The 72,089-nt window shown below is 36.9% G+C and overlaps 1 long non-coding RNA gene across 4 annotated transcripts; it reads right to left on the reverse strand.

Annotated features, from left to right (window-relative positions):
- Window positions 1–445: 445 nt before the first annotated feature.
- On the reverse strand, window positions 446–56,907 carry LOC138149836 (uncharacterized). 4 transcript variants are annotated; one of them, XR_011165428.1, is made up of 5 exons: window positions 56,359–56,907; window positions 41,278–41,381; window positions 11,746–11,880; window positions 5,741–5,861; window positions 446–1,920 (listed from the first exon to the last, which is right to left on the reverse strand). It is a non-coding gene; the product is annotated as an uncharacterized lncRNA (long non-coding RNA). The 4 variants fall into 4 exon arrangements; XR_011165427.1 differs by having other exon boundaries at window positions 5,731–5,861; XR_011165425.1 differs by lacking the exon at window positions 41,278–41,381 and having other exon boundaries at window positions 5,731–5,861.
- Between the last annotated feature and the right edge of the window lie 15,182 nt (window positions 56,908–72,089).

The following is a 72,089-nucleotide window of genomic DNA, read 5'->3' on the forward strand; positions in this document are numbered from 1 at the left end:
TAAGAAAAAGGGCTTCATTTTTCTCAGTTTCTCTCAGAATTGTTTGTGTTTCAGCTCAAGCTGGTGTCTCTGTGTTGATAACACAAATATATTTTCTGTGCCTCTTTCAGTCAATAAAATGATCACATAATGAAAGGGCAGTGCCAGCATCATCAAACATTAGAAGTATAAGGGACTTTAGAAATAGTCTAATATTTTTGTTTTAATACATAAAGAAACAGAAAGCAAGAAAGGTTAAGTGATTTGTCCATTGTCACAATGGCAAAGTAATGCTTAGAACCCAGTTGTAGTGCCAGTGCAATATTTATAGCCCCCACGATCATGATAAAGACCATGACTACAAATATTGCATGATGTTCATTAGAAAAATATATCAAACTCTCCATATAGAGGACAGAACTGAAACATTTATTTAGACATCAGAAAACTGAATCCCCAAACCAGTAAGCCGATTCCATCATAATAGTAAAGAAATTAACAAGCCATAATAACACTGAGATCCACAGCATTCTTTAGCCTTTTGACAAACCAATACAAGATCAATATTTTCTCACAAACCTCTCTATCTCCTTGCCTCAACCTCCTCTCTCTCCCACCATCTCTCTGGCTCTGACTACCAGTTTCCTGTGGGCTCAGCTTCCCCTCAGCAAATTCCCTCCATCACAAGCTCCATGTGATTACATTCAGTCTATTAGGGGGCAGAGTTTACTTTCAAAGAAGGGGAGGTCTTCAAACTCCCCCCTTAGGTTTATTAAGGGGCAGGGAAGATCTTCAAATTCCCATTCCCATTGCATCAGTCTTCTTTATTCCACTCTATTGCTCATATTATTATGGCATTATTACTTTGTAACATTTCTGGTTATATTGTTGAATATTCAGAATGCAAAAGTTAGGTACTCTGTGGAGGCTGAATGAGTACATGTGTGGCTTGGGAGCATGGGATTGGGTAGAATAGGTCCTGCTATCTCCCCTTCCACCTGGAAAAGTAAGACACATCTTTCTCTGAATTATTTAATATATTCTGAACAGAACAAGGAAAGGGAAAGTGTTGTCTGCTCCCATTAACCTTACTCAAAAAGAAATGGGAAGTAATGGATATTATGTGGCAATGATCCTCAGAGTCAGGCAACAAGCATTGTGCCAGATACTGTGCTGGTGACAAGAGGTAGAATATTAAGTTCCTCTCTATTTCAAGCATAGGAAAATGTTAAAAGACTTGAGATTGAATCTGGCCCTCTCATTTGGAGCCAAAGGATCTGGGCATGAGAGGACAAGCTGTCCTGAGGAATAATGGGCATGAATTTGGAGTACTGTTTCTATTTGCCAGTTATTTCACTTTGGTTCAACCTAAGATGGTCACATTGGTAAAGAATCACAACAGGACATGACATGATGGGTGGCTATGCTGGGAAAAAATTTCTCAGAACATTAAGCTATCCTCAGTTAAATCAAATATATAGGAAAATTAATGAATTTTAATATCCTTTAACTTAACTTTAAAAAGAAAAAAAACACTCCAAGCCCCAAAGGTCAACTAGCAATTGTTGCCAGCTGTATGTTGCCACATGGTATAAACTGAAAGCTGTCTCTGCACTTGCCAACCTTCTTTTAAAATCGCCTAACTCAATGACTGACTGAGTGAAAGCCATTTCTTGAAAACACTTTAGTTGACAACATAAAGCATTTACATGTACACAACTGAGAATGAACAGAATTTATTTAAGCAGCTTCCACACACAGTAACTACCAGAAACAGGCTGGTGAGGTAGAGTGAGCTAGTAATCTCTCGAATCTCTTCCAATTCTAACAGTCTGTGAGTAGGTGAGTGTGAGTTTTTCCTCTATTTTTTTTTTCATTCAATGGCTCCTTCCCAGAGCACTGGAAAGCCCCTGGCTCCCGTAGCTGGAATCTCAGCATTTCCTGGTAATAGAATAGTACAACATGAAGCATTGCAACATAATTCTTCAGGGAAAAAAATGTTGGGAAGCACCATAAACAATTCTGTGAACAATCAGAGGTTGCAAGGGTAAACCCTATTGTTTTAACTTGCCTTCTGTTACCATTCAAGAGTTTTACTTACATAACCTCCACAAACCTAGAATTCTATGGTAACTGGACTAGTATGATGTTTTGATTCTTCTATAGGCAGTGTGGAAATTCTTGTTCAAATGGGTGACTTGCAAATGATTTAGAAAATTATTTAAATGGTGTAAAATATAAGGCAGAAGATCATAGATTTAGAAATAAAAGGGATATTAGAAGCCATATAAAATCCCCTCATTTCAAAGATGTAAAAATTGAGGTCTTGAAAAGTGAAGCATTGGCTGGAACTCCTGGTGTCAAACCCAAAGCTCTTTCCATTACATTTCCCTGTCTGGTAACATCCTTGCTGGTGGCTATTGCACAAGCAAGAAGATGTACAGAATGGTGAGAGAGTTTTTCTCAGTGCTATAAGTTAGGTATAAGTGATGCAGGTTTATGTTTTATTTTTACTTCATCTTTGCAAGAGATAAACCACTTGCTTTACTATAAGTTGCATTGATTGTCTGCCACAGGTATTTGCATAATGCAATTGTTGACAATTCTGAGCTCACTAAAAGCTTGTGTTTGTACAGGCTTATTAATAGCTATAAATGGTAATAAATAAAAAGGAAACCATGTTAGATCATCTTTTTTGGCATCTTATTTTCTGTTGTTAGCAAGCTAGAAAATGATGCTAAAAACAAAAGGGAAGAAAATATGGTGTTGGGAAGTTGGAATGATTTTTGTTCTGCTTGAACATTCACCACTAGAGGACACCACACACTGTGTAACAAAGCATTTGTGCCCAAGGGGAAGTGTCAAAATAGAAATTATTTCAGCAATGTCATTTTCCATATATTTCTGAATTGTAATTATTGCAACTTAAAAAAAATACTGCTGATTTGCAAAAAAAAAAAGAGTGCCTCTATTTTTCCTTTGCAACTTTATAGAGGGTCGTCATATTTTATATGAATTTCTCAGAGAACAAATTTAACTTGTTTATTAATTTTAAAGAATCAAATCAGATCTCTGTCTCTTGAAAAGTGGTTTGTCATTCACGATTTTCCATTCAGTTGAATAAAAGTGGATTATCTGGCAATTGAGTTGTCCAGGGACTTTCCCCATGAAAGGGAATTATTTTAAATGTGGGTTTGAGCATCAAAGGAGCCCAAACACTCCATGCAATATTTTCCTTTAAATAAAGAAAAAGAAAAGAAAAAAAGAGCCAGAGCATTCAACATTCAACATTTTGGTTTCCCTTTTGCTCTTACTTTTAGCCTCTTTCTGAACTTCCACAGGCAAAAGTAGAATTTTCAGAGAAAGTAAATTTTTTCTGTTAAAGTTTTTCCTTGATAAAATTCTACATGAAATAAAGACCTCCATTAGAGAAAGTATGTTTTCCCAAGAATTAGGATGACCTAATAAGTCAAGCAATGTCAAGACTTAGCAAGAATTTTCAAGTTCAAACAATTATCAGGGGAAATTGAGATATTTCTACATGGCCTATCCCTTAGAATATGAGAGTGTTGAGAAAAAATGAATGTATCTGAAGTGTTCCTTGAAATTGCTGTGTGTGGGGTATACGGTGTTTTCAGGGTGGACTAGCACTTATGGTATGAGGGCTTGACAAGCCTTTTTTAGGGCTGTCCTTGCACCTTTGGTGTCCACCTTCATCCAGCTTTCACCTGTGGCTCCAGAAAGATTTAGCATGTGCAGTGGCCAAATCCTGGTAAAACCACCACAACAGATAGGTTAAAGCAGATTGAAGGTAATTGACAGGCCTCAAAACCAAGCATGTGAAGACTTCTGCTGGTGGAATGGGGGGTGGGAGGATGAGAACAGTTGTTCCAATGGCCATGAAGGTGGCTAAAACAGATGCTGTGCAGCATTTAGAGCAGACCTGAACAACTTGGCAGTAAGTAGGGGCCAAAATTAAAATAGGCTAAATTCCTTCAGGCTGCAGATAGATTTTTAGTGGCTCACTTTCCAAGTAAAGGTATCATTAGTGATTAAACTCTTTTGCAAATAAACCATATTTTTAAAAAGGTAAATTTCAATTAATATCAATTAATTACACTTATTACTTAAGATTTTTATTCAACATGAAATTTATTCTCTCAGACTAGAGACAGCTGATGATGATTTTGTTGCCATGGGTCATGTGACAAAGAGGAGAGAATGCATGGTTGTAATGGGAATGGGAATTTGAAGATCTTCCCTGCCCCCTAATTGGCCAAATGTAATCACATGGAGCCTGCAGGGGGAAGAGTTTACTGAAGGGTGGAACAGAGCCCACAGGAAGCTGGGAGTCAGAGGAGATAGAGCTGTTTGGAGGAGGGGGTGTGCCCAAGGAGACAGCTATGCTTGTGAGTGTTTACTTTCTGCTGTGACATCTAGGCTTGTGAGTATTTGTTTGTGGGAAGGCTACAGGATGATGTGGCTCCCTGCTGTGCTATGGTGTATTAACTTCTTTGTTGCTATGATGGATTTGGTTTCCTGGTCCTTTGTTGGGATTTGGCTTTCTGGTATCTGAATAAATGTTTTGCTTTTGGCTTCTATGTGGAACGTCTGTTATATTTTGCGATTCAGAACTGTGCCGGCATATTCATAGTCACCACTGGTGCTGTGAATATTGCATTGGTGCTACAGTTGTGGCAACTCACCTGCTTGACCAGCACAATAGTGATTAGTGGAAGGCAGATTAAGTGGAGTGCCAACAAAGCACATGTTACATCTTTCCTTTCCTTCACATCCTCACATTTTTAATGGGCTACCCAAAATACTTTGATATCCATGGGATGTATGCTGTGCAGGTCTAATTTAGAGCTTGGTTAGATGCCAAGTTTATGCCACTGGACTTCCATGACTCTCAAAGAGAGAGTGAGGCTAATGACTTTGTGCACCTCTGTCTCACTCAAATTGAATTCATGTGCAAGTCAAGACATCACCCCATGATGTCATTGATCCTCTTTGAAAATGGACAAAACGACAAAGAACAGCAATTCCAGTACCCATTAAGGTCCTCTTTGATGCCTCGTTTTGTTGTGAGAATGACCCCAAGTCTGCAAAGGATAGTGAATCACAAACTCTGACAGATCAAACCAATCCAGGTAGGAAACAAGAATGGTTCTAGTGATGGGTTTATTTCTTTTATAAAAGGATCAATTTAGCTAAATTTAAAAAGACTCATGACCAAGTTTGTCACAGGGTCAGGATTTTTTTAGGTGCAACCCTTGAGGATTATCTCTCAAATTATTAAGATCTAAACCATTTTCATGGGAAGAAGGAGTGACCGCAATGATAAAACCACAGACCCTTACAAATGAATTAAGAAAAAAGTGCTTGGTGTAGAGTTAGATTTAATTTAATTTTCATTTAACCCTGTGTGTGTGTGTGTGTGTGTGTGTGTGTGATGTGTGTGTGATTTGGGGGCAGTTACATGGTGTATTGGGCCTGGAATTAGGAAGACTCATGTCCCTGAGTTGAAATTTGGTTTCAGACATTTATTAGGTGAGTTTGGTCAAGTCACTTAAGCCTGTTTCCCTCAGTTTCCTTGTCTGTAAAATGAGGAGGAAAAGGAAATGGCAAACCACTCCAGTATCTTTGTCAAGAAAATCCCACTTGGGTTTTTGAACAGTTGAAAGTGATTGAAAAATCAATTGAACAAGAAATATGTCATAGATTATATACTGAGAACAACTCTCTTACCATTCCATACCTCAGCTTCCTTGTGAACCATGAGCCACTCACTCAGACAATGGAATGCAGGGGAAAGAGCTTTGGGTTTGACACTGAAGGTCTAGCAGGTGCTTAACGTCATTAGGCCTCAGCTTTCACATCTGTGAAATGAGAATATTGGACTAAATGGCTTTTAACATCCCTGTTATTTCTCAGTCTGTGAGAAGAAATACATTGGTATAGCTTCTAGCATAAAACATCTTATTTTATTTCTTGCATCCATATAGTCAATTATTTAAGCTCTGATTAGTCAATCATTGAAAATATAGTAAGTACCAATTATACAAAGCATGATGTTAAGCACCACAGTTACAAAGACAGAAGTGAACTCTACTTGTTGCCTTTGGGAGCTTACATTCTATAAGCAGAAATTATATGCCCATATATATTTATATATAAGATCTATACAAAATAGATGCAAACTATTTGAGGAGTGGGGTCCTAAAGCACTAGCAACTGGGATGGTCACTGTTAATCATCAACTGTGATAAGTTATACCTCAATGTATAATTTTTCTTGGTTTTGAATTTTTATTTTGGTTGTCTAGGCTTGGGGTTAAAAAAGTGAGGATTGTTAGACATTATTACTATTAAGAAAAAGGATGTATATGTGTGTGTGCGTGTGCCTTTGTGTGGTGTGTTACTGACTACTATCGATTCAAATTCTGGACTTTTGAGCCCCTAACAAAAACTTCAGAGAAGGCTCTGATCCCCTTTCTTAGCTGTAAAGTAAACAACCCCCCAGATTGTACTTGGGCATTTGCACTTACTTGGGTATGTATATATAGCTGGGGTTTCTGTCACCTTAGAGGTCGCACATAATTTCCTATAAAGTTTAAGTTTTAATTTGCTTAGTGCAGTCAGTAGTCACACAAACCCAATTTCCCAAGAACTCTTTAAACTGTTGAACTCTTTTTTGTTGGAGATCAATTACTTAGCTTCTCCTTAAGGATATCAAGCAAGTGCTGGGAAACAGAGACAGTTGACTGTCAACTACATATATTTTCTTCCATCTTAGGGAACTATTCCCTAAGTTGCTTCTGTATTACAGAGTTTCATTTTGTAACTGACTGAAAGCAAAATTGACCTTACCAGATTTTTTTTTTGGCTTGGACTTATTAGAATTTAACTATCTATCCTTGAACTAATATTTTATTTTGAGTTACTCAAGAGTAATGGAGAAAGCAGAAAACTTGGGGTGGCTGGGTGGCACATCGAATACAGCACCGGCCCTGGAGTCAGGAGGACCTGAGTTCAAATCTAACCTCAGGCAGCTGTGTGACCTTTGGCAAGTCACTTAACCCCAATTGCCCTGCCTTCCCAGCTCCAAAAAGCAATAAAGAAGGTAGAAAACTCATAGGTGAAAGAGTCAGATCTAAGTGACCAAAGAGCTATATAGTACCACACGCATAGTGGGTACACAACAATAAACTATTTAGACGTTTGTTGGATAAATAACTGGCCACGGAGATCCTTTGCAATTGAACATGGGCAACTAGGTGGCACATTTGGAATCAGGAAGTCCTGAGTTCAAATCCTGACTCAGATTCCTGTTATATGAAGTTAGGCAAGCCATTTATCCTTTCTTAGCCTTAGTTTCCTCCTTTGTAAAATAAAGATAATAATTGTCTCTACTTCACAGGATTGTCACAAAGATCAAATGAGTAACATATGTAAAGCACTTTGCTAATTTCAAAGCATATAAAATTTCTAGTTATTATCATTAGTTATTAGAATAAATTATAAGGGAAATTTAAAATTATTTTAATAAGTTTCAAGTTTGCTCAGATTGGTTATCTAAACTCTTGGACCTTACTAATGACTTGGGACCAAGACATTAAGAGCAGTCACAAAGTTGATATGTAACATGTCCTTATATTATGTGGACAACTACACTTCAATTTCCTCATCTACTAAGAGAAAAAGTCTTCAATCATCTTTCCATCTTTCCATTCTATTAGTCTAGGAATCTTCGAAGCTCATCCTTAGTGATTTCACAGCAGCCTTTGTAGAAAGAGCATAGCCAGCTAAGTGGGGAAGTAAGATTGAGTAGGAACTTGGAGTCAGTTTAAATTCAGCCTCAGACATTTACTGGCTGTTTGACCCAGGGCAAATCACTTAACTTTGGTTCACCTCAGTATCCTCATCTGTAAAATGGAGATAATAATAGTACCTAGTTCTCAGGATTGCTGTGAGGACAAAATGAAATAATAATTTTAAAGTTCTTAGCATAGTGCTTGGTACTTAGTAAATGCTATACAAATATTGGTTATAATTATTGTTATTACTACATGATATTGAATTAAATTAAAGACCTAGTAAGTTCTTAAGAAATAAGAAATTAATTGGTTCATACCCTAACTCTGCCACTTACTGTCACTGTGATCTTATACAAGTAATTTATCTTCTGGGTCTGTTTCCTCATGAAATGTTAGGGATTGAGCAGATAATCTCCACTATCCCTGACTTTCCCTTGATCTATGACCCTATGAGAACCATCAAGTGGTTCTCACTCAAACTTCACCTTGAGGATTTCCACTTAGGGGGATCTGAGGCTGCCTATTCCATTTTTGGATGGCTCTTATTGATAGGATATATTTCCTTTATAGTTTAAACTTGTCCCATCACAACTTCTAGCCATTGCTCCATTCTTCCCTTTGAAACCAAACCAAACAAACCCGATCACTCTTCATAAAATAAATACTTTCAAGTACTTGAAAACTGCTATCACCATTTCCCTAGACAAACATTCCCAGTTCCTTTAACTCATCCTTACATGGCAAGGATTTGAGACCCTTTGCCACCTTGATTGTTCTCCTTTGAATGTTTTTTAGATCTGCCACTAGGCTATTTCTTTGTCCTTTAATCTAAAACTCACCAAATTTCAGTTACCTGATTTATTGCAACAATATAAAGATCTCAAAAGGATAATTATGTAATACAAATGCTGTTCCACAGACCTCAGACACTTAACACAAAACTAGCCATGGGACTTTGGGCAAGTCACTTAACCCCAACCACCCTACCTTTCCACCTCCAAAAAGGAAACAAATAAACAGGAACAAAAACAAAATGCTGTTCCACAGAGAGCTCATTAATTACAAAAACTTGTGAGTTTTGTCTTTGTAAAATAAAATAACTAATTATAAAAAATGCCCCCTCACTGAAATTGGATTAGTATTCTTGTGTGTGTGTGTATGTGTGTGTGTGTGTTTGTGTGTGTTATCATCAGCATTACCAATTTAATTGTTCATCTCTCCACTGCAAACTGACTTTGTGGACTAGATGTTAGGTTAGGTGCGGGAGATTCTGATGCCAGAAATATTCAGTACACTTGCTTGACTGAAAGTCATTTCTATGGGGTATAAAGAATGGGACCAGTTCTTTTGGGTTCCTATCATTTACTGCAACTGAGTGGATAAGTGTACAGGCAAATTTGTCTGAACCATTTGATCAAGGTCTGCTAAGCAAAGTCTTAGATAGATTGTTCTCCCTTAAGAAATCCTTGATATTCCCAAGACTTCAAAATCAGGGATACTCTAACAGAGATGTCAAACAGGTGGGCCTGCAAAACTTCAGAGCACTACAGATACCAAACCAGATTAAGATATAATTGGAAATGTTAAACAAAATAAATAAAAATACAATTCAACATACATAATATTAATCGGTGATTTTGTATCAGTAAAGATTGTATCCTATTTGATGGTTTGACAGAACTGATACATAGGGCACCAGCACAAATATATAAGCTATTCCCCCAAGGGATGAATGGTCAAAGTATAATAATAAACAAAAAAAGAATGACAAGTTATGGGCAACCATATTAAAGGTTGTTCCATATTACTACTACTAATAAAACAAATGTGAATCAAAATAACTCTAAGATTTTTTTGTTGTACTCACAAAATTAGGAAAAAAAGTGAAAGATGGGGATAGTCAGTATTGGATTGGTTGAGGAAACTGTTGGTGGATTTGACAATTGATCTAATCATTGCAAAAAATAATTTGAAACTATTTTAATGAAGCAAATAAAATGCCCATAGTCTTTGGCCGAGAGATCACACTACTAGGCATATTCCTTCAGATAGAAAGAAAGGTCTCATAGACACCAAAATATTTATAGCAGCAATTTTTGAAATTGATTTTATATGTACTTTTTAAAACATTGACTACATTTCCAAATTTATCCCTTCCTCCAGGGAAGTGACACATAATCAAGGAATTAAAAAAAAAAAGGAAAAGAAAAGCTCAACAAAACCAACATATCAAAACAGCCTGGCATTAATTTCAATGTTTCAGACACATTTCTTTTTTTTTGTCTTTATTAATTTGTTTACTATTAGTTTACAAGATTCAGTTCCACATAAAAAACTCCCTTGAGTTTCAAATTTTCTCCTCCCCCCTCTCCTCCTCCTCTCTACCCCCCTCCCCCGAGCCCATGGTGGCATGTAATCAAGTATAGGATCTGCAAACACTTTCACATTAAACATTAGTCAGGTTGTAAGGAAGAATTATAACAGGTGGAATGAACAATGGGAAAGAGGAAACAAAACCAAACAAGAAAAAAGAGAGCAGGTAATTTGTTTCACTCTGCATTCAAACTTTGTAGTTCTTTCTCTGAATGTAGATGTCAGACACATTTCTTTAAAAATTCAGGGTAAGATGCTTCTTCATAATTTGTATTTAGAGCTAAAATTAGCCATTATAATTTCTTTTTTTTTTTTTTGCTTTTAGGAGGGCAATTGGGGTTAAGTGACTTGCCCAAGGTGACATAGCTAGTTTTTGTCTTAAGTGTCTGAGGCCGGATTTGAACTCAGGTCCTCCTGACTCCAGGGACAGTGCTCTATTCACTGAGCTACCTAGCCACCCTGGCCATTATAATTTCAATGCATTCTTTTAATTGTGTTATTCTTTCTTTTTCTTTTCTTTTACAATGTTGTAACTATCATGTAAATTGTTTTCTAGGCTCTTCACTTTTCAGGTCTTCCTATATTTCTCAGTCTTTAATTATATTTATAATTTATTATAGGATATATAGCAATAATTCCATTATATTCATCTACCACAATTTGTTTAGTCATTCCTCAGTAGAAGAGCATGTATTTATTTCCATTTCTTTGCTTCCACAGAAAATGCCAATGTCACTACTTTTTAATTTAGCTGAGAACTGGAAACAAAGTAGATACTCAAATATGGAGGAATATCCATTTAAAAAAATGACACATGAACGAAATGGAATATAACTGTTCTGTAAAATGACTACAACAACATAAATAAAAAACCCACAGAAAGAAAAATAAAAATAATTTTGAATACCAGGTAATTACAATATTCAAGTTTGGCTTCAAATAAGAGAGGAAAAAATGCATCTCCCTCCCTTCTAGGAAGTAGTGGTGGACTGTGAGTATGAAACATTGCATTTATAGTCAGATTAGGTTGATATGTTGGTTAGTTTTGCTAAATTATTTTTCCCTTTTCTCTTTCACTTTCATTGTTTCCAAGAATGGCTTTGTTGGTGAGTGGAAGGAGGAGAGATGTACTTGGAAGAATTAATATATAAAAGCAAAATATACTGAAACAAATTTAAATAACAGGGAATACTTTCTACTCTTGAAAAGCATGGTTAAGAAAGGTATCAACTTTAAGAGAAAAGTTTTGATTATTAATAAAAATTGAGAAGATTTCAAAGGAGCAATGGATTTAGAGTCTGAAGCAAAACTGTCTGCTACTTAATAACTATGTGATCTTGAGCAAATTATTTCACTTCTCTGGGCCTTAGGTGTTGTTTTTGTAATCTATAAACAATTTTCTCATTTATAAAGTTAAGGGATTAAACTGGATTATCCTTCTTCCAGCACTATAATCTATGATCTCATGAAACTACAAAAGGTTAGCATCTGACTTCATTCTTTAATTTTTTAAAACACAAAATACCATTAAACAAAGTTTGGTAAGTGTTCAAGGGCCTTCTCTAGGACAATACCTTTCTCCAAATGCCAAATTCTGTTTATCTCTGTGCTCTTTCTTCTGGGTTACTGGCCACAAACAGGAAACTCCCCATCCTTTTAGAAGATATGCATTTGGTAGATTTCTTACATTGTGTCCAGTTCTTCTTTGCCTTTAGACAGAACAGAACATATATAGACACATTTAAGAAGCTATGTACTGCCCTTGAGTTCAAGTATTAGGCCAAAAATAATTTTATTTCCAAAGCTATAGAATGAAAATGAAGTTCCTCATAAAAAATGGAAATAGAGATGATAGGAATCTGGAAAACATTTAGGATCTAGTCATGGGAATTTTCTAATGAAGAGGATAACCTGTCTTGTAACTATTCCACAATAAACAGCCTTTCGGGGGCAGTAACTGACCTTGAAAAAAAAAAAAAAAGAAAACCCTGCTGTTGTTTCAGGAGAGTGAATGAATTTCCTTAACACACACACACACACACGCACACACACACACCCTTACTGAGAAGAAAACTGTGAATTGACATTATAGACATAAATCTGAAATCACAATAAGAAAATGCCTCAACTATTGATACTCAAATGGTGACCAAAGGTTCCATCCCCTCACAGCAACTATGGATATACATACTAGAGTAATCAAAGACAGAAAGAAGGTTTTATATATAACAAAATATTTATAGCAACGCCCTGTATAATTGGAAAGAACTGTACACAAAACTGATACCTATAAATTTGAGATTGGCTTAAATGGGGCGATGAGTGGAATTGAATATTACTACAATACATGAAATGGCAAAAAGCATGGGAAGATATATGAACTGATGCAGAGTAAGTCAGTAACCAGAGAACCAATATACACAATGACCACAACACTGGTAACAGAAAGAACAAAAGAGAAAACGAAACTGAATTCCCATGATTAGAAGGACCGATCTTGACCCTAAAGAAGGAAAGGGATTAATTTGAAAACTAAGGTGATGTACAATTGAAAGATATCAGTACAAGTAAAATAAAACTACCAAGAAATACTGGACCCTTAGAACCTTCCTCTAACATTCTTCTCAGAGTCCTGAGCTTCATTTCTCTCTTATGTCTCTTGGTAAAAATGAGAACTACTTCCAAGTTTGCTTATGATCTAAACAGACACTAGCAAAAGAGTACATATACCTGGAAACTCCAGGATGACAGATACACATGAAGGAATATTGCTTAAATGACTCAAAGTCTCAAACAGAGGGGGAAAAGGATTGAATTAATTACCTTGTATTTGTTTTTGCTCAAAGTGTAAGTAATCGAGACAAAAATTTTAACCCATCAATATAAAGATAATTATTTCAAACTTTCACTTCATTGACCTAGGAAAGAAAATCCAAAGAAGGCACACAGGATAGTTAAGTTAAAACTGTCTAAATTTGAATTAGAAAATAAAAGCCAAGGCAAAGACAGTACAGTGGCATAAATACCAAGAAAGTGAAAACATCATCAGCATGAATCATATTGACTTTGAGTTGCTCGACGGTTTTCAGATTCAATCTCTGTGGAGATCTGAACTGGTTTTATCTTGTCATGACTGCACTGTCAGGTCTATCGCTCAAACTTCTCTGTCTTACATTAAATCTTAGGTTATTTGCTAACAGAGCATTTTCTACAAATGTATTATTTCTTCATTGAGGTAATGATCTCATGGTACAAAACAAAGTGTGGATTTTGCAATGATCTCATTTATGTCATTCATGTAGATAGGCAGTCTATGTAATTCAACTATAAATATACATTTTGGGCCCTGGTCATGGGAATATTGCTGAAATTAGTCAAATAATTGTTAACTCCATTTTGTATTGTATAGACTTAGTAATTTAGCACTTTAATACTTTGTTACTTCAATGATTGTGTAATCTCATCAATCATTCATTGCATTTCTTTCAGTGATGCAGATTGCAATCCATTCCCACTTCCTCATTCTGTGAAAGTCATCCTCCCATAAATACTTCATGAGGATTTTACCTACAGTACTAAGGAATTTCCTCTAAGATCTTTCCATATTGTATAGGTATAATTGGACTAAATGACCTATTGACTACCTATCCTTTGCTCTCTATATGGAATCTGCTTATCTCTTTTTCCAGTTTTACATGTCATTCATAGTAATTTTTTTCTATGCATTTCTTAATTGGTAATATACTATAGTGACAGTTGTGGATTTTGAAATAGGAGAGGGAATTTACTTACCATGATCTTGCTATACCAATAAATCATGTCAACTAGACCTGTGATCTCATCAATATAAGGAGCTCCCCAGGGAGTAAACTCTTGCTGCCAGCTTATATCATCAGCAAGTTCATTGTTCAGGGTCATTCAATGTATATGCACACACGTATACACACATACACATATGTGTCTCAGACGCTGGCATATATTTATATGTACATATGTATATATAATCTTCATGAACATTGAATAGACAGCTTACAGAACTAGCTCATCTGTATTACCTTTATATATGTTCATTCAACAGTATATTCTGTACAATAGAAATTCTTCATCTACCTTTTTGCCTTTGTGGGTAGCTAAGCTGAACTCTTTCGAGTGACTATGGATATTGCAGAACTTGTTGCAAAAAGCAAGATGGTATCCATAGAGAAGAGTACCTGGAGGTCTTCATCTTCTATGGAGAATCCTGTTCCATTTAGATTCTTTACCAGATGACCTACATGAGAGCAACATACACCTGGTTTAATGCCCTGCACGATGTGAATGATCAGAGGGACATCAATGATATTTCTGCTTTGTTACTGTCTTTGTTGTAAAACAATGGATCTTATATGACTTTTGCCTAAGCATCAGAGATAGCTTCTTTGAGGAGATCCTTGAATAAGGTTCTTGGCTCTATTGAATAATTTTTAAAAAAATAGTCAACAAGCACGATGTATAGTGGACTCCTGTATTCTTCGCACCTTTGAGTCAGTTGTGTGACTGTGAAAATGTGGTTTAGTGATCTTAGTGAAAATCTGACCTTTTCTCTCTGATATGGTCACCAATGGTGGCGTGTGTGTGTGTGTGTGTGTGTGTGTGTGTGTTTAGCTTCTAATAAAATTTTTCTAGAGCTAGGAAAATGGGCTTCTTTCTCAAGTGCACTTCCTTATTTCTGGAACTTTGGGAATCTATCCCTTAATGACCCCAAACTCTCATTCACAACACAGACTTTCTCTATATATACTTAACTTGATCCAGGTGTCTTTTTCATCTTGATTTTCTTTACTGCCATGTCTTATTTGTCATGGAACTGGGACAGTAAGCCTAAAATCCAAATGTAATGGCTCCATTGTCATTGTTGAAGAAAATAGTTTCTAAAAGTAATTTTTATGAATCCCCCCCCTTAGTTTCTTATCACCCTCCCAGTTTTATCTTTAAATATCTTTGAGACAATCTTAGGTAATTAGGTCACACACACATGCATATATACATGTGTACACACATGTGTATATAATGTATGTAAATATATATAATGTATATAAATATATATAAAATTATATATGTACCCATACAGATATATTTTTGTTTGTCCTTCCAATATTTTTGCTCTGTTTTAATAGGCAATATTATTCTTTGTCTTCTTCCATTCTCTGATTTAATATTTAAAATGGTTTTATATTTAAACTTTGTGCTGCCCTTGATTGGCCTAGATCAGGGGTAAGTAACCTGAAGCCTCAAGGTCTAGGTCCTCAAGTGTGGCCCTTTGACTGAATCTAAACTTCACAGAACAAATCCCCTTAATAAAAAGATTTGTTCTGCAAAACTTGGACTCAGTCAAAAGACCAAACCCAAGGACCTAGAAGTTCACATGTGGCCTTGAGGCCTCAGGTTCCCCACTTCTGGTCTAGATTTTCACTTGGCAGCAACACAAAGGTTTTGCTGCCAAGTCTTCCCCATCCTCAAAAAAATCAAAGCAAAAAACCCAAACCTTTACTATACCCTATCATCCCACAAGCAATCATATGTATCTCCTCTCTTTATCAGTCAACTCTCTTAGTGGTGGTGGTGGGGGAACTGCTTATATATATTGCCTTTATTTTCTCTTTTCTCCTTCTAAGCCCTCTGCCTTCTGGCTTCTGACTTCATTGCACCATGAAAACTTCTCTTTCCTAAGTTGCTCCTGATATCTTTTTTTTTTTCTTTTTAAGCAATCGGGGTTAGGTAACTTGCTCAAGGTTACACGGCCAGTTATTTCTGGGTGTGGTGCTGAGTGTCTGAGCCCGGATTCGATCTCCAGGTCATCCCCACACTGGAGCCGGTGATCTTACTCACTGTGCTACCTGGCCGCCCCTCCTGATATCTTAATGGAGAAATTGGACAGACTTTTCCCAGGACACATCCATGCAGACCTTTCAGCAGCTTTTGACACTACTGAGCACCTTCTCCTCTTTGCATTTAATGACACTCCTCTCTTCTAATTCTCCTCCTTCCCTATCTTCTTCACCCCCACTTACAAGTTTTACTTGCATCAAGTAAGCATCATCAAAACAAACAAACAAACAAACAAACTTATACAATGTGCATATCCAAAATTGTATGTCTCATTCAGCACCTCTAGAACATCAATTCTCTGCCAAGAAGGGGGTAGCATGCGTCATCATTAGACCTCTGCAATCATGGTTAGTGAATGGTTTTAGTCAGAGATCTTAAGTCTTTCAAAAATATTTTTTTTTCCTTTGCATTGTTAGAGTTATTGCATATTCCCTGGTTTTCACATTACTTGTTTCACCATGTAATCATTGCAGATTCTTTACCAATTTTTTCAAAAAAGTGGGGTGCAACTCTTATGGGAAGCTTCATGCCAGTATTACTTTAAAAATCATTTATTATTAAAATGTATCAATAGAGACAAACTACACAGTTTAGCTAGCATGGGAAGATGCAAGTCACCACATCCTATGACTTCCTCATGGCAACTTCCCCTGCCCACTTGGTCACCTTGTGCCTACAGCTCTTCTTTGTGTTGAATAACAATACCATTAGTACTGCAGAACTCTAAACAAACTACATAAGTGACCTTTTGGAAATATATTAACAATGCATGTGTGCTGAGAATTCTAGGCTTCCTGCTTGAAATACTCAAGAGATAAATGCATATTCATATGCCGTCAGTGAATACATTGCTGCTCTGTTTACCTTTTAAGCAGTGTGACAAAATGATGTGATGAAAGGTTATAAACCAATTTTTGGACTAAAAAAAGGGTGCAAATGGCAACTGTTATGTGGTGGAATACGGTATTCTGTATAAATTCATATAAATCTTCCACAGTTTTTCTGAATTCATTCTTTTTTACATTTCTTATAGCACAGTAATTTTTAAAATATTCACATACCATAATTTGTGCAGCCATTCCTAGCGGATGGATGCCTCCTTAGTTTCTTGTCCTTTTCAATAACAAAAAGTCTTACTGTGAACACTTTCATACACATGGCTCCCTTTCCTTTTTCTTTTGTATCCCTGGTGCTTCGGCTTAGTGGTGGTATCTCTTGTATTAAAGGAAATGTAGTTTAGTGACTTTTGCAATTCTAAATTGCTTCACAAAATAATTGGAATAAGACTTCAGGGTCACAAAACCAACAAGATGGAGAACTAAATCTTTCTCTGATCCTCAAAACATCAATATGTGCCAAAGATAAAGTAACTTCAGCTGTCTCCATGGTCTAAGACACCAGGAACCCAAAAGAAGATTAAAAACTCCATGAGCTAATGTCTAACTTGAGCTCACTCATTCCCCTTTCCCCATAACCCACTTCTCTCCCACAACAAGGCTGCAGTAGCCACCTGACCCATGGTATTACAATAAAATGTAACCCCATGTCCTGGTCCTGATCCAAGTTCTAAACTGCAGAAATTTGCTAAGGTCTCGATAGCTAACACCACAGGAGCATTCTGTGTTTCAAAAGATCTCTGCAGGATAACAGAGGAACAAAGAGAAAGAGGCAGGACACATGTAAAGGCTTGAAATAAAGTTCAACTCCACAAACCAACCACCACCTCCTCTTCCTCCCAGAGCCTCAGAGATCCAAACTCCAAAGGACAGAAATCAGTCTGGGCTACAATTACACCAGTGTTGAAGCACTTTGTCTACAGGGCCAGAGAACTGAAGAACAGGAAAAATGGGACAGATTTCCATATATGGGTCTGCCTAGTAATCCATTAAACCTGAGGGAAAGAGGGAAAAAGGCCGTCATTCAGCTGGGTCAGTTTTGACCTCCCAAAAGTCACTTGGGGGCAGACACCTAAGTAGGTTGGTGAGCCATGAATTGCCAAGCATGTGTAAATACTGTCAGTGTAGACAGAGTCAGAAAGGGAGAAACAGAAGAGAAAGGAAAAGACATAAAAATTACCAAAAATATTACAAGGAGGAAAACTCAAAGACCTTAAGCATAAGCACAAAGTGATTGGAATAATTCACAGCTCCACCAGCAGTGCATTAGTTCTGCTTCCTTATTTTTCATAAGAAACTCTAGAGTTTTGTTGGGAATCACAGTCAAGCTTCTTGGCCCAGAATTTGAAAAAAAAAAATCCACTTTCTTGTCTTTGTTTTTCAAAATTGGGACATTTTATCATCTCCATTTACTCCTCTTGTCCTAATTTTTTCAAAGTTTGTTGGCAGTGGATTAGCAATTACATCTGCTGGTGCTTTCGGTAACCTGTGATGTAGTTTATTCAAGTCTCCTAAAGTGGCCTTGCAAAAGGCAGGTAGATTATACCTACCACCACCTACATACCACCTACTTACTTATCCTTGGCTGCAGCTGCTTATTCAAAGTTAACAGACAAAAAAGTAGAAAAAATAAGGGTGACTAGCCTGTCTTCTCTCCCTCATTCATTTTCCATACTGAGCAGTGGTTCAAGCCTTTCTTTTATTTACCACTTTCCTCTAACTTTAGCCAAAAGCTCTTTTTGTTTTATTTGTGTTCCTTTCTCAGAAGTATGCCAGTACCAGGACCTACTTGGAGGTCTTACTTTTATTCATCATCTCTCTTTGTTTCAGCTAGTTGAAATCCGAGTGTGCCCTGACAAGGATGCTTGAAGAGAATAGCTTGCTACAGCTCTTTCCATCCTTCTAGAACTTAAAAAACATTATAATGCACCTATTTATTGTGCTGAAATAAGATTTGCTACTTTAAAATTTTAAGACTATTATTCTGGTAAAGTGATGTGAAGAATTAAAGGAATCTTCCATGATAGTCCTTTCTATTTTTTCTTCTTTTACCAATTTGAAAAATAGCAGTGTGATGATTTTATTAGAAACATTGGGCCCCAAGACAGAAATTTTAGAAATGAAATTCTTCTCCTTAGTTGATTATAAAATAAATATATTTCTAGATCCAAATGTGTTGTTAGGGAGTACTTGTAAAATATTTGCTCCAACAGAGAGACAAAGGAGATATGTAGCAGGGGCTATATCCCTAGCTCTGTCTCTTATTTTCCTTCCTTTTTTTCATTTTCTCAATGAAAACAAGAGTTTGAGGTGCATCTCTAGTCAAATAACTTCTATTTTTGTAATGCAATAGGAATGGCACATATTTCAGCTTTGCCCAAATTTTGATTGACTAGAACAGATTCTTCCCCTGAATATGTGTCTACCTAGATGCTACTGATGACCTCTGAAATCCATGCTGGAATATAAAAATAATACCAACAGCTCAAATTCATATAATTTTTATGATTTATGTTATCTCCCTCACAGTAATATTGTAAAGTAGGCTGTGTGAGAATTATTAGATTGTTCAGATGTGTAAGCTGAGACTGAGAGGTAAACTGATTTGTCTATGATCACATAGCACCAAAATAAAGTCTGATAACCTTCATAATGAACTTTCAGTAAATAAATTATCTTTGGCAAGTCAGTGTGTAAGAACTAAACTAAAATATTATGTTTTATGGAACTATTGATGCCTAAATGTTCTATGTCCATATTAAACTTTGCAAGTGGGACACATTAATTTACCTGCTCCACAGAAATTCTCAAAACACACACCTTGGGAAGGTCTCTCCTTTTCATGGCTTCCCTATAATTTAAGGGAGAGTTTTGGTAATGATTTACCCCTATTATTCTTTTCCTAAGAAAAGACTTGTCAGGCACAGTTCTAATGGACAATCATCATAGAAGTCTTTCATAGATTAATCCCACTTTCTCCTACCTTTCTTGCTTTTTGTGGCACCCCAACCTCACCTTCTTCCATAACACTTTCATGCCCACATTCTTTCTCTTCCCTCCTATCACCAGAGACAGGTATAGGGACAACATCTGTAATTCCACTGGGATGGAGAACTCCTAGATGAAGAAACCTCTACTACCAAACTTCTCCATAGCTTCTAGTCTTTGAGAGGACCCTGGACAATTAAGAGATTTCACCCAAGGTCACCCAGCTGTTATGTATCAAGGCAGGATTTGTATACAGGTCTTCCTGACTCTGAGGTCAGCTCTCCATCCACAGTATCACAATGTCTTTCATCAAAACATGACACCATCATTATATTTATTATCAAGAAATATTTTTTATATTATCAGCAAGTATTTTGTATATTATAAGAATGATACCGTGTTTCCCCGATAATAAGCCCTCCCCCGAAAATAAGCCCTATTGAGATTGCTACTGTAGTGAAGGTGATCCCCTGCGCTACACGCTACATGCTACATTACGGTACCCTCTGTATGCACCGTTTCTCCCCCCCCCCCCCGTGAAACGCACGCCGCGCTCCGAGCTGCATCCAATCAGAGCTGCAGCAGTGAGCGCGTCATCCTCTTCTTCCCCAGTCATTTGCTTGCTGGCGCCATTGAGAGCAGTGCCATGGAGGAGAGCTGAGGCAGGACAACATAAGCCCTCCCCTGAAAATAAGCCCTCTGGTGTTTTTCTTTAAAAAAAAATAAGACAGTGTCTTATTATCGGGGAAACACGGTATTATATAATTTTGTATATTATATCAAGAAATATTTTGTATATTATCAAGAAATATTTTGATGGCAATCATCAATTTCATAGATTTAATGGTGGAAGGGACCATGATGTGGACTTAGAGAAGTAAATTGACCTAACCAAGGTAACATAGGAAATAGAAGGACTAGAATTTGACTCAACATCCTCTTCCTGTAAAAACAATGCTCTCAACTCCCATTACTTAACATTGGATTTCAGGTGTTGTTTTGGGGAGGGGCAGAAGTATAAGGATGTGTGATTTCCAACTCTCCTTTCCAATTGCAAGACTGAGCATATTTGTATCAATTCATTCCCCTCCCAGCTGTGCTTTTGACTCTACAGACTTTGCTACCATGTTTCAGCTGGCTTCTCACCCTGGAATATCCCTCATCCATTTTGACTTTCTTCTCTCATTGGTGAATTACTTCTGGGATTTCCATTTTGGTGACAGGCCCAGGCTAGTCATGGTTCATTGTTCACCTGGATGTTCTTCTGACCCTCTGGACTTTGCCCCCATTCCCCCATGCAGGTACCTTCTCCAGACTGCTCCCCTGCTGCCTGCAATAACCAACACCCTCTGTTTTTCAGGCCAGGGAGTTCTTTAACTTTTCCCTTGTATTTCCATAATCAGTATTTAACATTGTAACACCCCTCCACCCCCACACAGTTAAGTGCTTAATAAATGCTTGTTTCTTGTCTGCCTGCCTACATGGGTAAGGTAGATGTTTCCAAAGCTGAGTTTTCATTTTCTAATCCTGTATCCATTAACCAGACTCCCCAGTGGACTCACATACTTAGTGTGAATTTAAGTCAATGTATTACCTCCTTTGAATATATATACACACACACATTGCAAACATTATTTCACTAATTGTAAAATTAACACTTTTGATGTTAAAGGGGTTTCAGGCATCAAGCCCAGTTTGGGAAGGTGTAAGAAGGGAAGAGGTAATGTAAGACTGTGCCAATGTCACAAAGCCATCTGTGTACTCATTGATAACATTAACTCTGAGAGTGGGCTGCTGGGGGAGATATGATGTTGTGGAATAAGGACCAGATCAACAAGTAAATCTGAGATTTAGGTCACTTTATCCCTTCTCAGATGAAGGACTAAAGCAGAACTTATGTGGAAATACCAATTTTACCCACCACCTCTCTTCATTTGACCTAGCTAAGCATAAGGAGCAGACTTGGAAATGCATGGTGATGCTTTTTCCATTCTGCCTTCACTCAATAGATACTACAATGGTCCTTTTTGTCTTGGAATAATGTTCACTGCTTTTTATATCTTAGTCTGTTGCTCGTCTGGCAAAGGGTTGTGAAGAATGATGGTAACTGTTCAGGTCATTCAGGCTCTCTGGAAACTCTTGGTTATTAAGGAGAGAAGACTGTAAGTTTTGTTTCTTCATTTTTTGTTTTTGTTTTGCTTTGCATAATAAAAATGAACTTTTTTCTTCAGTTTCTGCTGACAATCACAACTTTCCATTTCATTGTATTTATGCTGACATGGCCTGCAATTTTTAAAACTGAAAGTAGTCTTATTTTAAATGACATTTTATGAGCCTATAATACTCTGGCGTGTCTACATTTCTAATGAGCCAATGTACACATAAGTTGGAAGGTAAAGACATTTGGCAGAACCTAGTTCTTCCCCCCCGACCTGAGATTTGCTTACATTGGCTGAAAAATGTATATGTTACCATGTTACTACACAAAGCTTTCATCAGTAAAAGAACCATTTATCTCTTTAATATTCAAATAGATACTTATTGAGCTTGAATAAACGGAGTTAACTTGTCCATTCTTGTTAGATATGAGAAAGGGAGAAACATCCAGACTCCATTCTGAAATGTTTCATTGTTAAAACAAGAAAACAGTAATTTTTGAAAATAGAATATACTTAGATGAGAAAAATGGCTTGTAGTCATCATCAGTCTTGATTCTAATATTTTTCACCAAGGAATTTAATCGGCATCAGCACTGGTATCAATAAAAGCATGTCAGTAATAAGTATTTCCATCTGAAGTTTGATAAGAAATAATGATACCTTTGCCTTTAGATAATGTACATTGCAAGACAGATTCAGTTATGCAAAAATGTTTTGGAAAAAAGTTCACATGTTTGGAGTAAAGGAGTAAAAACATTAAGCAACTTCATGTATTGTGTTCTTGTTTAGTCCTTTATTTCCAATGTTATTTTCTTATTTGTACAAATAAAAGTTTCTGCCTTGATGGGAGCCCTTAGTAAATTATTAAAAACTTAATTTAATTTATTTTTTGGTTACATTTTAAACTCTAAGTTGCCTCTTCCCTCTCTCCCCACACTGCACTAGAAAAGACCATCATTTAATGCAGATATATATGCATATATGTAAAAATGTGCATATGTATCTATAGTATGCATACCTGTATTTATAAGTTCTTTCATAGTCCTTAGTAAATTAAAACTCGTTTAGACATCCAATCTGGAAGTCAGGTCAACAAATACACTCACCCGTCAATAGGTCTCTTTAAAACAGAAGTCTTAGGAATAGAAGGCAAAAGAAATACACAAATATTTACTTTTTGGATTATTTTCACCACATGTAGATAATAGCCACAAAACACTTCAGAAATACACAGAAGAAAGGAAAACAATAACTCAATTTTTAAGGCATTGTAAGATTTACCAAAATTTCCCCCCAAAACAGTGAAGTCGATAATCACTCTTATTATCTCCATCTGATATAATATCCTGTCCAGATTGCTTCCTTTCCCTCCTCTCCACCCCCGAATATAGTGAGGAAAAAAACAGTAGGACTTAAATAGCTAGAATGGCTGCTATATCCATTAACAGAGACTCATCATGACCCCAAAGGAACTCTACCAATCTCTGCGCACATCCTCATGTAACTTACTCATGATCCAAACTATTACTAGAATTTTTTTGCACCTGGAGCAAATATTACAGAATACATCTGGTTCAAATGCTATGATAGTTACCTGTAGTTGTGTGTGGGCAGGTCAAAACTCTCTAGTGAGGGGAGTCAGAGACCCCAGCACTCTGGTTGTCCTGGGCAGAGACCCTAAGACACAATGAGACTGCTACTGGGGAGTTTATCCTTGAGGAAAGGAAGTCCATTATTTGATAGCTTCATATTTTAACTTATTTTTCTTGATAACCATGAGGGGAGGAAGGGATAGAGAGTTGACCTCAGGATTAGGTAGCAGGTTCTTCCTCTGATGCACACTCGCTGTGTGACTGAGCAAATCACTTGATTTCGTAGTGTCCTAGGCAACTCTCTTGCGACTATAAATTGCCAAGCAAGTGCCAATCTATACTCATAGGGGAATTTCCCTAAATGGGACCTTGCTATGCTGATAAAGTTACAAGACTGATTAAAAAATCTTGATATTAGATTATAATGCTAGTTATTTATTCATATTTAGGTTTTAAGATGTCTGATTATTTGGAGCTGGGATGGAATGATAACCACTAAAGCAAATAGAGAAATACTTTTGGGGAGGGGGAATAAAAGAGAACTTGAAACCACATAGCCCCAAATATCAAAGTATTGTGTTAAAAAAAGGATTGTGTAACCCCTGAATGTGGGTCCTCATTTCTCAACAGTTTTTGGGTGGACATCCATACAAAACCAAAGTCCCTGAGTTCCCACTGATAATTTCACTTATTCTGCTAGAGGACACAGTTGGATATAAAGACCATTTACTCAAACAGCACAGCAAATAAAGTGGCAAGAGAACATTCACACCACGCATTCACACTTTCCTTTACATTACCACACCACTAATAAGTGTCAGGTACACTACAGAATATGCATGATTGGGGCGGCTAGGTGGTGCAGTGAATAGAACACTGTCCCTGGAGTCAAGAGGACTTGAGTTCAAATCCTCAGATACTTGACACACTTACTAGCTGTGTGACCTTGGGCATGTCACAATCCCAATTGCCTTGCCTTCCCCTCTCCAAAAAAAAAGAATGTGCATGATCAGATGATATACATGGAGGAAACACATGCAGCCTATATGAACACAGGGAGCATATATGGTCAGGTACTCAGATATGTAGGGAGATCTTATAAAGGGGGATGTACTCACGGCACAAATGTGGTCTCTCATATTTCAGGGACACTGATGATGTTATATGCTTTCCTCTGCTGTTATGCATTGGGCAGGTCACTCTGCTGGGTTTCATGATTGCCACTGGGCATTGCTTTTTATCTCTGTAGGGTCACCTGTTGAGACCCAGGGTTATCTTGGGTCTCTCAGGGAGCAGTAACTAGATAGTCCTAATAAAGATAGGATAGCACCTCTGTGGCCATCCACCAAGTGGAAAGGTAATTTTCTTCCATTCTCCCGGCCTACCTTCTCTATCTCTCAGTAGCAAATTCCAAGTAACAAACTGGCGGTATATTTACTAACCAAAATCCTCAGCATCTCCCTAAAATCTCCTCCTAATTAAAAATTAAATGGGAATACATTTGCACATCTGTGAACAGAAATCACGAGCAGCAAAAACTGACATATACTATAGTCCCAGGAAATCATCCCAACTACATAGTATAGTACACGTTCATCTATGTAAGCTATAGCATTCGCATTAGTATTACATTCATCTAGCATCAGTACATATGAAAAACATAATGCATAGGACATAAGCAACAGGGAAAGGAAAGGGAATCAGCATTTTATGTGTCCCCTATGATGTGTCAGGCACCATGCTGAATACCTTACAATTATCATCTCCTGTGATTTTTGTAGGCAGGTGCTGTTATTATCCCCATTTTACAATCGAGGTATCTGAGACAAATTCACTTGCCCAGGATCACACTGCTGGGAACTATCTGGTGCTGGATTTGAATTCAGGTCTTCCTGACTCTAGGATCAGCACTCTATCTACTGTGCCACTTAGGGACAGCTAGGTGGCACAGTGAATAGAGCACTGGCCCTGGAATCAGGAGGATCTGAGTTCAAATCTGGCCTCAGATACTTGACACACTTACTAGCAGTGTGACCTTGGGCAAGTCACTTAACCCCAATTGCCTTGCCTTCCCACTATGCCACCTAAGAACACTAATCTCAATGCAATATAAAATACATAGCATCATTTAACTAAATTACATGGATTAATCAAATGCATAGATCTCATGCAGAGGTACACTATGTCCACAGGTAGTGATAGTAACATGCTTAATATGCCATTCTAGCACACATAGCAAGGAGAACTACCACAAGAAAAGTCCATTGCGTAGCATGCTTTAGGTCATATGCAACACATGACAACATATTTCTATTACACTATCTCATGTGATCTAGAAATGGGCATTTTCTGGCTTGATGAGGAATCTCTTTTCTTGTCTTTCTAGGAGCCTAGTAAATAAGCTTAATGAGTGGTCAGAGAGTGCCATTATCTTTACTGCCATTTTATGAGTTTTTGATGGCCCAGGCTGACTATTAGCATGTATAGAACAATTGGCCTATTTTGCTAACCTTGACCTTGTGCAAGCAAGCTTCTTTTGAGAAGGAATTGTTCCAATTTTTGTACTTCTAGTCCAGGACCTAGCATAGTGTCTGGCACATAGTAGAATAAATAATATTTTAAGTGGAATATTAAAAAATATATTCATGTTAATTTATGTATACATACATACATATGTACACATGTATCTAAAATAAAAAATATATATTTTTAGTTATTTAGTTTTATGAACATACTGTTTAAAACTTGGCCCTCTAGGTTTTCTATGTGGAAAATGTTCCTGTTGGAGTCATAACTAGGAATTTTTTCACCTGAACTAAAAAACAGATTGGGGGTGAGTGGGTGGGCAAAAGAAGTGATGACAAAGCGGGCAGTTTGACTGGGGGTGCAGGTTTTTCACAAACTAGATTTTATTGATACATTTTGTTTTTATATTGCCTAGATTTCTTCCTGTATCCCCCTTCTCTCTTCCCATATAGCCATCCTTTTTAACAGGGGTTCTCAACTTTTGTGTTTATATATCGACTGCTTCAGTCATCTGAGGAATACTATGAATATTTTCTCAAAATAATGTTTAAAATAATTGAGGGATATACTAAGTTTCATTTAGAGGTTGATCAAAACTGAAGATGCCATTGTTTTCCCATCTCAGTTCTATATTCCTTTGGACAGAGCACCTGCATGTTAAGTATGATTCCCCATACGAATAGAGGAGAGGAGGGCAGTAGGGAGAGTCTAGTATAAGACCTAATACAGTTGCCTCTTCATATCAGGACTTCTCCGTCGAGATTTCAATATCTTTCTGGTTGGCTAAAGAAATTAAATGGGAATTTTGGGGGAGTTTTGTGGAAGCCACGAACATGTGAAGGCTAGCAGACAATGTAAAGTCTGTGACCACATACCTAACCCAAATTTTAAATTAAGGTATTGTAAAGACCCCTTTAAAAAAAAAAGAAAAGGGGCAGCCAGGTGGCTCAGTGAATAAGAGCACTGGCCCCGGAGTCGGGATGACCTGGGATCGAATCCAGGCTCAGACACTTAGCACCCACCCAGAAATACCTGGCTGTGTAACCTTGAGCAAGTTACTTAACCCCAATTGCTTTAAAAAAAAAAATATATATATATATATATATATATATATACATATATATATATATATAAAGAAAAAAAACCAGACTTCTTTGGTTTGAAGGGGAAGGCCAAAAATTTTTATGTGGATTTTCTAGATCTTGGGGGTGCCTCACCCTTAACCCCCACAATATGGAAAGGACAACTAAAAAGTACTTTATGTAGTTTTGATACTTTGCATTAAGGGAAACTTTATAACATGAAGGGAAATAATTATTTAATAGGTTCACTGTTCATGACAAAAATAACCAACCTTCCTTCAAACATTTTTCTGTTTGATAAAGCTCACTTTATTTTTTCTCTTTTCCAAACTTTCACTTAGTCCATGGACACTGGAGGGTTTATGTATGCATGCATTGTGAGTCCTTCTTTGGAATGGCATTACATTTAATTGCCTTCAGATAGGCAGGCTGACATGTATGGTGCTTTCCAACAGAACAACCAATGAAAACATGCTGACAGAAAACAGCAGCTGGAAATAATCAGATAGCAGCAGTCTCGCCGAAACAGGAAGTGCTATGAAGAGAAATTTGTTCACTGTGTTATGTTATTTAGAAACCCTAAAGATTTGAGAACACAGTTCTTGTTTGCTTGTTTTTTCTGTTTTGCACTTAATTTTTTATGCTAGTGGGTTTCTTCTACATGGCAGCAACACAATCTAGGAAAGGAGAGGAAACTGAGTCATTTGTATCATGCAGACTTATTTTTCCGTAGGCAATGACAAAATTGTACTTTTTAGTTTTCCTGAATTAAAAAAAATAGCTTCATCCATCACTTCAAATCTCCACATCTCTGGGTCTTGGCAGGAATGGGGGTTACCTCAGCAGCAACAGTCAAATACAACTAATCGAACCATAGGAAGCTGAAGATATTGCATCAACCCAGATGTGCATTTTAATCCAAATTACATGTAATTGATATGTTTGCACATGTATAGGAATGCCTCTCCCTCACCATGGTATTTTTAGAAGAATACCTGCTTTACTTTGCCTGTTTCTTAATTCTAAAGCAGTGTTATCTCTGACTGACAATCACTCATAATCAGCCTGTAGATTTCTCTCCAGTGCTGGTCTCTCGGAATATGAGCTGCATCAGAGCAAAACTGAGATGTTAGGTGATGATAAAACATAAAGGCAGTATGTTTTCTTATAGCTTTTTTTCTAACCACAGGTCAGTTTTTTCCTAATTTAAAATATGATGTTAGAGAGACTATCTAAGCATCAATTCTGTCTATGCTCATTGAAAACCTGACCAGTCTCACAGGCCATGAATTTCACTTTTTATCAAGATTTGGACATGAATACAATGTTTTTCCCTGGTAGGTAATGATATCTGGGGAAAGGGATGAAATGTATGCTGTTCTGGCAATTGTGAAGTGAGGACAGACAATGCCGCATTTCTGGACTTCTGCATTGTGTCTCTTTTAAAGGTGACTGAAGGCAGGGAGAAGAAATTTTGGTTCAGGGGATGGTTTCCTCAGAGGTGGCAGTGCTCCTAAAATCTTTGATATGGTTCAAGTAAAGAATTTCAATAAACATGTTAGGGCTTACTTTTGTGCTAGGTGGTGGGGACGTAATAATGACGTTCCATTTCTGCCCTCAAAGAATTTATAATTGACTAGGAGAGACAAGGTATTTAGACAAGGGAAAATTTAATAGGGGCAAAGGACAGATACCAAATGTGCTAGAAAAAACTGGTGGTATACGACAAGATGATGTTTCTGATCACCAGGTATCTTCTCAGATATCTAAAGTAAATGATATTGTTTTAGGGAGCATAGTGGACAGAGTGCGGGGCCTGGAGTCAGGAAGAATCATCTTCTTGAGTTCAAATCTAACCTCAGCTACTTACTAGCTGTGTGACCCTAAGCAAGTCACTTAACCCTGGGAGCCTCAGTTCCTCATCTGTCAAATGAGCTAGAGAAGGAAATGTCAAACTACTTTAGTATCTCTTCCAACAAAATCCCAAATGGGGTCTGATGAAGAGTGAGACATGACTGAACATCGAGGTACTGTTTGTGGTGGTTTTGTTTTGTTTTAGGGGGCAGGGTGTTTAACTGTTCCTCAAGCCTGAAATATTCTCCACTCTCTTCTATGTCTCTTCGTTTCCTTCAAGTCTCAGCTCAAAATCTGACCTTCTCTGAGAAGTCTGATCCCCATCCCCCTTAACGTTAGGGACTTCCTTCTACTGATGACCTTGAATTACTCTCTACACAGCTATTTGTACATAGATGTTTGCATGCTGTCCCTTCCCTCAGATTTTGCCCAGCATTTAACATAATGCCCAGCACACAGTAGGCACATAATTAACATTTATTGACTAACTGGTGACTGTAGATTTGCAAAGTGCTGAGAATTGTCCCTCTTTTACACACAAGGAAACTAGTTGAGAGAAGTTAACAGACTTTTCAGAATCACATTGTCAATAAATGTAACAGCTAAGATTCAAACTGAGGTCTGCTGGATCTAATATGAACATGAGATTTCCACTGCACTACCTCCCAAGTTATTACTATCACCACTTTTTAAAAGTAATAGCTTATGACTCAACAGGAATGTCTACCACAACTGTATCGCCCAGACTGCTTACTTAATGTCTCCTTCCAGCACCTCATGGGTAATTGGGGGCACGTGGAAAATTCCAGCTGTGGGACTGGAATTTCAAGGCACATCCTTAAAGCAGAATCTACCCCTAAAATATCATGTGTGTTTATGAATCTTGTTAATAAATATCTTCCTGGCCATTTAAATTAAATGTTCCATAATTGTGTATCATACTTTCTCAAGAGCTCTTGCTTCTGCAAGAGCATAGGATCATAGGATACTAGAATTGGAAAGGACCTCAGAATTTATCAACTCAACTCTATATCTGATTAATAACCCCCAATATAAAGACAATGATCATTATAACAATATCAATAACAACATAAAATATCAATAGGATTTATATTGTGCTTTAAATTTTGCAAAATATTTAACATGTCTCATTTCATCCTCATAATAACCCTGTGATATAATTACTATTATCCCCCTTTTTATAGATGAGGAAATTGAGGCTGAGAGATATTGTGACTTGCACAAGGTCATAATCCCTCAAGATCACTGAGACAGAATTTGAAACCACAGCTCACTTCTTGATTCCAAACTCAACATTCTATTAACTCTGCCATGAAGTTCTCTGACAGAGAGTTCACGGTCTCTTGAGGTACTCTGCTTCTTCGATTTCAGGAGAGCCTAATTGTTAATAACTGTCATTATAACTGACCTTCTGACTGTTACCTTCAATTTTATTCCACAATTATTACGTATGTACTGTATGCTAGGCACAAGGTTTTGTGTGTCTAAGATCACAAACCAGCTTGTTTATCTACTTTGGCTACATACTTAAGACTGAAATGAAAAAAAAAACAAAATTTCTAAATTGTTACATGAAATTAAATTATGAAGTAATCCCTCTGCTTTCCTTTTACATAATCAAAAATAGACTAGTATGAATATACTCTGTCATGGCCAGAAATACACACATGTGCATGTGTGTCTTTGTGTGTGTATATGTGTGGGTAGTGTTTTTTTATGTATCAAGATGGAAAAACTTCAGGTATGTGCCCAATGATGATCTATGTGTTGATCATATAAGGATTCAATAAACTGAGGCTCATTACCATGTTGACAACATGTATCACTGAATTATTTTGGTCACTAAAGTTTCTGAAAACCACATATTAAGTCATAAGAGGACTACAACACATGGAAATAGAATCAATATTCATGTCATTTCAATGAAAGGTTCTTGTCACCATTTTATGTGTTTACTTCATGGCATTGATTGATTAATGGATTACTTTTATTTAGTGAAATATCAGACTTCGGTCTATAAACAATGTTTTCTAGCCTACAAAAGTTTTCTATAATTAGAACTTTAACAAGTGGGTAAAGTAGAATATTATTTTGCTAAGCAAATTTCTGTAGTTATATAATCAGCTTGGTACATGCCCCCATTTATATGATTTTTCATTTTTTTGGTTCAGAATTAGCAAAGAATAATTCTTTCCTTTTTCCTGAAGAACAACGTGTTACCTCTACTCCACTGGTGCTAGACTGAGAAGGTAAGGATTAAATGGAAATCACAAATAAATTTTCTCAAGCCTATTCTGGATATTGCCTAGAAAATTCTGATTTACAGATCTACTTAATTAAGGATAGAGGATGAACCATTCACAATATTATCTGGGATTAATGTGAATAAAATTAATAATACTGCAAGTCTTTACAGAATGTGTAAGCAAGAATGAATTCAGACTGGTATTCGGGTTTCATGTTTTGAAAAGACAATACATTCTTTGGCTAATATTAGTATTAGGACAACTGGGTGGTTCAGTGGATAGAAAGCCAGGCCCAGAGTAAAGAAGATCTGAGTTAAAATTCAACCTCATACATTTACTAGCTGTGTGACCCTGGGCAAGTCACTTAACCGTGTTTTGCCTCAGTTTCCTCATCTGTAAAATTATCTAGAGAAGGAATGGCAAAACAGCTTCAGTATCTTTGCCAAGAAAACTCAAATGGAGTCACAAAGAGTTGGACACACCTAAAATAACTGAACAACAGCAAAAATATCATTACTATAATGAAACCTACAACTCAAGACAGTATTTGAAGATGTAACAATTCTGAATGATGAGGAATGAAAAAAAAGTGTACCATCATGGAAAAGTAAGTGATTTTTATCATAGAACAACATCCAAGTCTGACTTCAGGAAAAATTATGAACTAGAAGAAGTTTATTTTCAAGTTCTTTTCACTTCTCTTTTTAAATCCTGTCCTTCCCTTTTCATAACTAACTTCCATCTCAGCCACTCCTAGTCCATCAAGAACCATGGTCATTGTTCTAGATCTTTCCTCATTCTTCTTCCTAAACACAAATTATTCTCTCCTTTAATTCCTCCCTCATATATCCTACTAGGTGACTAAGATGATAAATTAATTCTGACCTAAAGTACTGTTTCCTTCCTCTTTTCTGGAAAACACCACCATTTTAACATTTGTCTTAAATATCCAAACACAAAGGTATGGGCAATATATGTCCACAAGACAATGGGAAAGATGTTTTTATACTGGAAGAACTGAAGGTTCTTCTTTCTAATCTACATATGCATAAGGTTAGACATAGTACTAACCACCTCCCCTATTTTCATTCTTCAAAATCTCTAATTTTTTCCCCATTCAGTTCTCAGTTTAATACTTTCTCTTCCTCACCTCCTGTTTATGTTTTCATTCTCTGCCATTAACTAGTCTGAGACTCATTAGGGTACCACTGTTCAGTGCTCTGAGTATAGCATACTTTGATAAGTCTGTGGATACAGGGTATTTTTTAATGCAATGCTCTCTCTAATGATAACTAGATGACATAGTGGATAGAGTTCTGGACCTGGAGTTGGGAATATTTGAGTTCAAATGCAGACACAGATATTTAGTGACAACATGGGCTCCATAAGTCATTCAACTGCTATCTGCCTCAGTTTCCTCCACTGTAAAACCTGTCACCCAAGGTTGTGAGGATCGAGATAACATTTGTTAAGCTCTTAGCACGGAGATTGGCACATTGTTGTTCTGTCATTCAGTTGTGTCTGACTCTTCATGAGCCCATGAAGCGTCCATAGGGTTTTCTTGGCAAAGGTGCTGGAGTTTTTGTTTGTTTTTGCCACTTCATTTTCCAATGGATTAAGCCAAACAGAGGTTGCTCAGAGTCACACAACTAGTAAGTGTCTAAGAGCAGATCTGAACTCAGGTCTTCCTGACTGCAGGCCCAATGCTCTATCCATTAAATCACCTAACTGACTTGCTTGGCCCATAGTAGGAGCTTAGTAAATGTTTGTTCCCTCCCTCCCTTATTTTTTTTCCCTTCCTTCCCTGCTTCTTCACATGCTGTAGATTGCAAATCAAATCCTCCCACATTTTCTCCACAGAGGGTTGATTCACACATGCTGGGAAAGGAGGTATTTCTCTAAATCTCTTGGCATTACAGAGGTACCAACTCAGCACAGGATTATTTGTTACTCTATGCTCTTATTAAATGGCCAACCCATCTCCTTTTCAGTCCTCGTTTTCTTCTGTATCATTCACACCACCATTTGTGTGTAGTGCATTGATGATGATATATGTTGCAGCTTATTCATACTCACTGTTCATCTCTCCCTTGCCCTTTGGATGACCTTCATTTTTAATTCCTGGGAAATTTGACACCTCATGAGTCATAGGCATATAGCATCACTGAAAGGATATTACTCTTAAAAAGAGGACTTTTGTTTCAGGGAAAAACTGGGGGTTAGCTGTGTAATTTCCAAAATGCAATCCAGAGTGTTTTGCACATGGCAAGATGCTTAATAAATCTTTTATAAGATTGAAATTGGTGAAGAAAAATCATACTTACCTAGAGAAATACTAGACTTGAATAAATAAATTCTTTGCCAAAGTCTTGAATCAGAGATATGATCTTAGCCCAGTCACATCAGGGAGTGAAGAAAAGATTAATTTTGTCCCACTTAATTCAGCTTTAAACATAGCAATTATTTTTGAGAGTCATTCTCAATTTCCTTTAGGAATTATTGGCTTCTACTGTGTTTGACCTGGCATAAAATTAAGCTATCACATAAATCTTGCTGGTCTATCTTGGTCTGTCTCCTTCTCTTCTCTCCTACTGTATCTAGCATACTCAAATAGTGTCACCTGTCTAGAGAACTGAAGATTACAATAACTTCCTTCTGGCACCTTAACCAGTCATTGAGGTCATTTGTCATATTGATCAATTTTTGATTGAACAATTTTTTGGTTGTTGTTGTTAACCAAAAGCCACAGAGAAAACAATTAATCTAGGATTTCAAAAGTGTCCATATCACATGATTCTAAATGAATTTATTTCTGGCAGGTAGATCTTGCATTAAGAGATTGTTAAAGGACGAATAAATGTTGGTGAGAGCCCTATGTCAGAAAAAAAGAGTTCTGAAACAGGTAGAAAAGTTGGCATAGTCTTGGACACAGTCACATCCTTTCATGGAGGTGTAACCAGGGAACTTGCGTTCCATATCTCTGCTCCTTGGTCTCTGCAGTCAGCACACCTGAAGGGCCATCTCCAGTTGTCCTGATCTATATCTGACCACTGGACCCAGATATCTCTGGAAGAGAAAGTGGAGCTAGTGACTTTGCACAGTCCTCTCTCACTTAAATCCAATTCACTTGCAAGTCATGGTATCATCTTTCTGATGTTATGGTACTCTTTGAGAAGGAAGGAGAAACCACAACCTTTCTCCTTCCCTCCCCTGCTCTCCCCTCCTCTCCTCTAATTTCCTTTCCTTAGGGTATTCTGCCCAAAGGAAGGTGAATTTTGATATCCAACAGATAACTAGTTAATTTGGGGTTTACTGGATAGATTTCTTTCTCAAAGACCCAGCCTTAAACCTAATTCACTCTGGCTCTCATTGATTAGCCAACAAGAGGTCCCTACCCAAGCACTGCTCAATGTTTGATGTTTGGGCCCAACAGGCTCTGAGTGAATATAAATAGTAATTGGTTTGTTTTTAATTTTTTTTAATCCAGAAACCTGAAGGTTTTCCACTCCCAGTTTGATTTTTTTTTTAAGGGACCATCCCGTGGCTTATTTCTTAAACAGCCCGGATCACTGAATGGTTGTTGTCTGTGTCAAAGTGAAAACTCAGAAAGATCTTAGTTTAAAAAGGTCAAGGTATCCCACTGCTCCTGGGTCATCTATAGGTGTCCTGATCTATATCTACTCACTGAATCCAGATAGCTTCAGAGCAGAAAGTGAGACTGGCGACTTTGCGTAGCCCTCCTTCACTTAAAACCAATTCACTTGCAAGTCATGGCATCACCTTCCTGATGCCATGGTCCTCTTTGAGAGTGAAGGATGAAGGACAAACCATACTACACTTCGACTATTTGGATCTCTGTCTTGTGTTTATTTGTTTGAACTTTTGGCCTGCCTGTGCGTTCACTTCTTCCTTCTCTTAGCTTTCATAAAGGAGTAGAATTGAATAAGATGGTGCTAAGATTAAATGTAGCAATGACATCCCAAAGAGCTACTAGAACCAGGAGTATTCTAGAAGAAACAGATGTTTCAGGATATGCTGTGTTCAGAAGGCCCATCTATTTTCTGTTTGTTTTAGGATAAAGGAAATGATGAGGTCACTTTTTAAGATTCAGGGCCTTCCAGGCATCACTTGATGGTATTTTTAGTTTCATTCTCTTTTTGGACTTTTATAAAGATTTTTTTTTAAAGGATGTGCTGCAAAGACACGGTATTTGTGTGGAAAGATGCACTTGGTTTGTTAGGTGGCATTTTGCTTGTCTTGTGAGACTGTTAAGTAATGACTAAGGTATGCACTATACTTTTTTCTTTAACCAGGGAGATACATACACATATTCACACACATATATATTTATAAATGTTACTGCATGTATATGTTATTCAATGATGTAATGAAAAAGTCTGTTGTGCAGTCTTTATCCAAAAGGCAAGGTTAGGACTGCTTTGGGAATTTTCATTCTGAATGTTCTGAATCTTTTGTGAATAAAAATCCCAGGCTAAATATTGCATTTAGCTATTTTTTTTTAACTTAGAAGAATCTCCTGACTGAAGCCTCATTACACAGAAAAAATAGGAGATTTTTATACCCAGCATTCTATTCCAATGACTCCTTCCATAAAATATAAAATAAATTCAAGACAAATAAAATGAAGCAGTGGGAGGTCCAAAGAGGTGGCTGGAAACCAGCTAACTTGGAGGCAGCAAGTTAAGTTCTTTCACTTGTTTGAGCCTGCTAAGTCAAGAGGCAATTTTTCATCACAGATGAATGGCCCTGCAGTAATTTTTATGTGTTTATAGGTCTGAAACCAATATAGTTTACATAGGAACTACACAGTTTGGGTTAGGGATGAAAAATCAAAATGTCAAATGACACTAAAAGTGGTCTACACAGCTGTAATTATCATGATGATTCAGACAAAATTCTTTTCTTATGCCTGAATCACCTAGATAACTCAAACCAAAAAACAGCTGGACTTAAGTGATCCCAGATACTTCCTCAGACATTACTGGCAATGCTATCAGTGGCTTATAGGTGACATGTGTGTATGTGTGTGCATATATGCACACACCACACACATACACACAACACACGCATACGTAATACATACAGATGTACACATATGTATGTATATATGTGTACATACATATACACACATAGATAGATAGATGATAGATAGATAGATAGATAGATAGATAGATAGATAGATAGATAGATAGATAGATATTCTTGGCTAATCTTTTTTTCGATGTAAGAAATGATTTATATAATTAGTAGCAGATTTACTTATTCTCATCCCCCCAAATAGAGGAAAATAGTATATGAGATCTGATCACTGTTATAATTTGAAAGAAACCATTTAAAATCTATGGCAAATTGGATAGCATGCAAAATTTTCAATGGCTCCCCATTGAATTGGAATATATCCAAACACTAGAACCTGTCATTTAAATTCCTCCACAACTCACCCTTAAACTTTCCAACTTACTTTCTACTCATTACCTACATAAACCCTCTGCACTTATGAAATGGTCAACTCCTTCTGACCCAAATGTGGCATGTATATTACTATACCCATAACTTTGCCTATGCTATTCTCCCTGTATTACCTATATACTAGCTATTTTTCCAGGTTTAACTTATGCTTCTTCCATAAATGTTCTTTAATGGGCCCAGCCATAGTCATACACATAAGAGGTTGACATGTTCATGTTTGTTGATACCAGGCCTGTACAGAAAGACTTTCTTAGGCATGATCATCATTCTTCATATCGTAATAGTAAAGCATATCTGGAATGCCCGTGAAAGTTTTCTATCTGAACCCTCAGTCATAGGGGAAGGGGATTAATGTGAATTTGAATAACAAAACAAATTGAGTAAATATTCATTAAGTACCTCCTGTGTAAAAGACACAGTGCTTGGCACTAGAGAAGATACATGGTTTAAATAAGACATGATCCTTGAAATTATGAAGTTTGCAGGCTAATAGAGGAATAAGATACAAGCAAAAGCAATTGTAATTCACAACATTATATAATTGCTTTGTAGAAGTTGCTAAGAAAATTATTATAATATGTATGAGAAGCAAGATTATTGTTGATCAGGGTTATCATAATAGCTTTCATGGTATTTGGTAAATAGCATTTGAGTTGGGCCTCAATGAATGACTAGAAATTCAACAAGCAAGGAGAGAGAGGAAATTCTAGGCACAGGCAATAGCATGTAGGCAAAGAACACTGTGTGTTCAAAATCTGGAGAGTTATCCATTTAGACTAGATCATAGAGAACCAGAAACAAAATAAATATAAGAGAATGCTGGAGAAGGAGGTTGGTGTCAGGTGTAGAAGGAATTGTTAGGCAGAGAAGTTTGGGTGAATATTCCTTAGGCAATAGGAAGCTTCTACTGAATTGTGAGCAGAAGTATAATATGGCCATATTTCTGAATAATAAAAAAAATTATTCTGATGATTTCATGATGAATTGTTGGGGGAAAATAAAAACTATTAAGGAAGCTAGAACAAAAGTGCAGGTGAGAATAATAAGGTAATATGCTGAGGTGTCATCAGTGGAAATAGAGAACTAATATGAGAGCCATGAAAGTGATAGGTTTGACATGGATCATGAGGGAAAAGGAAGAAGAAAAGCTAACTCTAAAGTCATTAACGTGGGAAATAGTGGCACTACTAACAGAAAAGAGTGAAGAGGAGGGAGATAAGTTCAGGTGGTTGACAATGTCAAAGAATATCAAGGAGAATGAGGACTGAGAAAATGGATTTGGGATTTAATGATTAGGAATTCACTGTAAGTTTTGGTAAAACATTTGGGGAGAATTCTGTATGGGGTTGATGGAGGGAATTAGCTAAATTTCATTTTGCCCAGAACAGGAGTTGAGAGATTCTGTGTTGATGGCTGCAATGGGAAAAGAATTCAGAGGTCAGAGTGGAACAAGGGACTGCAGGTATAAAACTAATGTTTTATTAACTATATAACTAACCATAGGCTCAAGATGGCAAATGAACTAAAGTGAAATCAGAGCGAGAGATAGACAGGAAGAATGGGAAACAATCAAGAGATAGGAACCAAAAAAAGAAAAAAAAAGTTTAGTGTCATTGAAGGTATGGAACAGGTATAAGAGGCTGTGGTCTAGGTTCTGGAGACTATGTATTTTGAAATTGTATAGAAAGCATAGTTTATGGAACTGAAGAGGCTGAAGAATTGAGAAGTTAAGTTTTAGAGGGGCTACTAACACTCTTGAGATATTAATTTCAAAAGGCCAGTGCAACACTAGGAAAAACTGAAAAAAGTAGAACCATTCTGAGACCGATTTATTCTCTCAGCATTCGCCTTTTCTGAAAGTACTTCATTTCTTATCCAGGAGTTATAAATAGTGGTGACTTGCTGCTGTCCTTTGTACTCAAAGAGGACCAAAATGACATCACCATGTTGGGGTCAAGGTACAGTGCGTGGCTCCTACTGTGGCTGGATCAGACCCATGCAAGCTCCAAAGGCTCCACAGAAATACTCCACAAGAATATGTAGAGTGGCAATCAATATCTCTAAATTTTCCCATCTCACGTTTCTTTTGAGCTACTGCACTTCTGCTTGGCTTATAGAGCACAGAGCCTTTGATTTGGGCGTGGCATGCTGGGTGGTCTTGTGACAGTGTCTTCCATGTCTCACAATATATTCCAAAGTTCTTCAGAGGGACCTTGAGACTATCCTTGTACCTCTTCTTCCCTTTGTGTGAGCACCTGCCTTGTGTGAGTTCTCCATAAAGTGATCTTTTAGGCAAATATAGGTCTGGAATTCGAACAATGTGTCCAGACCATCAGAATTGTGCTCCCTGCAGTAGAATTTAAATGTTTGGCAGTTCAACTGGAGAAAGGATCCCAGTGTCCTGTACTTCTATAAATACTATAAATAGTGGAGAATGTGCTTCAGCGCCATTCCCTCAGGCAAGAGCAGCTTTGGCCAGGTCTCATAAATTATTATAATCTGCCTAGCTCAGAACAGTTTCTCAGGCCCCCGCTATTACCTAATGATTACAGGATCATCGATTTAGAGCTTGAAGCAACTTTAAAGCCACCTAATTCAACCCCCCCCCCCCCCATATTTCACAAGTGAGGAACCTAAGGTGTAGAAAGGTTAAATGATTTGTTCAGGGTCATGCAACTAGTAAAAATCAGAAGTGGGATCTGAACCCAAGACTTCCACATTAAGTCCAAAGCTCTACTCATTATGTTAATGCAGATTTTCTAAAAGAAACATAGATCAGTGGTTACTCTCGGAGGTTCCTCATTTTACTGGGAAAACACAGACAAAACATAGCTTCCTAGACACAGAACCAAATAGCAGAGGTTAAGCATGACCTACCACACAACTGGACATTGTGGGTGAGGAAGATTCCTGATAACCTAGGGGAGCCCACATTTCCATGAACAACAACCTGCCTTGCCAGAGTAAAGGTGAGTGAATGACTGATTCAATATCAGGGTTATTATTGTCATTGCATGGCAAAAGAGTTGATGACAACTCAGCTCAGCTGTATGATTATAACTGGGTGTCTTTTCCCATCCCATGGTGGTATAAATGCCCTCCTTTTGAGTGTTTTATGACTTCCTCCTCCACATGTTATTCATGGAGGGAAATGTATGTGTGTCAATGGAAAGGGAGATAGGCATTTTTCTTTAAGGGAATACTATATGGTAGGCATCGTGCTAAGTGCATTACAGTTTCTCATTTGTTCCTCACAATAACCCGGGGAAGTGGGCACTCTCATTGTCCCCAATTCACAGTTTGGGAAAATGACACAGACGGGATTAAGCAACTTGCTTAGGGACACACGGCTATTAAGTTTCTAAGGTCATATTTGAAATCAAGTGTTCCTGACTTCCTAACAATGTATAAAATATATTTGTAATATATAATATATATATATATATATAATAGAGATTTACCGTGCCACCTAGTTGCCTCTTGGGCGGGTGAGTGGGTATAAAACTGGCAACCCTTTTCCCTGGTCATCCAAAGGCTTCATGATTTTTTCTCCTTTGTTTAAAAACAAAACAAACAAAAAACAAGAACAGAACTTGCTCTCAGGTCCTTCATTCTAAAGTGTAAATAGGTAATCCAGACATAAAAATATCCCTCTCAGGAGTTAATTGAAAGGGATTTTTAAACTTCATTCTTTACTTAGAATTTCAAACAATGATCAAAAAGTAAGAGAGATCTAAAGTGGGAGGACGGTACTTAGAGGCCTACCACTGACATGCTATTATAAAGGTAGGTGCATTTTCCAGCTGTGGACAACACTAGACCTACCTAGTCTACCTAACTAGGAGAAAGATGTAAGATAGGGGGACAGCAAAACCAGGAACATAATTTTACATGGTCTTAACACTTCAGTATGCTCCTGGCTCCATTCCCTGTTGGCCTCAACCAGCTAGGGAGCTATGCTGCTACTCGTGGCTGAATGCACCAGGTTGAGTGTGTATATGGAGACAGTGTGTCTGAGGTTCATGAAGCAATGCCAGGAAATTCTGAATGCAGGAGGATGCTTTAGCTTAAGTCATAAGCTTTAAGGTTGCACTATCCTTTCTTATACTGCAATTAAAAACTTCAAGAAAGAAATAACTTTTGCAGAAACTCGATGGTACAACTACTGAGAAAAGCAAATGTCTAGCTCATGATAAGGGAAGTAGGGAAAGTATTTTTAAAACACATGCGCTTACATGATCATTCTTTAAACTTCCATGTCTATCCTTAGGAGCAAAAGATGCAGTAACTTCATCTTTTTCTCTCCTTTCTATTTGTGTCATTTAGAAATATGTGTCTAACGTAAATATGGCAATCAGATGGCACAGTGGTTAGATTGACAGACCTGAAGTGAAGATTCATCTTCTTGAGTTCAAATCTGGCTTCAGACACTTCCTAGCTGTGTGACTCTGGGCAAGTCACTTAACCCTGTTTGCTTCTGTTCTTCCTCTGTAAAAAATGAATTGGAGAAAGAAATGGCAAACCACTCCATCATCTTTGCCAAGAAAATGATGAATGGGGTCATAAAGAGTCAGACGGGACTGAAAATTGACTGAACAATAATAAACATAGATATTGCATATAATAATTTGGATTACAATTATTGGTATTTTGGAAAGAATACAGGATTTAAATTAAGAGAATCTTAGTTCAAATCTTAGCTCTCCCACTGACAACCAGAATGATCTTGGGCAATTTAATAAATGGCACTGGGCTTCAATGTCATCCGCTGCAAAATGAAAGGGTTAAAGTAGACTAAATGATTTTTCAAGTCCTATCTTGCTCTAAATATATGATCTTCCATGAAAGTCCTTGTTGTGGCATGGATGTGATCTTGAGTGCGTGTGTCTCTAAAGAAACGTACAATCTCTGCTTTGTCTGTCAGAATTGGAAGGGCAGGGGTGGCTCAGGAGGATCTGAGTTCAAATCCGGCCTCAGACACTTAACACTTACTAGTCACTGTGTGACCTTGGGCAAGTCACTTAACCCCAACTGCCCTGCCTTCCCCTCTCCAAGAAGCAAAAAAAAAAAAAAAAAAAAAGAATTTGAAGGGCTTTGACTTCCAGTGTGATAAAGTAAGAATACTAGATTCACAATCAGGAGACTTGTATTCAAATATTGGCACTGTTATTTACATTCTCTGGTGACTTAGAGTTGTCACTTAACATTTTTGGTCCAATTATTTTCATTTGTAAAATTAAGGAATTGGACTCTTGTTGTTGTTAAGTTCAGTTGTGTCTGACTCTTCCTGATCCCTTTTGGAGTTTTCTTTACAGAGATACTAGAGTAGTTTGACATTTCCTTCTCCAGCTTATTTTTAAATATGAGGAAATTGAGGCAAACAGAGTTAAGTGACTTGCTCAGGGTCATGCATCTAGTAAGTTTCTGAAGCTGTATTTGAACTTAGGTCTTTCTGACCCCAGGTCCAGTTCCCTATACACTGCGCCACCTAGCTGGAATGTAGGAATCAGACTACATGATCCAAAAAAGGTCCCTTCTTGTCATAGGCACAGCACACTGTGAGCATAAACATTAATCTTCTTCTTATTAGGGGAAGTAAGTGGATACATAGTGGGTCATCATACCTGGCACAACCTTTTAGTCACACCGATGCTTCTAGTTTTAGTTCTATGATTAGTGGCCCAGTGACGAATTGTGTATCTCTTTTTTTGTGAACCTATCTTATTAGGTGGAAAGAGGTTCTTCATTAGCTATTGTGCCACTAAGTGATGAATTATTTAGACTAGAGCAGTGCATGGATTCCCTTAGCAAGGTATGACAGGATTGTGATCTGGCCAATGGAAGAAGTGTCCATGCTGTCAAATTCATATTTATTAAAAAAATAAATCTCCAAATAAATCTGTCAAATTTATTAAAATAAAACAAAAAGTATTATTATTATCTTCAATCTTGTTTATGCTATTAGATCACAAATCTCTCGAGGGCAGGGGGTAGTGTTTTAGTCAATGTGTCTTTCAGGACCTAGCATAGCAGCATAGGTAGGCAGGCAAAATAGATACTTTAGTTAGTGTTAATTGAATCGAATGTCTCTACATTATGACTGTAACCCTTGCACAAAACTTGTTTGCATAATTGTGGAAAAAACTATTCTACTGGAAAAAATAAAGGGTCACTGAAGTAGTGACCATTTCAGTTTGATTAAAGAATATCTGCATTAGCAAGCACCCTAGCACACCAAGAATGGCCTGCTAGCATAGGTTTTTTGATCTGCTTTTCTAAAGGAAAGACAGCTTCAAAGGGATTAGTGCTCTTACTTTAATTACAGATAACTAGAAAATACAAGCAGAGAAATTAGCACAGAGATTCAATAGACAGGGCTCCTACTGTCTGAACAAAGTAATACAACTACTCAGAGTCCTGTCCAGGGAATCAAACAGTCCTTCTCATAGGGGAACTCCCAGAGTAAAATACCAACCTCCCAGTACATATAGTTTTCAACAAATAGGCTCAGAGTCAGAAGGCACCACAACCCTTGTGACTCACTACTAATTAGCTTAGTACCAAAAGGCATGAAAGTCTTCTTCTAAGCAAGCCCCCCTCCTCCCTGAAACAAGCTCCTCCTTAGGCAAGTTCCTCCCCCAGTGGGCTCTCTGTGATTCAGGACAGCTGCAAAAGCAACAAGACCTTCGTGATTGAAATACCTTGTACCTTTAGACCTGGGAACAGGGCTCCTGTTCCAGGGGAAAAGAGGATGCATGTGGTCACATAGACATGGTCTTCCTATTTCTTTAACATTACAACATGATCCAATGGGGCATAGTGAAGGAGACGTGCATTTTGTTACAACCATGGCCTGGATCAATACATAAGTGATGGCAGTACCCAGAAGAATCTAGAGTGACTGTGTAATAGACTGATTTCCAAGGACTCATCTTCAGAAAAGGAGATGAAGCTAGGGAAGGATACCTGGATTAAAAAAAACAGATGAACTCAGCATTGATACCTCATAGATGTACAGTATTCTTTATGGACTCAAAGAGAGGCAAAGTAGAGATAAGAATGTGATTATCTTAGACAGTCAATTGCAAGTGATCATTATGTTGCCATCATTCTAAGGAAATATTTGAAAAAAATGTTTTTTATAGCCTGGGCTGAGACTTGTTAAGCTGAGTGATAAAGAGTACCCATTTCTGGGAAAAAGCAGAGTAAACATGAAATTTTCTAAAGAAGTTGTTGGAGTCAACCTGATGGTGAGCATGATGACCAGACCAATCAACACTTGCTGAAGTGTTAGCATTTAAAGGAACCAATTATAAACGGTTCAAAATACTACCAGGATACTTCAAGCAACAGCACTAGACCTAATACTTGACTGTTTTGCCCACCCACACAGGATGTTTAGAAGTATATATGAGGAAAGAGGTAAGTGTTTGTAATGGATATCCCCAGAACTCTGGCTTTTCAAATTTGTGAGTAAATATAGAAAAATTTAGCTTTGGTCACTCCCCAGTATTAGAAGAATTATTGAGGCAAAAGTCCAGAGCAAGATGACAAGCATGAGAATTATTAAAATACCTATACCCTTTGACCCAGGTCTATTTCCAAAGATGACTAGAGAAAAAAGGAAAAGAACCTACGTGTTCTAAAATGTTTATAGAGGCTCTAATTTTAGTTGGAAAGAATTAGAAATTGCAGGGATGCAATTAGGGAAATGATTAAACAAGTTATGATATATGATAGTGATAGAATACTACTGTGCCATGAGAAATGATGAGTTCAATCATCTTAGAAAAACATGGAAAGACTTAAATGAAATAATGAAGAGTGAAATGAGCAAAACCAAGAGAACATTACGTGTAGTAACAGCAATACTGTTTTAAGAATGACTTTGAGTGAATAAGTGTAGCAGCAAGCATCCCAGCGTGCTCAGGGTGGCTGCCAACACAGGTTCTTAGATCTGCTTTTCTAAAGGAAAGCAACTCAAAATGGGTTAACAAGCTTACTTTACAGGCAGAAGTTACAAGAAGACAGAGAAACAGATCAAGCAGACAGGCCTCCAATTGTCTGACCATTACATCCATACATAACTTCTGCCTGTAACTTGTTTATATTCTCTGAAGTTCAGGGTGCTGACCTTTTTCCCCTGAACTAGGTAAATGGCATATGTTTGATTAAAGTAAGCTTGTTAACCCTGTGTGACCCTGAGCAAGTCATTTAACCCTATTTGCTTCAGTTTCCTCATCTCTAAAAAAATAACTGGAGAAGGAAATGGCAAACCACTCCAGTATCTTGGCCAAGAAAACCCCAAAAGGGGGTCATGGAGAGTTGGACATGACTGAAATGCCTGGACAACAACAAGAAGATAACTGCTACTTGATATAAATTGCTACCAGCATAATCACTTACTAAGTCACTATATATTACCAGCCAGGGAAGAAAAATAGAGATACAGATATAGATATACTTTCCCAAAGGTCACATGACACTTTGGCTATGGTGATACCTTAGGTAAAAAGTGAAGGTTACATTTTGACATCTAGAGATCTGGGTCATAATCAATGGAAGAACAGCTAAGATCTTCAGACTTCCGCTAGATAGCATGGCCACAGTGTATATGACCTTTCCCCCCCATTAAGCCAATTCTCTTTCCATCACTTATCTGTGGATGAGTGGTGGTGAGATCAAATGGCTGATGAAGGGACTTTGAGAAGTAATAAAAGTAAAGAAGTAAGGGTGTGATGGTAAATGACTTAAGGTACACTGACTACAAAGGATTTTGCTTTTGAGATAATGATAGAAGTAGGAACTATGCAACAGAGTACTATACTGGATGCAATTGATCCCACACATGTTAGCAGGATACAGGTTTTTTTTTTCATAATTCTATAGGAACCCGAGGTGATAATAGGTATAGGAAGAACCTTAGAGTTTAGCAATAAATTTATTTTATTAGCGAAAAATGGCAACAGATGTCACTTGAAAATGTGAGAATTGGGGTGGCTAGGTGGCACAGTGAAAAGAGCACCAGCCCTGGAGTCGGGAGGACCTGAGTTTAAACTTGGCCATGTGACCTTGAGCAAGTCACTTAACTCCAATTGCCCTGCCCTTCCCCCTCCAAAAAGCAAAAAAAAAATATTAAAAAAAAGAAACTTAAAGAAAATAAAAATGTGAGAATTTTGCTCAATATGAGTACAAAGAAAATGCTACAAATTTGTGCTTCATACTTGACGAATAGAATCATTAGTAAACCTTTGGAATTTGTCTGCACTGACTTTATTTCTGGAAGGTGATCTTAAGAACATGTCACAACTTAGTAGTAACATCATGTCATTGGGTATGCACATAATTCCCAACTGGAAATGAGAGCCTTTGTGTCTGCTAAAATGTTTGAGAGAAGAATTTCTAAGAGTATAATAGATTTTCTACTGGTATCCATTCTGACCAAGGAAGAGATTTTGAGAACAAGGTATTAGCAATGGAAGATATCCAGAAATTTAGGATTATTCATTGCCCTCCACAAGGACATGCTTACTCTGATCTTTTCAATCACACATTATTGATCATCTTAGGAACAGTGAGAACACTTTTCTCAATGGAGTTATGATGTGGCATTAATGATACATGACACAATCCCATCAGGAGAGATGCTACAGGCTTTATACCATGTTTGTTTATGTTTTTGAGAGATCCTTAATAATCAACTAACTTGTGCTTTGGGTTCTCAGCAAATGTAGAGGATACAAGTACTCATTAACTAGTATATCTCTCTGATGAGAAAGCCATCAAAAGAAGCAGAAGTCTTATAGAAATAAATGGTGAGATGATGCCCTACTCCATTTTCAAGAGTATCATCAAGTACAGAGAGAACTTAGATGTTTAAGGGACACATAAATTAATTATTAATGAGGAATGATTCTATATCATGTTGTGGAGAGATAAGGTAACTTGACTGTTTATAAAACAGAGAGTAGTGGGAACCCTATAAAGTCAATTCATAGCAACTATTTCTCTCAAAGGAGAATTAATTGGATGTCTGATGAGCAGGAAGGAAAGTGGACACAGTTCAGCAGACTATGATTAAAAAGACCACCTACAAGTTGGATAAAGACTGTCTGAACATGATTCTGGCTCAGAAAATTATGTTTCTAGTGAAGAAAAAAATTTGTTCTATATCCCAACAATTTTGCCTCAGATCAAGAGAACTCTCAGTTTAGCCAAGAAAGGGGTAGGGGGAAGAGGATTGAATCCCAAAAGATGACCTTCATGCTTAGAATTTCAGCTCCAGAAAATCCTATTCAACTAAGGAAATTCACAGAACATATAAATGCTGATATCCAGTTTGGACTTTCCACACGTTCAAATTTAGAAATGCAGAACTATTGGTTAGATGCTATGATCCATTCACACTTTCCATTAGTTTATGTATAAGGAATCATGATCAGTAGCTAGTTCTATGTGACTTTCATGGTGACTAAGCTATGACATTACTGGTGAAGCTAGAAAAGTGGCTACACATGTAGTCAGGCAATAATACTAACATTGTTCCGTTTCTTGCACGTAGTTGCATATACATATACATATACATGCATACATACATACATACATACTTCACACCAGATGTGCTAGTCTTCTTTGAACACCACACATACCCTTACCCTTTTCAAAGCTCCTCACTCATGTAATGCCAAGCAAAGGCAACTTCCCAAGTTTCAAAATACCAGCATAGGTGCTCTCCATTTTATTCAGTGAAAAGTTAAGAACAGAGAAGATCAAAATATGACATAATTCAAAACACAGCATTTACTAAATGTGATTCAGTAATCTCCAAAATACAGCATTTACCAAGTGTGATTTAATCAAGTACTACCCCACCCCTAGGCTGTACCTTCATTTAATCCATCACAAAGCCCCTGTTCTCAAATGGAGATTAGTTTCCAATCATAAGTAAAGTGCATTCATTTGTTTAATCACAGAGCACAAAAAAAGTCAAAAGTTTCCCACCCTTGGATCACAATTGAATCTACCCCAGAGTTACAACAAGCTTAAGCACAGCATTTAATACCCAAATGGAGGTCTTTTCTTCATCTTGACAAGAGGCAAGTTCTCAGCAATCTTTGTTCCTGGGGAGACAATGCTTAGCAAGGCCACAAGATACATTGCCAGTGTCTTCATTAATTCATTCTCTGTCTGCAGAACAGTCCTAGGACCCCTGAAAATATTAGCAAAACCCTCTTCCAGGTTTTCTGTAAACATACAAAAAGAAAATCCTTCTTCAGGGCTTCTGAACCAACAGCAAGGTTCCAAGACCTCTGCAACAACAGCACTGTCCTTCACCAGTGGACAGAATTCACTCTCTGTCTGCAGAACAGTCTCTGGAGCTCTGAACCAACAGCAAGGTTTCCAGACCTCTGCAACAACAGGACTGTCCTTCACCAGTGGACAAATCTGGCAAAACAACATCAAAACAGACAAAGTATCAGCATAACAGCCATGTCTCCTCAGTCCTTGGCAGCTCTGGGTGTCAGGTCTCAAAAGTCCCAGGCAATTCAAAGTGGCCCTCAGCAATCCTCTCAGTCTCTCTCTGGCTCCAAGGTGCTGCTTCCAAAAAGTTCTTCTGCCTCTCTCTTTTCTTGTGTCTCTCCAAATCTATGTCACCAGCTCCACCCAGTTCAGCCCTCTCTTTTCATGTCAACAAGTCCTTCCCACAAGTGGGATTTGCAAGCTCTGGGTTTTAACACAATCAAACAAAAAACTAAGACAATACAGGGGGATCTTTAAATTCCATTACTATTACAATCCACCTTTGGTTTCTACCTGGCACTTATTCTCACCTATGCCTACATGAAACTGTAGCACCTGCAGTGGTCACACTCCAGTAAACTCTCTCAGCAGGAATGCTAAACCAAGTTGAGGGTAACCAATGGTTCTCAAACCCATTGGTGAGTTAGGGTGATGTCTACCCCAATCATGTGAAGACTTCTCTTGGCAGAATGGGCAGATGAGATCAATTTATTTCAATGGACATGAAGGCAGGTTCTGTGGAGCATTTAGAATTTGGTCAGATATCAAAGACACCAAGGTCATCCACTGCATCCCAAGACATCACCAGTCAGCTTGCCTTTTGTCTTGCCACTGGACTTCAATGATTGAGGCTGGTGACTGTGCAACTCTGCCTCCCATAAATCCACTTCATTCATGAGTCAAGACATCATCCCATAATGTCACTGGTCTTTGAAAACTAAGGACAAATAACTAACAAACATATGTGCATGCATATGCACATAGATGTGTGTGTTCTGTTTTTATTTTATTATCTTACTGTTTATTTTGATTTGCTTATGAAACAGCTAGATAGTATAGTAGATAGACAGCTGAACTTGGAATCAGGGAGATCTGAGTTCAAATCCTGTCTCAGATATTTGCTTAGCTGTGTGACCTTGGGCAAGTCAATTAACCTGACAGCTTCAATTTGTCATCTGCAAAATGGAGATGATAACATCACCTATCTCACAGAATTTTTGTGAGCATCATGGTTTGCACACTTTAAAGTGCTAGCCATTACAATTATAGTAACACCTATTTGCCAGGCTTTTGTTTTGCTGTTCGCATTATTCTAATGTTTAGACAAGTTTGTTATTTTATAAACAAAGGTTGTTGGGTTTTTTTAAAATAGTTTCACATTGTTTCTTTACTGTGTATACATATTTCCTTGTGCACCATTGATAAGTATGCATTATGTTGAAACATGGATATAATTGTATTTAGAGATATAGACACAAAACTAAAATAAGATTTTAGAGCAAAATTCATTAAACCTTCTGGTGAAGACAAAAAAAAAGAATACAGGTAGAAACAACACAACATATTTAATTAAGAGAAAAAAGGGATAATTATGTTTTGTTGAAACATAAATAATGAATTTATTTAAATACTTAACATATGTGAAACCAATGGCATAGTTTACAAATATTTAAAAAGAAAAATAAATGAATTGCAAGGAAAAATAACCAATAAGAAAATAATAATAAGGGGCATCCCTAGATACATCTATGAAAAATAAATAAGAAAGAAGAGAGGTGATGGACTTAGAGTGTGGAATAAGACACACACATATGTATCTATGCATGCATGCATTTATGTGTGTATGTACAACAACCAGGGGAATTTTTTTTTGCTTGACTGATATTTGTACAAGATATTTTCTTTTTGTCTTCCCTTTATTTTTAATTAGATGGGAGAGAAAGAAAATAGATTTCTATTGATTTAAAAAAAGTAAAGGAATAGAGATATGTTACAGATATGAAATGTTACATGAGTTTTAAGATGAGATCACTGTATTATTAGTTTTCCTTAACTCTTTTACTTTGTTAGAACAGATTTCACAAAGTGGGAGTAATCTGTATATATTTGTAATGTAGAAAAAAAAAACACCTAGATAAAATTGGGGAGAAATGGAGTTTAAAATCAGCCTCAGACTCTTATCTGTATGACCCTGTGTAAATCAGTTAACCTTTGCTCGTTTCAGTTTTCTCTTCTTTAAAAAGGTACCTAGATCTCAGAGCTGTTGTGAGAATAAAATAAGGCAAAATTTGTAGAGCATTTTGCAAACCTTAAAGTGCTATATAAGTATTAGCTACTATTATTTAAATACTATTTTTGATTGTGGGTTTCAAGAAGTCTAATGATGCTTTAATTATCTCTTCTCTTGTTTCCCAGATCAACTATTGTTATTATTAAATATTTTCTATTTTCTTTGATTTTTTCAAACATGTTATTTTATTCTAATATTTTTGCTGTCTTGCATAGACCTTGATTTTTATATGCAGGGAGTCTATTACTTGAGTAAATTACCACTTTCTCCTTAGCTATTTATTCTTCCAATTCTTTCTTCTAGAGCTTTTATTAATTATTTTTAAAAAATACATCTTGCTTTATTTCTTCTAGGTGTTCATGTAGTCCAAGACTTTCCCTTAGGAATAGGGAATGATTTTTGCCTTCTATGCTACATTTTAGGATATCTCTTGAACTAAAGTAACTTTATACTGGTCTGTATCTTCTTTGGTATATTCATCTCTCCAACTTTAGTTCCAGAATTGGTGCTTTGTGCCAGTGCCAGACTCAGCCTCCTACTACACTTTTGGTGGAGTGGACATAGGTCCCATTCTGACTTCCACTTCCACTTACTAGCACCCTTACTACATTTTTGAGATTTAGAGTGATAAATTTTTTTGGGTCCTCTATGGCATCTCAGGACAGATTTCTAAGAACATCAGAGACCCTGGGCACCTGGGTTATTTCAGTGCTACACAACATTAATTGCCACTGATCTTAATGGCTTACAAGATAGCTACTGTGGGCTTCTATTCTGTTATCATGTGATGATAAATATTTGACAATGACACCAAATTAAAAATTTTTAAATTGAACTGAGTAAGTTTAAATTTTGTGGATTTCTGAATTTTTTTGTGATTAACTTCGATAAAGCTGTGAACTAAACAAAGAAATAGATCAATGTGATATTTTGGATCTTTGAGAATTGAGGCATTTTACCAGACAACTGAAGTCTCCCAAACTACTTCTTCCCATAGAAAAGTGTCATCTTGGTGATTATGTAAATTTTCTTCATGAAGAATTAATGGTAATTAATTTTTAAAAATTCTTCTTAAGAATTTAATTCTCAGTTGTACAACTGTATCATCTATATTATTACATGAAACCAGGTAATTGTCCAATCTCTTCTTTGGTGCTAAGTAAATATTAACTTGATATCAGATTAATCACTGACTTTGAACATTTTGTAATGTATTGTTGGCAAGTCCAGCATGTATTGGCAGAAATATGTAAATGTAATGACTTGTTTACAATATGATACTATATGGATACATGATACAATATTGCATCACCAAAATTTCAATGTACATAAAGCCCCACAAATTTGCAATAAATTATTAAATTTAAGATGGGTAATTAAAAATTATATATATATATATATATATATATATATATATATATATATACTTTTTTTTAAATGATGCAAATTTGAAAAAAAAAACATCAAAGGGCTAAATAAAGTAGATTTCCAGGGAGGCACTGAGTAATTTTTTTTTAAAGGGGGTGGTAGGTCAAATAAATTTGGGAACCTCTGTTCTAGACTGAGAGCAATATTTATCTTTTCTCATCGTACTGAACCAAGAGAAACTTGACTGTGTGTGATTGCCATTATTTTGTGAATTTACCAAGTGTGATATACATATGCATATATATAAATATCCTGAAATTAGACTATCTTTTCAACCTACTATTGATGTTTAGGCTAGTTATCAAATTAAATTTGTATAAACTGCTAAAACAGAGTCCAGATATTCATAATAATGGCTATTTTTTTCTCCAATATAAATCATTATAGTCCTTGCAGATATGTTAGCTTGTGAACAAAGAAAGTGAGAATTCCAGAGTGAATATGTCCACACTTAATTTAACCAGGGCTGAACAGATTGATATCTGGGAATTTGTGATAGAAAGGCTATAGCACTTTGAAAGAATTAAAGGAGTTTGGGATCCAGTTTGAGCAAAAATGAACTGGCAGTCAAAAGCTTACACAGATCTTCTAAGGAGTATTACTTAGTTCTTCTGGGAGGTTGATAGGTATGGAGAGGAGCCACTAAGAATTGTCATAGAGATAGAGGTAAAAGCTGAGTGGTAGAAAATGCAAAAGAAAGAAATATGTTGAATCAACATATCAGGGGCTAACTAAATTTTTTTTTGATTTTGGGAGGGCAGTTGTGGTTAAGTGACTTGCCCAAGGTCACATGGCTATTTTTTGTGTTAAGTGTCTGAGGCCAGATCCAAACCCAGGTCCTCCAGGGCTGGTGCTCTATTCACTATTCACTGTGACACCTAGCCACCCCAATCAGGGAGTAACTATTGGATGTGTATCTGGAGACAGGGTATCTGAGGATAATGAATCAACGCCAGGAAATTCTGAATGGAGAAGAATACTTCAGTTTAAGATTTCATTATCCTTTCTTTCATTTAAGAAGTTACTAAAATTCAGAGATTTGCCTGTTTATTTTTCCTTTTGCTTCATTGTAAATAGCCTTAAAAACATGAGGCTTACTTTTTAAAGGTTTTCTTTCTGTAGTACCTGATATATTTATGTAAATGGAAAAAATAGTTTGTAAGCCAAGGTGGAATAAAAATAATCATTATTTCTTCCTTTAAAAGCTATATTTCTTCTCTTTCTTCATTAACAAATTTGTACAATTTAACTAGACTTATAGCCAGCTCCTACAAAACTAGGCCTGCTTTTCCTCAACTGACTTATAGCTAATCACAACAGCTAGTATCTTTACCATGTGGAAAATGCATTATTCACTTAAGATATGCACTTAGGATATGATAACATTTTGGTGGAAAAAAGAAACAGAACCTCGGTATATGAGGCATTGACCAAACTGTCTTCAGATCTGCCACATTCTATGCAAACTCTTCAGAGACATTGTTCCAAGCTTTTAACTTCACCTACAGAATTGATTTGTTGATTGTGCATTAGAGAGCTAGCTTTGGAACCAGGTTAGTTTATCCACTATAAAGTTTTCCCAACAAGCCCAAGCTATATGACCCTTATAAAGTTGGTTAACCTCTCAGTGCTCCAGGCAGCACTTAAAACTATTAATTGCAGAATAGTTATTGATCTATATTCAGTCAGTCAATCAACAAGCATTTATTTAGCACTTACAATATGGTAGGCACTGTGCTAAGCAATGGAAATATAAATAAATAGGTATGGAAGAGTTAAGGAGTTTACATTCCAATGAAAGGGAGCTAAAGAGTGTGGGTATATGGTATGGGGCAATATGGCAAAGAACAGGAAAGAACAACGAGTGGAGCTGGGAGAGGAATGGAGGACGGATGGCTTAATACCCTTTCTCAAAACGAAGGTTCCAGGAGGAACTAAGCCATGAGAGGAGATCCTAGGAGCAGAGAGATATTCCCCTTCCTCAATATGGAGCTCCAGGAAGAATTCGTCAATGGGAAGAGAGATGTTCTAGGGTGAGAAAGCCATAGATACTGAGGGAAATTTCAGGATGAGAAAGCAACATAGGCATGGCAATAAAATCTAGAGAGTCAGAGAGAGAGGGAAAGGTAGAGAGAGTTTCTTCACCAAGAAATCCCTAAACAGATGAATGTGAAAGCACTTCAGAGAAGATTCTGGAAGCAGCCATGAATGGGTGAAGAGGAAGTTTCCATTTTTCCTGGGAGAAGAAAAGTAATAAAGCAATTATGGAGTGGGATTGCCATGCTAAACTGATTCAGGGTCAAGATGATATACCCCTTAGGATTCACTCAAGATCATTCTATCATGGATCATGGTGATAGCTCATAGCAGAGAAATGGCAGAGAGAATTGGATCAAGAGCAAAAGATAAATCTGGGTGTGAGTTGCTTATCAGAAATGAGCCAGGAGGTAGAGATGGTAATGAGTTGTGGGGTTGGTAAGGAACATCAGTCCAATAAACAACATTCTTTCACTCCCCCTCCTCATATCCATCAAGGGGAAAAACACCCTCCTATTCCATCTGCCAGTTAATCCTTTCACCTCCTGCTTTTTTCCTTAACCCTACTTGGTTACTAGACAAAACAACTAGCATTTTGAAAGAGGGAAAGAGGAGGGAAGGAGAGAATTTTGTTTGAATCAAAATCAAAACAAAAATTTCCATCAAAAAGAAAAGAATATTATGAAAGTCAAATCCCTGTGAGTGGCAAAATAATACATAATGGAGAAGTAACCAATAAAATCCTAGTCCTTATAAGAATGAGCAGCCTGTTCTGTTTGATGGACTCATTCACATCAACTTGTGAGAATGTGTGGGTGTTCTATGACCATTTTCTGTCCATTTACCATTGACGAAGAAAAAGTCTTTTGCTTGACCGCTGAGCCAGAACTTTAAAGGCATTCAAAATGGCATTAAAAATTAGACAAAAGCATGTCTCTTTTCTGTCTGGATGTGGTAGAGTAAGGAAGAGAAACTGAAATAGGATTCTGACTGAGTTAAACTCTCACTCAGGCCATTACTCTATGAGTACCTGGCTCTGCTGTTGTTTCTTTTGTATGTATTTTTTTCCTGCTCTTAGGTGGAGTATTAGGCACTGTTACAGCTTTGTAATCTTAAATAGATTGGAAGTTCACTCTAGAATTTGCCAGTAATCAAACTTATTGAGGCACCAGTGACCATCCTGAATAGGTTCAGAAACTAGAATCTCTACCAGAATTGACCAGCAGTCAAACCTGGTGAGTCACCAGGGATTGACTTGATATAACCCATAAATGGATCATCATGAAAATGCCATGTTACTGCTGAAACAAGGGAGTGACCCACTCAGTACCTAGGCCTCACTTTCCATAGAAACTGTTTTAAACTTTTCCTTCTTTCCTCCAGCCTCCTACAATTTGTCTTTCTACTCTCTCTTCTCAACTGAGCACCTTAGTTTTTATTTTTCAAAGCTTTTTCTGTTATTCTCTTCCTTTCAAAACCCCTTGATACTATCTTCCACTCTCTCCTCCTCTTTCCCAGGCTCTGACAATGAGATGGCCCCCTTCCTTCCCAAAGCTAACCTTCTCCCTCTGATCTTGATTCCCATAATTTCCTGTCTTTTCCAAAAGTTTGCAAGTTCAATAATACCCTTTTTCTTTTGAATCTTCAACCTTTCCCTAGTAATTAATTCTTTTCTTCTTATCCTTAAAAAAATCACAACACTAATTCATTATTGGTGGAATTGTGAACATATCCAATCATTTTGGAGAGAAATCTGGAAATATGCCCAAAGAGTTATTAAACTGCCCTATACCCATTGACCAAGCAATAACACTACTACTTCCATTTCCAGATGATTAGGAAAAATGTAGTATCAATACAGTAACAACAATATTGTTTTAAGAAATATTTTGAGTAAGTCATTTTGACTATTATAAATAACTAAATTAACTACAAAGGATATGTGAAGGAAGATACTATCTGCATCCAGAAAAAGAACAGATAGAAGAATTTTATATTTTCATACCTATTTGTGTCTAACTGTAGCCATCTTTAGGGTGAAGAGGGAGGGAAGAAAAAAAGGAAAAAGAAATTAACATAATAACTTTATCATATATTTAATAACAATAACAACTTGTACAGAATGGATTAGCAGTTTCATGTGCAATCATCTTTTAAAAAAATTATACTATGTTATAGGAGTACTTGTTTTATTCCAAAAATTAAAACTAAAATAAATTAAAAAATAAATTTAAAGAAAAAACCTTCACAAGACCCCAATACTAACACAAACTATCATTTAATATTGGGGCAGTTAGGTGACTCAGTGGTTAGAGTACTACAACTGGAGTCAGGAAGACTCGTCTTCCTGAGTTAAAATCTGGCCTCAGACACACACAGACCCTGGGAAAGTAACTTAATCTTGCTTACCTCAGTTTCCTCATCTGTAAAATGAGCTGGAGAAGAAAATGTCAAATCACTCCAGGATCTTTGCCAAGAAAATCCTAAATTGGGTCACGAAGAGTTGGACATGACTGAAACAACTGACCAACAAAAATCATTTAAATTTCTCCTCTTTTTTATCCAGATTCCTAGAAAAAGTTTTCTGAACTTATTACCTTCACTTCCTTTCCTGTTACTCATTTCATAAATCTTTGTGATCTGGCTTCTGACTCCATCATTCAACCAAACCTATTATCTCCAAAGCTACTAATGATCCTCTAGTCACTAATATGATGGTCTTTTCTTAGTCTTCATCCTTCTTGACCTATCTGGTTCATATGGCACTATTGACCCCTCCCTCCCTTACCTCCTTAATGCTCTGTCTTTTCTGGTCTTCATGACCCTGCTCTCTCTTGGCTCATCATTTATCTGTTTCATCTTTCCCCTATTGACTTTGCAGGTTTTTCATCCAGATCATATCTCACTAACTGTAAATATTTCCCAAGATTCTGCCATAGTCCTTTATCTCTTCTCTCTCCTGGCAATCTTATTATTTTCCATGGGATTATATTATTTTACTTATGCAAATGACACACAGATTTATGATCTTTCCCTGAGCTTTAGTCTTGCCCAATAGACATTTTGCATTAGATGTTACAGAGACATCTCAAACACAACTGAACTCATTGGCTTTCCCCCCCCAAACCTGCCTTTCTTCTCATTTTCTGGCAGAGGCATCTCCATCCTTCCAGTCTTAATAGTATTGCAAAGTGAGATATTAGTAAAGTGCTTTGCAAATCTTAAAGTATTATGTAATTAGTAGCTATCATCATCATTGCTATTATGGATTTTATTCATGACTCATTATTCTCCCTAGCTCTATGTCTATCCAATCAGTTGCCAAATCTTGCTATTTCTACTTTCACAACTTTTCTCACACTTGATTCTGCTTGCAGAGCTACCACTTCAGTTCAAGGCATCAATTCATCACTCATTCTATCCTCTGTACTATGCCAAAATGATTCTCTTTAAACGCAGAACTGATAACATCACTCACTTAATCAATTACAGTGACTCCCCATTGCCTGAAGGATATACTGTAGACTTATTTCTTTGTTTCCTTATTTTCAGTGGGTGGGGATAGGTGGTAGGGAGAAAAAAAAGAATATTCAAAAAATGAAAAGAATACAATAAATTAATATAAGAAAGGGTGATTATGAAAAAGTATGGTGAATGTGGGGCAGTTGCAGCACACCCACACACACATACACCCACGTGCGCGCACGCACACACACACACACACATATATAATACTAGAGAGCACTTAAATATATGCATCTGACTTTTTGACTCAAATAGAATTTACTCTAGTGTATGGCTCAAAGTAGGAATACAAGTTAATTTTTCTCAATATGGATGTATAATTATCTCAGTAGTTCTTTAGAAAAATATAAATTAAGTTTGTATATTCTAGATGCATGTGGTTTGGGAAATAGAAGAAGAAACCTCAGAATACTTTAGCACAGAATTTCATGTTGGAAGAGATATCAGGACCCTTCTAATCTATTTCACACCCAAAAAGGACTAGACTGTACTTTATAAGTGGTCACCTAGCCTCTGTTGTAAGACTTCAAATTAAGGGGAACCCACTAGACACTGAGGCAGCCTATTCCTCCTTTTAAAAATTCTACTTTTTAGAAAGAGTTGCCCCATATCAAATCTAAGGTTTCCTGTTTTTTATTCCCACCATTAGAGTTTGGGCCTTTGGTACCAATTGAAATGTCAAATCAAATCCCTGTTTTATACAATAATCCTTTAATTACTTGAATGCAGCTATCTATCACATGTCCTGAGTCTTCTCATTATTTTCTCATTATTATCACCCAGTTCCTTTGACTCCTTCTCATATGGCATTAACTCAAGGCTCCTTGTCATCTTGATTGCCTTTATCAGGATACACTCCAGGTAATCATTCCCTTTCCCGAGTGCCCACAAATGATCACAGTCCTGAGCTTGTACTGGGTACCACATTTTAGAAAGGACAATGATAAACTGGGAAGCATCTAGAGGAGGAAATCAAGAATTTTGTGTCCCTGAGTTCATGCCATATGAAGACTGGTTGAAGGATCAGAATGTTTAGGAGAAGAGAAAAAATCAAGGAGGACATGATCTGCAGTGTTCAAGTATTTTAAGGAGTTGTTCTCTTAGGTCTCAAAGGGTAGAACCAGGAGAAATTGGTAAAAGTTTTAAGGAGGCAAACACAGACACTCTATAAAGAAGAAGTTAATACAAATTAGAGCTATTCCAAAGTGGAAGTTGACTATTTTCGGGGATGATTTGTTCACTGGGCTAGAGGACTTCAAGCAAAGGATCAATGACTACTTATCAGCTATATGGTAGCAGGAATTCTTTTTTCAGTTATGGGTTTGACTAACTGGGTACTGATGACCCTTCAGATTCTAAAGTTCTGTGATTTATTATTTTCTGAATGTTTATCTTACATAAGGGAACAGCAGCTCTTAGGTATGCTAGGGTTAAGCCTACTGGGATGTCAGTGGCCAAGCAGTAAGGAAAATGCCCATTCAGTTAGGGGACCTAGCAAAGGATATGAAAAATAAAGGAGCATAGCTAAAAGTAAAATGTTGAGGGCAAAATATTTGAAATATTGTTTCTCATGTGCTAATGTCATTGCTGCTAAACCATGAATAATCATGATCAGAATAGCTAGCATTTATAAAACACCTTAAGGTGTTAGGAAAGTGCTGTTATTCCTTACATGAGTCAGGTCTTCCTAACTTCAAGTTTACTACTCTATCTACTGCACACCTTGCTGCCTCAATGTGCCAATGTGTACTGTTGTGAAAACAAAATAAAACACTGCATTAGAGAGAGGAATGTGGGTTCTAGTTCAAACTCTACCACTAATTTTGGTAAATCACTTAATCTCCCTGGACATTACTTTCTGAGTCTGTAAAATAAAGAGCTAGGACTAGGCAATTTCTTGAGATTCTTTCCAACTCAAAAAATGTGGCAAAGGAGACATCAGTGGGTGTTTTAATAAAGAAAATTGCTTTTCCCACTTTTGCTGATTAGTATCTTCTGTCCCACAAAGACAGGAAAAGAAATTTGAAATCAGTGTCTTAGAGATTTTCTTTCATACTATGCATGCTCCATGGCATAAAATATAGTACTAAATATGTCACTGAATTGAGTTCTTTCCCTCTGCAGAGCTCCCAAATTCTCATTATTCTATGAGAACTAGACTGATGTCATCTTGACCTCAGCATATGGTTTTGGTTAATGGTGGAAATTTTATCCCTCGTTGTCATCAGGGGAGTTGGTCTAAGACCTAAGGGTGTAGGCAAAGCTCTCCTTATGGAAAATGAGCTGGATTCTACTGTCCTTGGGAAAAAAAATATCTAGAGACAGGAGAAAACAAACAACAATAACACAAGCAACAATCCCAAAGGCCCCAATTGAAGTCAAAATTCCCAGTAAAAAGAAAAGATGCCATTCTCTCACTAAATTTCAAAATGCATCATGATCTGGTCATCCAAGTCATTTTACCCAAGTATAAAGTTAACACTTACCACATCAGAAACCTGATTTCAAATTTAGACATTGAACTGGTGTCAATGTTTACATCCAAAATTGGTCACGTTTTGAAGATCCAGATGTCAAAAGCTCCAACACTTAAAGAATTCTTCATCCCTCTGAGATTATTGTTTTATTTTTATTTTTCTAAGAATTCTCATCCCTCTGAGATTATACTTGATTTTTCAGTATTCCAAAAATCTTTCTTTATAAGCACGGCTGCTAGGTTGGAAAAAATGAGATGTGTTAAGGGTTTGCTTTCCACAATTTAAACAATTAGACATTTTCTCCAGTATTTTAGAGTTTTATGCTCATATTTACTGATTATTAACACTTTTGTCTACTGAGAATAGAGTAGGTTTATTCTTTCTTTATTGAAACGACTTCCCTTCTGAAGCAGACATCAACATAGTCTCCAAACTTTCTGAGTATGACAAAGCACAGTCAAAGTTTCTTAGTAATAATATTGGCAAAGAGATTGTCAATTCATAAATTGTTTTATAGTTTACATTGTCCTTTAGGTGAAAGAACCTAGTGTATGGTACAAAGTACAAAAGTTTTCTTGAATTTGGAATGCTATTTTGAAAACAGCCAGCATAATCACAGGCTCTGTCAGAGATGGAAAAGATTAGTTAGGTAATCCTTGAAAATAGCTTCAAAATGTTGAGGGCCCTCAAATTCACTTTAGTCTATATCCTAGGATTGATAAATTTTAGAATAATGACTCTCTGTAGATATCTGTCTTTGTTTCAGTAACAGCACTCAAAAGAGGATTTGCCAAATCAACTAAAGAGTCAGGAAAACTGACCACTATATATCCTAACTTTAGTATCTCCTGGGAGAAACAACTTCTTTTAGTAGAACTATCACTGAACTGGGAATCAGGAGACTAGCTCTACCCCTAGTTAGCTGTATTACTTTGGACAAGTCACTCAACTTTGCTGGATTCCAATTTCTTTTTTTTAATGGAAATTCTATTTGATAATTTTAAGTTCCCTTCTAGCTTGACAATTTTGTTATTTCATAACATACTGGTACTAAAGCAATCAATCCCAATCCATCTCTCCCTCACCCCTATGCAGAGGAAAATGGATGTTTTCCATTAGAAAAGACTTTAAATGAACAATTTCAAAGTAAGGAAGGTTTGAAGAAGGAGAAACAAATTAAGAAAAACTGGATGGTCTTCTAGGAAATAGTTGACAGTTTCTATTCCATATACATTTTCCATTTTCATGGATGAAAGACAATTATCAATGACTTTATCTTTTTTTTAAAGCAATTGGGGTTAAGTAACTTGCTCAAGGTTACACGGCCAGTTATTTCTGGGTGTGGTGCTAAGTATCTGAGCCTGGATTCGATCCCCAGGTCTTCCTGACACTGGGGCCCGTGCTCTTACTCGCTGAGCCACCTCGCTGCCCCTCAATGACTTTATCTTGATAATTAACTAGTTTATTTAAAGGAAGAAGGGGGAAAGAAGTGTTAGCTGAGGAGTAAAATCTTAAGAGCAGCATCTTTATACTCTCAAGAGGAAATGGTAGCAAGATACATTATGGCATCTAAGCACACTAGGATCAACATCCTATTCTCCTCAACAAAATCATTCTTTCTCTGTCCTTATTCCTTAGGTGCCAGTATTCATTTCTCACAATTGGAAGAGTGTAATGAATGACCAAACAGAATGAGTCAGAAACAGAAACTGGGAACAAATAGCAAATTTTTTATATTTGGGTCATAGCTTTCCAGTTTGTCCAAAGTATAAAGGTTTTCTTGAGTTTGGCATGTCACTTGAACACAACCGGCACAACCACAATCTCCATCAGAGATGGAAAAGATTAGTTAGGTCATCCTTGAAAATAGTTTCATAATGCCCTGGGTCCTCAAATTCACTTTAGCTTCTAATCCTAAAATTGATAAACCTAAGAATAATGACTCTGTCAGGCACATTGCTAAATAGTTTTTACAAATATCATCACATTTTATCCTCACAACAACCCTCTAAGGTAGGTGTTATTATTATCCCTATACTATAGTTGAGGAAACTAAGGCAAATAGAGGTTAAGTGTCCTAGTAAAATGGTCAAGGTCACATTTGAATTCAGGTCTTCCTGACACTTAACCTAGTGCTCTGTTAACTGAGCCTCTTGCTGCTTCCCTTTATGAAAGTGGAACCCTTGTACCTCATTTTACAAATCAGAAACTCATAATCTTATCTTTGAAGGTTCTCAATGAAGTACCTTTGACCTTATCTTATACCACTCTTCTTCAAGTACTCTATAGTTAAAAGAGAATGGACTATTTTCTTTATCTTGTGCTTATCCTGTCCTCTCTCATCCCAATGCCTTTGTTCATGTTATTCCAACGTGCAATCAGTACTCAAATAACCCTCATTGATGTGCATGTTTCCTTCAGTAATTAAGAATTCAGTCCAGCTATGATTATCTATCTTGCTCAACTTTTGTCCATAGGCAAAAGTAATATGCTACAGTGACTTTGGAGTTAGAGGGCCTTTCAAATCTGGATTTGATACTTCGCATATGAACTTGGCAAGTCCCTTGATATACATTAGGTACAGTTTTCTTATCTGAAAATGAAGGGGTTGCACTAGATAAGCACTGAGGAGCCTTATAGGGCTGGATTTATCATCCCACCATTCTTAACCAGAATGGACATTTCTCCTCTTACTACTTTTCTAAGTTTTTCCTTTATTCAGGGTTAAACCCAAGTACAATTTTCTCCATGAAGATTTCCCTGACCTTATTCTCCTACCTGGTCACCGAGGTGACAGTAATATTTCTCCTCAAATATTCTTAGAGTATGTTGAAGCCTTTTCTTTGGACTTTTCTCATTCTCTCTCATATAATAACTTTTTTTTTGTGTCTAGTTCTCTCCCTTCCTCATGCCACCATTTAGATAAGGAATTCCTTGACATAGGGTTGTTGTCATATCTCTCTTTGTCTTCAGGATCTCAGTGCTACATTCAAAATGATTACTTAATAAATGTTGTTTTTACCAGGAAATAAGATATACAGGCAATGGAGTATAGAAATCAATCTTGCCTTACAAGAAAATAAGGGGTAAGTGGGTATGGGGAAGGATAGGGGGGATATATGAGAAGGCAAACTGGGGGAAGGAATAATCAGTATGCTTGCCATCTTGGGGTGGGGGTAGGGGAGAGATGGGTGGAAAATTTGGAATTCAAAAGTTTGTGGAAATGAATGCTGAAAACTAAAAATAAATAAATTCTGAATAAAAAATAAAAATGAATGTTGAATTTAGTTGTAGTACCTCATGTTCATCATGAAAAACAACAGTTATAGCTTTAAAAAGAGTAGCCAAGAAGGCTTAGTAGATTAAACAGAACCTATACCAACCTGATTTTTAAGGTATTTCCTATTAGTTTGCTTATTTGTTTTCAGTCTTTTTCAAAGAAAGGATAGGGATTGAACCTGGGATCTCACTAGTATACAAAAATCCTAGGTGTGAAAACTCCTCCTGGCAATGTAGGTCAGTAGATTTTCTGCAATTTATAGTTGTGGAGCTTTGTTAAATTCCCTGGATTATTTAGGGACATATACAAAGGTGGTATGTAACAGAAGGAAAACTTGAACCCAGGTCCTTGTTAATTTCAAGGTTAGCTCAGTATCCACACTGACTCTCATAGAGCATAGAAAGAAATATGAATTATATGAGTTTCTTTAAAAATTTTTTAAATATAATTTTCCTGGTGTTTGAATACCCTCCATTCCCAACATAACTAAGGAAGCCTATGGCTACAAAGAAGTAAATATTGTGACTCAGAAGATATTGCTAGCTCTATGGGATCCTGGCTAGAGACTGTCCCTGTGAGGACTAGACATTATGCACAAGGATTTCATAGTTTAAAAAGTGCTTATATCTCTAAAGATCATCTTTGTGTAGACTAAAGTCTATCTTTGGTGGTACATGACTTTTTTTACACAGATAATCCAAAGGACTATACTCAATTGAAAAAAAGCAATTATTGAATGCTTACTTAAGTTCTAGGCACTGTACTAAGCCCTGAGAATAGAAGGAAGGTAAAAATAGTCTCTCCCCTCAAGGAGCTCACATTCAAACTACTAAGACAACATGTAAAGAATTAGGTAATACCAAGTCAAAATTTATTGAATAGATGAGAGGTAAGGTGGAAGGTACTAGCATGCTGAGGGGAGTGGAGGTGAGAAAGGCCTCTTGAAGAAGGTGGGGCTTGAGCTATGACTTAAAGGTAGTCAGGGAAACTAAGAAGAAGAGCATTGTTAGCTCTTCAGGATCAGGCAATGCAAAAGCACAGAGGGGAGAGATGGAGTGGTGTGTGTGTGTGTGTGTGTGTGTGTGTGTGTGTGTGTGTGTGTGTGACAGAAAGACTGGTATACCTATGTTCATGGAGGAATAAAGTATTGGGGAAGTTAGGTGACAGTAAATAGGGCACTGGGTTTGGAATCCGAAAGCCTTATCTTCAGGAGTTCAAATCTGGTCTCAGACACTTAATAGCTGTGTGGCTCTGGGCAGGTCATTTCACCCTGTTTGCTTCAGTTTCCTCACCTGTAAAATGAGCTGGAGAAGGAAATGGCAAACCACTCTAGTATCTTTGCCAAGAAAACCCCAAATGGGGTCATGGAGAGCTCGACATGACTTAACAACAATAAAGTATAAGAAGACTGAAAAGGTAGGAAAGCGCCAGGTTGTGAAGAGATTTAGATACTAAACTTTTTATATTTAACCATGGAGGTAATGGAGAGCCTGGAAACCCATCCATAATCTTTGGTGATTACATGAAGAGCACAGTCATAAATATTTGTATAACTATTCCTGAATGACTTAGCAAACATCCTAAAACTTCAAATTAACATAAGGTTCATGAATAAATTGTTGCTCTAAAGCAAAAATGTCACTCCCATTTGGAACCTGTATTCACTTAAGTCGACACTGCAAGTTTTATATACATGCGAAAATTGTATACTCAATCCAGTTTGTAATCCTCCTGAGTTCAGTCTGTGTGTGCTTGGCAAAGGGAATGTGTGTGTGCAGAAGATAGACTGACTTCATCGAAAGGGTGATGATTCAGACCAATGAAAGGTATTAAGAAAAAACTTCTATTTGGCATTAGAAAATGGAAAAATGCTGAGGTCAAAACAAGTGGGAAATGGTATTTGAAGTCCATATGGTCCATGGAGATTTCACAAAGAGAAGAAAGGAAACAAGCATTTGTTAAACTCATGCCAGGTTCTGTGCTAAGTGCTTCACAAATATTATCTTATTTCATTCTCCCAACAACCCTGGGAGGTAGGCCCTATTCTCCTTTTACGGTTGAGGAAGCTGAGTTTTAGTGACTTGCCCAGGATCATCCAGTCAGTAAGTTTCTGATGCTGGATATGAACTCAGGTCTTCTTAACCCAGACTTGACCTTTTTTTTCCCATTGTCACAGAGTGGTAAAGTGTCTCTAGAGAGGAGATGTAATTGCTCTGGTGGCATGATAATATAATAGAAAGCTATCCAGCTGTGGGGCCAGAGAACCTCAGTTCCCATGCTATCTCTGCTACTTACTAGTTGTGTGATATTGGACCTCTGAGTCTCAGTTTCCTTATATGTAAAATGAAGGAGATGGACTAAACATCTTTGAAGGTTTTTTTTGTTCTGATTCTATGATCCCAATGAAAATGATAATGTCTTTTTGAATCTTCAGTGTTCTTTAGCAAAGGAAATATCTTTAAAGATATGAAAGGCATATTTATGCCTAACAGGATGTCATTTGTGGGATTGCTGGAAGGATGTTTTTAATGGAAACAATGTAAATAGAGGCTATGACTACATTAATTCTTTAGATTTCCATTCTGCTATTTGTTTTAAGGTCAAGATTTAGGCTGCCTGTATTCATGTGAAGTATGTACAGAATTGAGAAAATCAAGTAGTTAGGTAAAAAATAATTTCATCTGAATCACTCAGGTCACTGGGGTGATTGTGTTGTTTGATCTATTGTGAGGATAAATGTTTCTCCTTTCCACTTCATTTTCTGCGTTTCTACAGCTTAAATGTTTACATAAACCCTTTCCCAAATGTGGGTCTTAGGCTCAGAAATACTTCTACTCAACTCTGAGGGCTGAGAATGTAAAGACTTGAGCAAAAATCTTTTCTATGGAGAGAAACAAAAATGGACACAATATGAGGAAAGTAATTACCTAGTGAAACTCCATAATTCCTCTACTGTTCTGGTAAAATCCATAGTACTTTAAGGTTTCTAAAGCCCTTTGCATACATCTGAGCCTGAAAAAGTCCTTCAAATAAAGTAGTGCAGGTATTATGATACCTGGTTTAGAGATTAGGAAATGGACTAAGTGATTTAGGCTCTAGTCTTATGGATACTAAGTGTGTCAGATGTAGGATCTGAGCCAAATTGTTCCTGAATCCACTTTTCACTATACCATTTCTTTTCACTATAATAGAATGCTTTTGATTTGGGAATCATGTGACATATCAACTCTTTATCCGCAGATGCTTGTAACTAAACTAAACGCTCACATTAGTTTTCCTTTAGAGGATATTGTTATCATCCTTCTTGAGAAGAGGATTTTTCTCTCTTTGCTTCCATTTTATGCCTTTTAAATATTTTAAATCTGAGTTTAAGGGGCCAAAATCAGTTGATTCTGACAAGAAAATCCTTAGACAAATAGCTAAACTACTTATTTGGTATCGTGTAGGAAAAAAATAGATTTGATTTTTCAAGTCGTGCTATGGGAGTTGTAATGTACTAATTGCAAACATATAATAGTGTCCTATAGTTAGGACCTGTTGTATGCATAAAGTCAAATAGGTAGGCAGATATGTTAAGGGATTTGAGATAATGAAAAAGATATTCTTCATTTGGAATATTTCTCCTACTGACCAGTTATAGTGACTTAGATGTCTGATAATTGACATCCCTATACACTTTTTAAAAGCAATTGGGGTTAAGTAACTTGCTCAAGGTTGCACGGCCAGTTATTTTGTGTGGGTGCCAAGTATCTGAGGCTGGAACCGATATCAAGTCTCCCGATGCTGGGGCCGGCGCTCTTACTCACTGCGCCACCTGGCCGCCCTCCCCCCCCCATGCACTTTTAAATGTATATATTGATATCTGAATAGAGTGTAACATCCTTGATATGTCAGGGATTGATTCTTATTCTCTCTCTCTCCCCCTTCTTTCTTTTTTGCAAAACTTAGCACAATGAATGGGAAATAGTAGGTATTAGACAAAGTCCACGTGGCATAGTAGATAGGGCACTCAACTTAGAGTAAAGAAAACCTGAACTCAAATCCCACCTCAGATATTTATTACTTGTATGACTCTGAGCAAGTCACTTAACCTTTCTGTGTTTCAATTTTCCTTTTTTTTCTTTCCAGAATTTATTTATTTATTTTTCGTTTTCAACATTCATTTCCATAAGATTTTGAGTTCCAAATTTTCTCCTCATCTCTCCCCGACCCACACCCCAAGATGGCAAGCATACTGATTACCCTTCCCCCAGTCTGCCCTCTCATAATCGCCCCTCTATCCCTCTCCTTACCCCTTTCCCTCTTACTTTCTTGTAGGGCAAGATGGATTTCTATACCCCATTGCCTGTATATCATATTTCCCAGTTGCATGTAAAAACAACTTTTTAGCATTTGTTTTTAAAACTTTGAGCTCCAGATTCTCTCCCTTCTTTCCTCCTCACCTACCCCTACTGGGAAGATAAGCAATTCAATATAGGTTATGTATGTATAGTTATGTAAAACATTTCCAGAGTAATCATGTTGTGAAAGACTAACTATATTTCCCTCCATCCTATCCCACCCCTCACTTATTTTATTTTCTCCTTTGGCTCTGTCCCTTTTCTTTTTTTTTTTTTTTTAAAGCAATTGGGGTTAAGTAACTTGCTCAAGGTTACACGGCCAGTTATTTCTGGGTATGGTGCTGAGTATCTGAGCCCGGATTTGATCCAGGTCATCCCGACACTGGAGCCGGTGCTCTTACTCGCTGAGCCACCTGGCCGCCCCTAAGCAATTGGGGTTAAGTAGCTTGCTCAAGGTTACATGGCCAGGTGTTTCTGGGTGGGTGCTAAGTGTCTGAGCCCGGGATTTGATCTCCAGGTCTTCTCAACGTTGGAGCCGGTGCTCTTACTCGCTGTGCTACCTGGCCGCCCCAAGTCCTGTCCCTTTTCAAAAGTGTTTGCTTCTAACCACCCCCTTCCTAAATCTATCCTCCCTTCTATCATCTGTCCCTTTATCCCCTCCCCACCTACTTTCCTGTAGGGTAAGATACCCAACTGACTATGTATGTTGTTCCCTCCTTAAACCAAATCCAGTGAGAGTAAGGTTAATTAATTTCCTTTCACTTCCCTGCTCTTCCCCTCCATTATAACAGCTTTCTCTTACCTCTTTTATGTGAGGTAATTAACCCTATTCTATCTCTCTCTTTCTCCTACCAATATATTCCTCTCTCACCTCTTAATTTTATTTTTTAGATATCCCCTCATATTCAACTCACCCTGTGCCCTCTGTCTATGTATACATAAACACACATATATATGCACACACATATCTGTGTTTCAATTTTCTCAACTGTAAAGCAAAAGGATTGGACTCCATGAGAATCTCTATTTTTTCCAACTCTAAATCTATACTCTAATAAAAATATGATTAACTGGTTTATTGATTAAACTAATGATAGATAATCAAGCCATCTCTCTTATCTGTATATTCTCAAAATATTCCTATTGAGTCAAAACAAATCAAATCAGCACCTACTATGTGCCTGACTTCATGTTGAGTGCTGAGATTATGAAGGCAAAAATAATCCCTGTCCTTAAGGACTTCAAAATTTAAGTGTAGGAGACAACATACAAATAGTTATGTACAAACAAGATGTGTGTGTATGTCTGCGTGTGCTTGTGCATGTGCGTGTGCGTGTGTGTGTGATACACTGGAGATAATCAATAGAAGGAAAAGAACAAACATTAAAGGTACGGGGAAAGATTTCTCATAACAGGTGATATGTTAGCTGACATTTGAAGGACATTAGGAAAGCCAGGAGGTGAAGACAAGGAGTGAGAGAATTTCAGGCATGGAGGATAACTAGTGAAAATGTACAGAGTAAATGTCATATAATAAATAAAAAGGAGAAATGTGTTACTTGTTTAACTTAAGACTGGGAAACCAACTAGAAGGCTATTGGAATAGTCCAGGCATGAAGTGGTAAGGAACTGCATCAAGTTTTGGCTATGAGGGAAGTACAATAAATGGTATTATTACCACTATTTTAGAAAAAGAGAGGTACGGAGAATTTAAGTAATTCGCCTGTGGCCACATAACTAATAAATGGGAAACTTGGGTTTTATTCTATACTCCTTCAATTACACCACTCTGCCTTAGGCATTTCTTTTCATTTTCTAAAATTAAAGATTTATTGATGTGTTTTATTTCCATATTATACACATTTAATATTTCCCCTTCTCTATGAGAGTTCCCTTATAACAAAATAAAACAATTTAATAAGGCTAATAATACAGTGACCTCATCTGAAAATTTATTGACCATTCTCCATTTGTAACCCTCTCATTTAAAAATAATTACAATATCCAGAAAGTTCCTATTAATATTTCCAAATATCTGAGCAGGGGCAAATATGGGGCAATAATATAATTAACCTCTAGGTTGCTGAACCAGGACATTGAGAATCAGCAGCAGGAAAAGAACACTGAAAATACAGCTTGGTGTTTGTCAGAAAAACAAAAAAAGTTTTTAAAAAATTGTGTGTTTTCTGGGCCCTGTTCTTGTATATCTATTATATAAAAAAATGACGAGTTTTCAATTAATTTCTTTTCAATATAGTGAGATCTCTTTAAGAGATCTTAATTAATTAGCTTGTAATTAATTAATTAGCTTTTTAAGCTAATTAGTTCAGAGATATACAAAAGAAAGCAATGCTTGGCTTGAGAGATTTTTCTAGTTCAGACTTACTGAGGAAGAAAACGAATCAGTTTTTCCTAGAGAGATTCTAAGACAGGATAGATGCTCCTTTTTGAAGGATGGCTAAGAAGCCATTGCACTGACAGCAAATGAATGAACCACATTAACAAAATCTGTGGAAGCATCTTACAACTTAATGATTCTTCCATACCATATTCCTGTTCTCACAAGGGTTTCCCATGTACTGAGTCACCCCATCTATGAAATACAAAATACTATTCAGAATTAAACAAGGCAGAGACAGAACTGAGTAACACTCTTACAATGTGAAGATATGATCCAATTTATAGATCAACAATGATAAGTCCATTTTAGGATGTTTTTTTGGCAAAGGTGTAGGTAACATCCTCTTTATTTTCACAGTTTTTTAAAATCTAAATTCTGAAGATATGTTGTTACAATGGCAGGAAGTGGAAAAGTTGCAAAAGGATATCTGGGGACCTGCAAGAAATACAAAAATGTCACTTTTAATGTGCCCCTAGTTTTCTTTCTGTCCTGACCACACACTCCAGTTATTTCTTTGATGTTTTGCAGCTTCCTGCTTTTCTTGAAATGAATACCTTTGTAGCTCAAACTAAACCTATGATTATGAATTTTCTGAAGCCACAAAAAGGGTGTGTGGCTGTGTAGACAGACATTTTGATTCACTGGTAGAAACCAGATCCTATTTATGACAGATTCTGTGCTGTGTTGTTTCTGGTATAAATGGGCTATATATTTATGAAACATCTGTAGACCTTTCTAATTACATGAGACACACTTTGAACATCTATAAGTATAACTTATGCTATCACAAAGTCAGAGGTAGTCATCCCAATCATATGCACGCATTTGAATACATCTAAGGACTCCTAAGTACATGCAGCTAGTATTTATATGGAGAGAAATATAATATGTAGCACACAATCAATAATGTATATGGGAATATGCATATGTTTTATAGAAAACACAAATCTTATTCAATATAAAGCACTGAATTTGGAATCAGGGAAATGGGGGTTCAATCTGGCTTCACCACTTGCAGTCTCTGTGATTTTGGACCATCAATCTCACAGTATTTTCTATATGTCTCAGCTCAGTGCTAAGCCATGGGGACAAAGATGAAAATGAAAATGATCTCTATTAATTTATATCCTTGGGAGATTAAATGGCTTTCAATTTCCCCATTTGTGAAATGGAGTTGTACTAGATGATTTCAAATGACTCTTCTAATCCTTCATCTAGGATTCTATGTGATAACAAAGTTACCAAAGTAACCAAATACATAGATTCATAGTGAAATATATTACATGCATGCATAGCAAAAAATTACATTATGTACCATCAGTATCAAAGAAGCATGACAATCACAAAAGCAGAATGAACAGTAATCACATCAATTATGTGCAACATGATAGCATATGTTATAGCTTCACATAAAGTACACATTGTATATACTTCAATAATGGATGTTATTTGATTGTATGGGTAACCATTGCTCCCATTTCTCCTAAACTATAATGAGAAGGCTTAGTCATTAGTCTAAAAGATCTAAAATTTCTATATGAACTTGTAGATGGTCCAAATTGACTATTAGCATCTGTAATGGTAATGGGAATTCAAAGATCTTCCCTGTCCCTTAATAGGCTAAATGTAATCACATGGAGCCCATGGGGGGGGGGAACTTACTAAAAGGGTAGAACAGGAAGGGGGAGCAGGAAGGGGAAGAACAGTGTCAGGACAGAGCTGCGAACAAGCAGCATGGAGGCAGAGCAGCTAGCATGAGTGAGAGAGGGGTATTTTTGCCTGTATTGCTTTGAAGAACTAATGGAAAGGAGTCTCGGGAATGTTGGTACTCACTCCATTGGTTGCTATGATGGATTTGGCTTTCTGGTGTTTGAATAAATGTTTTGATTCTATTTTCCATGTGGAGAGTCTGTTACATTTTGTGATTCACAACTATATCAGCATATACATAGCCACCATGGGTACTATAACATTGGTGTTATGACATCCCTAAAACTATTTGTCTGCAATGGCAAAATTCAACCTGTGAATAACTCAGGCTCTCAGAAACTCACATACTAGCCTGAATTTAAGGATTACATAGGTGAAGTATTGCTGATTACAGGCTCTAATGGCAC

This window comes from Petaurus breviceps, unplaced genomic scaffold, assembly GCF_028583685.1.
Source record: "Petaurus breviceps papuanus isolate PSGF00001 unplaced genomic scaffold, PetGlider_PUasm1.0 90849, whole genome shotgun sequence".
Taxonomy (NCBI): Eukaryota; Metazoa; Chordata; class Mammalia; order Diprotodontia; family Petauridae; genus Petaurus; species Petaurus breviceps.